General features: G+C 34.3%; 4 protein-coding genes across 4 annotated transcripts; 3 read left to right on the forward strand and 1 right to left on the reverse strand.

The window, feature by feature from the left end:
• The first annotated feature begins 24744 nt into the window (after positions 1-24744).
• On the forward strand, positions 24745-43017 carry LOC148281231 (putative aconitate hydratase, mitochondrial). The gene is given in 16 exon segments (XM_088227046.1): positions 24745-24852; positions 25256-25336; positions 25446-25592; positions 27313-27691; positions 31562-31648; positions 33334-33438; positions 33441-33511; positions 35043-35165; positions 36565-36762; positions 37723-37842; positions 37946-38126; positions 38956-39102; positions 39616-39817; positions 40368-40586; positions 41577-41706; positions 42574-43017. Coding segments are annotated over 16 exon segments (2364 nt in total). The 5' UTR covers positions 24745-24819; the 3' UTR covers positions 42715-43017.
• Positions 43018-44517: 1500 nt separating this feature from the next.
• LOC148281232 (large ribosomal subunit protein eL22-like) lies at positions 44518-48251 on the reverse strand. Its single transcript, XM_088227049.1, has 3 exons — positions 48213-48251; positions 47804-48084; positions 44518-44818 (listed from the first exon to the last, which is right to left on the reverse strand). Exons 2-3 carry the CDS (start codon positions 48072-48074, stop codon positions 44655-44657), a joined length of 435 nt encoding a protein of 144 aa, XP_088083175.1. The 5' UTR covers positions 48075-48084; positions 48213-48251; the 3' UTR covers positions 44518-44654.
• A 614-nt stretch (positions 48252-48865) lies between these two features.
• On the forward strand, positions 48866-49709 carry LOC148281233 (uncharacterized). The gene is made up of 2 exons (XM_088227048.1): positions 48866-49005; positions 49155-49709. The coding sequence occupies exon 2, from the start codon at positions 49182-49184 to the stop codon at positions 49635-49637; it is 456 nt and encodes a 151-aa protein (XP_088083174.1). The 5' UTR covers positions 48866-49005; positions 49155-49181; the 3' UTR covers positions 49638-49709.
• Positions 49710-51172: 1463 nt separating this feature from the next.
• Positions 51173-57123, forward strand: Sce (E3 ubiquitin-protein ligase Sce). The gene is made up of 4 exons (XM_088227047.1): positions 51173-52156; positions 53256-53434; positions 55488-55660; positions 56391-57123. The coding sequence occupies exons 1-4, from the start codon at positions 51414-51416 to the stop codon at positions 56433-56435; spliced, it is 1140 nt and encodes a 379-aa protein (XP_088083173.1). The 5' UTR covers positions 51173-51413; the 3' UTR covers positions 56436-57123.
• The last annotated feature ends 14966 nt before the right edge of the window (positions 57124-72089 follow it).

The following is a 72089-nucleotide window of genomic DNA, read 5'->3' on the forward strand; positions in this document are numbered from 1 at the left end:
ACTTCTAGAACTCGGCAATAGTTATTCCCACGTATCTGATATATTGAGTGTAGGGTATTGTTCCTATAGAACAAACCTTTTGAACTTTTTCAAAGATGGTGAATGGTAATTATATTTATTTATTTATGCATTTCATAATAAATACATTTTTTTGTTCACTTTGCCCAGCTATATGAAAGAGTACTTATGATTTTCGTGTTATATAACTTTAATAATAATAATAATGATAAAAATCAAAGTTTATTAACAAAAATAACTGGATCTCTCTGGATCATGTCTAGTCTGCCTAACTAGGTACAACCTGTTTTAAGGCAGACATTTTTATGCAAAAATAAACAATAACATTACTACCTACCTGTTAATATACTGAACAGTAATACAATATTTATTTATTAGGAATTTATTTTTAGTAAATTAAAACATCTTATTATTTCATTTGTTTTTTACATGTATTCTTGAATTGTTTAAACTTTCTACTGAATAGGTTGTATAATTTAAAGGTTTTTTTTTATAAATCTTAGGTTAAAGGAAATTTATGCTTTTTTTAAAAAATATATTAAGCCAAAGTATCATATTTTTTTGTAAAAAGCAGATCTGCCGTTAATGTTAATAAAATAAATATAAATGTGTAACGGATGGTTTCGGTTTGCTCTTGAAATTCTCGACATGAGTACCTACAGCCCGTTACATTGCTGTAAACTGTAGCCAACTTCGTGATTGATAATTACAGAATGGTTTTCATTCGTATGGGCGACTGAATAAATGGGTGGAGTATTATTACTCTTAGGTTGTAAATTACAACTTACAACTTGTAATAGATGTCCCTTTTATCCTTATTTTGTAATAAAAAGATTTCATAATAATAACATCTAACAAATTCAAATTATTTCAAAATGTCTACATAACATGTTGTTTCTTCCCACTTCCAAATAACAATCATTAATCTGGACACGGGGCGCTGGACATTTGAGGTATTGTAAGCCATTATACAGACTATATTAATGATCAAAGGCAAAAAACACATTCACTAATACAAGGAACTGATGGAACCCACACATATATTATGTAGTGCATCGTATCACATTTACGACAACGCATGCATATATGTTAATTTTGGATCCATAACAGTAGCTAACTAATGAAAGGAAAATGAGTAGGGTCCAAATGTTTCTAGATAAATAGAAGAATAGTGATTAGGTAAAGTTTTTCAGCAAATAAATGATAAACTTAAAATATTAAAAATCAAACGCTGATTTGAATCTAATAAACACTTTATTTTATTTTTACAAATATAAAAACAAAAATTTCGTGTTCAAAATAAAGTGTTCAGTAGACTCAAATCAGTGTTTGATTTCTAATATTTTAAGTTAAAATATGGAGTTCTACAAAATAAACATCAATTCAACCAATCAATAAATAAATGTTATTTAGATAAACGAGAGAAAACAAATCAGAAAAAGTTTATATCTTCATATTATAACACAATGGTTTCATTCGATGAACACGCTAACATATATATTATTATCTTTTTCTGAAATTAATGTATCAAATATTTTGGGTACCAGATATTATGTTATTATCTTAAATATACTTACTGTTAACTAATTTTTATTATTTGTTTTTAACAATAATTTGTTAATACCATTTTTTTATATGTATAAGTATACGTGAATGTTTATTTTTTTTTGTTTAAATTCTTTACAATTTGCTTTTTAATTCAATTACTTTTCTTATATCCATATATATTTTTTTCTTTTTTACTCTGTAAAGTTTTACTTTTTATTTTGCATAGCAGTATGCTTTTTATTGTTTCTACATGTATACGAAAAAGCGTTGTTTATCTTTTTATTTTGTACTTACTATGTTTGTACTTACCTGTATATTTTTTTGTAAATGCCCCTTGGGCGTATTGTAAAATTAAATAAATATTGTTCAAAAAATAAATCATTAAAATGCATGTAAATTGAGAAAAATGTTTTTTATTTTTTTATAAATTTGTTGCAACAGAGAAGGAAAACATTTTCGAGAAGGGAATATGGGAGTCTAGGCATTTACACGGTTTATGAACTGTCATTGGCCGGTTTAAGTGGCTACTTTACACACTGTGTAACATTCACCATTCTGCCTATGTTTGAACGTCCACATTTCCTCGACTCTTCCATCTGTTAACTTTTGTGAAGCAAAAGAGCTAAAACATTTACCACGCGGGTGAGACTCATCCGGCTGAACCAATTCACTTACTAGGCAACGCCTGAAAACAATTTTTAATTTTTTATACTTCTTCTTTTACCGGGTAATTAATTCAACAATGTTTCCCATATTCCCTTCTCAAAAATTTTTTCCCTCTCTGTTACAACAAATTTAAATATGAACAACTCCCTAGGGAGAAATTCCAGCCAGTCTGCAGCATTTGGACTTACTCAAAACATTGTTAAACTTTTTTTTAAAAAAAGGATAGGTAGGTATATCTTTAATCATAGGTAAATTGAACAAAAAAAAATACGAAATGTTATTAATTATAAATAAATAATAATTAAGTTATTAACTTCCAAATTATGCAGTCTTAAACATTACAAACATAAAAATAACTTGACAATATTTTTTTGGAACCAATTAAAATTGCTTTTAAGCAAGCTTAAAATTGCTTTTCCGAGCAAAGCCGGGCAAAATTTTTACTATTTTATACAATATAATAATTCCGACTAAAGAAATGCGGTTAAGGCCAAAACAAGATTTTTTGTTTTAATGATTGATCTCTATATTTAAACGACTATAATTTATGCTTTATACTCGTTATAACCTTGAAATGAACAAGGAAATATAGATTTGATGATCACACATTAATGTACCGAATTTAATACCATAAAAATGATCAATTATTGAAGAAAAATATAAAGAAATAAAATTACAACTAAAAAATAATCATGGCCAATTTTTTTTAATTCAAGGTAAGTCAAATTACGGACGCTTTTGGCAGCAAATAGGATAACCGAATTTTATTATAACACTTTACTATTCAACTAGATCCGAATCTTTGGAATTTAATTTCAAAGTAAGCGGTACAGGTCCGTAGACTAGGGTACGCCGCCCCATGGCCCAGGGACCTCCCTGGAAAATTTAATGCTTGCCCTAGCCGCTAGCCAGAACTTGCCCCTTAGCAAAATATTATTGCTACATAAAATTATTTCAAACATTTTTTGTTACAATTCCGAATGAAAATAATCGAACGATTAGTAATTATTTGTCTATGAACATATTTGGTTTAACTACGATTATTGACGACGTTCACGTGATCTTTAGGCTACTTTTTATGTTTTTAGAAACGACCTAACTCAATACTAATGCATACAATTGCTAAGTTTAACTTATGGTAACTAAGCACCATAAAAAAAGACGATTTACAACTGATTTGCAAAAGTAGCTAATAGAAGCTTCTCAGTAAATAACCACGGAACGCCGTTTAACGTGAATCAGGCAATCAGTGCAACATACTAAAAGTGGCAAGAATGTATTTTTATTTCGTAGATCACAGTTCTGCTTGTAAAAAGTACCAGGGTCTCATTTATGAATGCTATCTTCATCTGTATATATCGAGACGGTATATTTAACTTCTGTACTATCTGTATCCTCCTCGGTATGTTCTACCTAGTTGCCAAATCGATATCATATGATCGAAACGAACCCATGAATGACTGCAAAAATTAGTCCTCGTTCCTTTGACATTTAAAATAGTTCTCTAATAGTTCTCTAATAAAAAGTGCTGTCTTTAAAAAGATCATTAACTCCAATAAATCCCAATTCAAGCAAAAAATGCTCGCTTGAACATGATTTTTAAAAGACTTTTGACACTTGCCAAGACAATATGCTTTACATCGTCTGTATTCATCTACCGAACGACTACAAATCCGGCTTCTTTAACGTCTCGATACGTACACTCTGGAAGATAGTAAAACAGACGGAAAAAATATAATAACTCAATTTATTTTTAACATTGGTAACATTTTACGGCTAGATCCTCTTGTATGTTAATAGAGCAGCATCTAGCTAATCTAGCCACTCGTTTCCGAAACTGACAGTTATGTCAGAATTCAATTCGGCTTCAAAATTTACTTATTTCTCTCTCATACTCTGAATGGGCTGTTAAGAAAAAAAGTTCCAACCTCAAAACGATTAAAAATCATAATTAAAGCGAAAATTGCTCGGTGGAACGAAATTTTCAACACTTGTAATGCTTAGATAAACGTATCGAGGGGTTCTTGACCCGTCGGTATAAACCGATGTACTTACATCAACACTTGATGGTGGGGGGATCGGTAGCATATCTTTGTAGTCGGTCGGGAGAATTTTATCTTCAACTATGACGTCACACTAAAGCTACGTCATTTTAGAGCGCAGATATGTGTTCCGTGACGTACGCTTCCCCTTGTTTCATATCGATGTACCTACCCAAAACTTGAAGGTGGGGGGTCAGTTGTCTATCTTTGTAATCGCTGGAGAGAATTTATCTCCAACTATACCATCAAGGTGAAGGTATGACGTCTCTATCTTCCCATCATAATCAAGGCCCAGAACCCTGCGCGAGCCCTTTCGACTCTATGACTGATCTTATATGGAGATACGTCCGCTTCGTATTGTAGTGTTTGCCGCGTTCGCCTACCGTGCTTAAAGTCCGGAGCTCGATTCCCGGCAAGTTGGACATGAAACATATGTTTGAAAGGTGTTTTTTTCAATAATTTTATTTATTTATTAATGTAAAGATACATATCTGTACCTTAAAGCTGAAATGCTGGAAGTTAATTGTTCAGGAGAGCGGTTTAAAGTTGTAAAACTGTTTCAAATAAATCACGAGAAATAAAAATACAACTTTTTGCTGTTTTTTTTGGATTTATAGGTTTTTGATAAGAATATTAAAGAAAACACAACTATGGGACTTCAATGTTTTTTGTTCTAACCGCCCGGCCCGCGCCCTAATTCCTCCTTGGACTTTAGTATTAAAAGTCATGTAGAAAATATTCTTCAATAGAATGAAAAATAATGTATTTATAATGCTTTCTCAAGGCAAAAACATTAAATAAGATGCTATTAATTAAAACATTAATTATTTATGGAAATAACAGGTAAATATAAATTTAAAGACATGATAATAATAGCAATAAAACAGTTATTGAAAGTTAGCATTATGTGAAAAAAAAGAAAAGTAAAATAATTAAATTAACGGCAAAAGAAATGACATAATGGTTAAGTATGGTTGATTATGACAGTAAGACTGAATCTTGCGCAAAATCCCTCGCTGCGTCAGAGGTAGTTTGTTATAAAAATTGTGGACTTTATTCGGTATCCACTGCTTTAATACCAGCAAACCGTTGAATATTGTTGAAAGCGCGAGTATTATTGCTGCACAAGTAGTATTTTAGAACAAGCTATTTCAGTTGTGGTATGCCGGAGGACTCCGATGTTTTTAGCATTAATAAAATCTGAATATATGACCAAAATAACATTCATAACTCAATTTCGCAAACAATGTGACTTCCAGCCTTTCAGCTTTAAGGCACAGATATTACAAAGCAAATAATTACGTATCCCTAAATCTATGAGGCCATAAGTCCAGTGTTGAGTTGGGGTACAACATAATGGAAAGTGGAAGCATACATATTATTAAAGAATGCTAAAAATATATATTATTATGGCATACATTTTAATGAACATCTGGACAGCACGCTCACTGGTATGTTTCAATCCAACCAATCTTCTAAACCCATTAAAATTTTATCAAGACCATAAAAACATGCAATATAATAAGAAAAACCCAAGTTACAGCAATGAAAAATATAAATGGAGCATCAAAAAGAAAATTGAAACACTGAAACATCTAAATGTGAAGTAAATAATAGTGCAGATCGATTTGTGGAGAAAGTAATTGACAATATCATGCCTGCTAAAAAATAATATTTAAGAAAGTGGCTTGAATAATTCAATCAGTCGAATAATGACAAATATAAAAAAATATAGGAATGCTGTGTGTCTGAATTTAATAACTTATAATATGGTAATTGAAATTATTTTTGTATAATTGTGTTATATTACCTACATTGATTATAATGTAAGTTATACCCAGTTGTTCAATTTTATGAATTTGTACAATTATCTAAAGAATACGTTACATTATAATAAAACACCAATAAATAAATACGCGCTATCAGCCATCAAGTGCAGATAATGGTAAGATTCTTATACTTAGTGATGGGGTCAGTACTATGCAAGCTCCGGAAGTCACTGCGACCTGTGAAGATCTATCGGAACGAGTCCTCGTAAATAGTTCTCGCCCTCCACGCCCATGTCTATAAAGAGCCTGTGTGGAAGGCGAGAGTTTACAGTTTGCTGAATCTCCACGTCCAGATCCGTAAAGAATCAGATTGTTAGGTAGGGGGCGAGCTCTTTAACATCCTCAGGTTAAACCAGTGGTCCCCCGAGGATGAAGCTCCTTTTATGATGTAAAGCATCATAGTCACATAGAATAAGTAAATGTGTTTCCTCATCTGTACTGCAGAATATACATCTAGAATGGAAGAAAATAACGATCCTGACAGATTGCAAATCTAGCGTCCATGCAATAACTGACCGAAATTCAGTCAACCCTATTATAATGGACATCAGAACAGATATCCAGAAGCTACGATGCAGACACCAGGATGTGGGGATACTGCGGAATCCTTGGCAACGAAAAGGCTGATGAAAAGATTGACGAAAAGGCTCGGGAGGCTACGCTCAAGATGACAGCCTCCAATTTTGCCGATTTGGCCCTCAGCTTTGCCAAAAGGAAAATAAGAAGCAAGAACCTTTAACTCTGGAACGATCGTTATTTGAGTGAAACTACCGGAAGTATAAATAAAATGTTTTTCTCTACCATTTTCCATGCCTATGATTTCAGGAGAATGCAGAATACTGGCTACGAGCTCACCCAGATGCTTACGGGTCATGGTGGGTTCATGAGCTACCTGCATCGCTTCAAGCTCTTCGGGGTCGACAGCTGCCTATGCGACGATGAAACTACTCAAGATGTCCCTCACCTGTTGATGTATTGCCCTTTTTTCAGCTTTCAGAGACAACAGCTGGAGGTGTGGTACAGAAGTCAAGGTGAAGATCTACGCGACATCCCATCAGTGATAGGTAATAAAGAACTCACACGAGAGTTAGTATCATACATGGTCAAAATAGTGCAAGTAATTGGTAAAATAAACCAAAGTAGGGAACGAAATGCCGAACACTCTTCTAGTGGAACGGAAGGCCTGTTGACTGCTGTCAACGGACCGGCTTCCCTGAAGAGTTTTGAGTGGTTTCCTCTCCACATGAGAAAATGCTGAGAAGTTCCTGATTGGCCTTTTTTAGCATATTCTTCCTGTTTCCAGCAGTTTTAGAAAAAAAATAGAGTAATGTAATTGCAGAAGAATCCATTTGTTAAAATATAAACGTTGTATGTCATAAAGAAGGTAAATAACGCAACTCCCATATTATTTTTTTTTTTAATCTACATCTAGAAGTTTCGGAAAGGTTCATTCTAGCAAGATGTCAGTTTGTCAATCTGCAGTGCTCTGTAAGGGCTTTAGTTAGACCCTCACTTGATTTCAAGGGTAAAATAGTTAAGAAATTATGCAGTTTGCAACGCAAAGGGTCAATTTCATTTATCAATGCCCGTCCGGGAAATGAAAAAAATAATAATCGCAATGATTTTTCACGTTTTTAATTCATATCTCAACTTTTTAATCGCAGTTTAATCTGATACAAGCTATTAATTTAGGTCAACGAAACTGGATCGGTTTTATTATTAGAATTAACCATATCAGATTTAATGCATTACGCAATTCGCGTATTAATTATTTGCCAAAATCGTGCAGACCTCCGACATACAACCAAGCAATAGAAATTACATGCCTACACCTCGTGTAGGTACATTAATTATTTTTTTATTTATTAGGTGTATTTACGCCAAATGGGCATTTCGACGTCAGGTAAATATTTACAGTTTATTTATAGATATAACAATTATTAATTTAAAACGTTCCTAAATAAATTGTTTAAATTAATGTTAGTAAATATAAGTATTTAACCACTTACGGACTTTTTATGTCTACTGTTTTCTAAGCTCACCCGTCTCTTCGTCAGGACACTCACCACACCAACATGCAAATTTTAAAATTCACTATTACCTTTACCGTCACCATAATACATAGTATTTACGAAAAAATACATAAATTACATGGAGAGTTAAAGAGGATGCAAACACCACCATGTCAGAACATGCACTTAAATCAAATTAATTATATTTAGCGATGTGTCACAGGATTTGTGGGAGAGGGATAAGGAAGATGAGGGGCTAAGTGGTTGAACGTTACACGAATGGTAAATTTTCAAATAAAATAGTAGGCTATATTGAAACTTAGCCCCACTTAGCCCCTTAGCACTTAGCCTCTCCCCTTCCTAAGCCCGCCCCCACTAATCCTGTGACGCATCGCTAAATATTACTAACCTAAATTGGTCGGCCTCGTGGTGAGGTCTCGGGTTCGATTCCCGGCATGGTTGATATGAAATCGGGCTAGTGTTGCGGACTCACGGATCAAACGTCCGAGGTTCGAACCCCACTACCCCAACTTGATTTCTAACAGTGAGTTATTTACAACTCGTTGAAAATGGCCGCCAAAAAAGAAATATTTGGGTGAATTATAAAAACGCTAATATTTTTTTAATAAAAAAAATAATTAAAAGGGTGTTTTCACACCAGAATATTTCATAGTCCCTCGTAACTGAAGCGTCAGACCAAAAATGGCCAAGATTCGCTGCGATTGGTGTACGAATGCAGTGTCCTATGCACCTAATGGAAAGGGAATTATAGTGATGAATTTTATTGTATGTTCTGACATGGTGGTGTTTGCATCCCTTTTAACTCTGCATGTGATTTACATATTTTTTCGTAAATACTACCTATGTACACTTGTATACTACGGCGACAGTAAAGGTGATAGTGCATTTTAGTATTTTTATGTTGGTATAGTAAATGTTTCAGATTCATATATATTTTAATTCAAGCGTCAAGCCATTCCTTCCTTTGATTCCGGTAGTCCTTGTTTTGAATCCCAACGTACCTACCCCTCCCTGACAGCTAGTCAAAACAGCAACACTCAATAAAAACGTAAAACCGCAAGCGTGACATCTTTTCGAACATCGCGTGCCGCGCAAATATAAACGAAACGTAAAAGTGATTTTATGCCGTCGAAAACAGTGGTGTTCTGGGCCAGTGCCGAGAGGAGGAAATCGTAAGTCCTTACCCTTTCATTTATTCCAGGATTGAAACTTAAAGCGTAACGTCAAATAGTTTATGTAAAATCAAACGTTCCCCATTTTCTTCGAATCACGCGTATCGCGAAAAGGCAGACCGTGTTTTACAGTCCCAGGGTCGAAGGAATTGAGCAACCAACAGTGAGTGTCCTGATGAAGAGACGGGTACGTCTCGAAACCGGTACATATAAAAAGTCAGTAAGTAATTCAATACTTATATTTACTAACATCAATTAAAATGTGTGACCACATAACTAACGCTTTGAACATAAAAAATTAAAATCGCTCTAAAACATTAATACTTTTCCTTCTAACATTTTCTCTGCTTTTAATGTGTAAATCTTTTCTTTTACTATTACTATAATTTAAATATGTATAAAATGTTTACTGTTTAATTTTTGTTATTTACAATTTGTTAATATAATGATCATTCGGCTGGGCTAAATAAGGTCGAAAGTAAACCTTCCAGAGTACCCTATGTCCCATGTATCCTGTCTAGCTGTCCATGTGATGACGAGACACCCCAAGATGTCCCTCATTTGTTGATGCATTGTCCCATTTTCAGCTTAGAGCGAATGCAGCTGGAGCGCGATGCAGAAGTCTGGATAAGGCCCTAGAAGATATCGTAACTGTAATAAGTCATGAGGACTTATCGCATGAGGTTATATCATACACGGTAAAAATAGTAAAGGTAATTGTTGAAATAAATAAAAATAGGACACAAAATGCCGAACGCTATCAAAGTGGAACGGAAGGTTTGTTGATGCCTGCCAATAGTCCGGCTTCTCTTGAAAGAGTTTTCTCGGGTTTCCTCGTCTTAAAGCAAATGCGGAGAAGTTCCTTAACAAGGCCACAGCCGATTATCCCACTAAATCCTCACACTACAGTCAGTAATTAGAAGGAACATACATGTTGCGGTTTATAAAAGCCTTGTACATAATAAGCGAGGCAAAAAATAAACAACTCCCAAATAAAAATAATTTTTAAAAAACCCATGTACCCTAGAATACCCATTAGTTGCATTTGACACGCAAAAATCAACGATTCTTTGACCTCGAGAATGCCAAAAAAAATCATTCGCAAGACCACACAGGACGACATATTGTATTTAATCAACTCGTTTAAATTACAATCAAGCAGAATCAAATGAGGTTTGGATGAATTATCATTATTATTACTTAAGTTCTGTGTTCTTACAATCCCGGCCCACGATGAAGACATTTTTCAAACAGACAGAACAAGCACGACCAATCCATCACCCGTTTCGGGAGAAATTGTAAGTAGTAAATAATCGTCAAGGCTAACGAATCAATTTATGGCTTCTGTCATACAAAATGTTTACAGTCAACATTACAATTTACAACTTTATAAATCGATTGTCGGGTCATTAGTAAGACAAGAATAGAGACAATCATCGTGATCACTCGCTATCTAGAACATTTTTCTTACATGGAAGGTAAGGTGATAAGTTTCACGCTTCAGGTGCCTGTCTAGAAAACCTTCAGAATCATTATGTCATGTTCACTCCACCGGGAATCGAACCCAGGACCTCAAGAATGGTAGACAAACGCGCCAAGCTCTATACAACCAGGCGAAATTATCTCCACTCGATTCCCTTATTCATATGTTTATCTGAGACCTGAAAGCAGCCATCGGGTCGAAAGGGTCGTCCTGAGTTCTGGTTGAATTTTACACACAGAACTGTAATTTTTATCCATCTGGACATAGAGAAGTAAATAATAATCGAGGCTAAGTAAAAAAAATATGGATTTTGTGACACGCGTTGTTTACAATCAACATTACAATAATTTTAATTTACAACTGTATAAATAGACCGGCCAGTTTAATAGTAAGACAAGTTTAGAAACGATGAGAAAAGAAGTATTTGATTGATTACCTAAAATCTAATATTCTTGATTTGTTTAGGTATTCAACGAGATATTTTATTTTATTTTACTTATTTATATATACGCCCAATGGGTATTTTCAAGGACATATTTATAAATAGAAAATTATTACAAAGGAAAGTAGAAAGACACGATGGTATATAGTAGACTCGGTGGGAGTGGAAGCGGGAGAGAGGTGTTTATAATTGAATTTGATTCAGTGATCGTATGAAAGAAGATAACTTACTATCAAAGAAATCAAGACTGGTATGTTTGTTGGCAGACCTAAGAATTCTGGGCGTAAGGGAATGAAAACCATAGTTAGTTCTATGGTTATCGGTATGAAAGAGTAAGTTTTGTCTATGGTTCCTATTTGGGATATTTAATTTAATTGAGTTATCAAATAAACATAAAACAAAACACAGTAAGTGTTAGTCAATAAAACCACTTACCGATTTTTATATATCTACGCGCTCGTCTATTCCGACAGGACACTGATTTCAATTTCCTTTCTCAAAATATTTACCTGAGAGTAGCCATCGAGTCAAAAACACTCCTCCAGGGTTTTAATTCTATTCCACACACAGGGTTGTGCTATTTATTCGTCTAGACACAGGAAATCAAAGCAAACATCGGTGATAACGTCGCCGAGGGCTTTATTAAAGAAAAAACTAATTGTTTTTTGATACAATCAAGTCATAAAAAAGAAACAGAGGTATTGGAAAATTGACAAAAGCGGGTACCTACCTACCAATTTTTTCACCAAATCATTTATTTATTTATTTAAACACTTTGTTTATATATTACTGTATATACTCGTTTATCTAGTTTATATTATTACGAGCGTTTTGAAGCGCTGTAAACGCTATTACTACGGATCACGCGGCACTAGCTATCGCGGCGGCAGTGCCCCTAGCGGCGAAGAGGAGAAGAATTAGTCACATCGTAGACGGACTGGCCGGCAGGATTGTTGATATAGTAATACCATAATATGCTGAAGTTTTATATTAAAATTAAATACTCAAATATTACTCTAACAATATACATTTGCATAAGGGCGGGCATATTGCCTTGCAATTTCTTCCTACCTACCCAAACCGTTCAATTTAAGAAAATCAGTGGTAAATAAACATATTGTTTATATATTATACTATTTTCACCATAAAACAAAACATTGGAAGATGCGTATATTTTAGAAATAAAAATTGACTAAATATCTACACTATACTATGAAGAGAGGGGTTGGTAAAGAGGGAAGGAAAGAAGGAGGAGACAGAAAAAACTAAAATTTTAAACAAGTGACATTTCATACGTGATTTGAATGTAAACTAAAAAGAATCGTCTCTGACATTAGTGGGTAGATTATTCCATAATCGAGCACCTACTACTGTGAAAAGGAAGCAAAAAAAAATAAAGCAGAGAATGGATATTGAAAGGGTTCTCTCGTTACTAGAACGAAGAGATAGTCCTAGTGGTCTTAAAGGAATTGTTGCTGGTAAAAAAAAAACAATTATTCTTCGTGCAGTGCGTTCGAATGTTTAACAAGCCCATGTTTATGTGTTAGTGCCTGTCGGAAAATCTAGTAATCATATGTTTTTTGTTTTAAACATATTTTATACGAAAAATTTATGTCGCGCACCCATAAACAAATGTTGTTAGATAATTTAATGCACTGTACCTATATATCGTTTTTCTGCTGAAACAAAAGAAAAATTATACAATTAAGGGACTGATCAACTTTAATTGGCATCCTAAAATTTACAATCAAAAACGTTGTACTCGTATATTTTACTGCCGCAAATTACAGGACATTAATTAAGTGGTAATTCAAATTGTTCTAGGTAATAGTGGCGGAGAATTAGAAAGCAATTTCAATTGAAAGGTCAAAATGGTCATGTTTGAACAATAAACCGTCAAATTTAGCAAGTTCAGTTTGTAAGAAATAAATCGCTTTACAAATAATAACGCAGTCAAATTTGTGTTCGATCGAAAAAACAAAGGTGTGTCATGGCGTTGAAAAAATAAGATGCCGTCAAAATATAGATAGGTACCTAAATCTATGTTTGGATTTATAATTTTTAAGCTGTTCAATTATCTTTCAAAATGATTGGTCTCACCTCTTACCACATTCATTCCGCAAAAAAAAATTGAGCTTAAAAGTTCAATTAGAGGAATGTCCATCATCCGGCCAGATTAATGGTTATAATTAAACTTGTGAAAAATAAATTTATCAAAGGAGATAAACAAAAAAGTGTGGGCCGCGCGACCGAAGTGAAAACTTAAAAGTTTACGACGATAGTAATTGATTCTATCATTAATATAGTAATTATTTTATCTGCGTTATCAAACAAACTCGAAAATGTAGATTTAATTTATTAAAATTCATCCTTATTCAAATTAAAATTTACGCTTTTTGAGCATTTCTTTTCCAAACAGTAATTATTAACTACGTGTAGTACTTACTATTATCTCTGGGCCGCCATTATGATGGGAAGCTTAGGACGTCATACCTTCACCATGACGGTATAGTTGAAGATAAATTCTTTCGAGCGATTACGAAGTTACACTACCGACCCCCCACTTTCAAGTTTTGGGTAAGTACATCGATATGTAACAAGGGAAAGCGTACGTCACCGTACACATATCAACGCACTAAAGTGGTATAGCATCATTACGGCGCGGCGTCATAGTTGAAGATAATTTCTCCCGAGCAAGCGCTCGGGAGCACGAAGATACACTACCGATCCACCGTCAAGTTTTTATGTAAGTACATCGGTTTGTACCGACGAGTCTAGTAGCTCTCGATACTCACATCTACGCATAAAAAGCAACAAAAAATTTGTTCCTTTCATCTGATCGAATTATTTCACAATCTAGGCAACGCCGCAAAACAATTTTCCAATTTTTTAGCATCTTCTTGGATCAGTTTGAATATCTTCACAACAATAAAGGTCTCAGCTCTTTAATTTCACTGAAATCAACAGATGGCAGAATTTGCGAAATATGAATGTTCAAACATATGCAATATGGTGAATGTTACACAGTGTGTCAAGTGGCCACTTAAACCAGCCAATGACAAGTCGTAAGCCCCCGTAAATGGGTAGACTTCCAAATTCCCTTCTCTAAAATTGTCTGCTTCTGTTGTAATTTGGTAATCTAAATGATTCCCTAGGAGGTAAAATCCAGTATTTTGTCTACGAACATTAGGAGAAACTAAAAATTTTGTAAAAATTTTTACTAAAAAAAATATTGCTGCCTATAAGTTATATTCATAATTTCACTATTTATTTATTTACTTTTTTGTGCATAATGCTCATTGTACTTTGACTTGCTTATTGCCAAATGGAAATTTCTTCTAACCAACCAATAAAATAAAAGTTTAATTTTTATAATTCAAGTTACAAAACATATTCGTAGAAAATAAAAATAAAAGAAGTTAAAGATAAATAAAAATAGTGATAAATGTATTTGTGTATAAATTATCTTAAATCAATACCATTACTCAATGGGAAAAGGGAAAAAGAGGAAACAGGAAAGGAGGAGAGATTAAGGAAGAGAAAGGAGATGTTTCTTCAGACGTGATTTAAACAGAGATTAATTATGGATAACTTATATAGCGCCATTTTCGTAATAAAATACCTCAAGGGCGCCGATGAGATACTGTAGTAACATCTTTGATGGTGGATGGCTAGGGTTGCCAGATGGGTTGAAAAAAAAACCGGACAAGATTTAAAAAAATATTATTTAATAACAACACAAAAGAACAAACTACACAAAAGTAATCTAAATATATAAATCTTTTTTTAAATGTATTTTGCATTCAAACCACTGCTATAAATACAATTTTATTGCCCAAGATTGCATCTCTAAATTCAGTGCAACTTGCAGTAATATTGAAAAAAATGCACAATTCACTTCTAACAGTGTTTATGGCCAGACGATTTCTTTCATCTGGCCATAAATTCTTCATCACGCTGAATATTATTTCTACAAAAGCATTTGATATGGGAATGCTACATACGTATTGTACGATTTTCAACAAATTCGGTGCTGCTTCTTTATTGAAAATTTTGCACCACATTTTAATGGAGGTGCCTTCGGCTTCAAGTGAAGGAAAAACACTTTCAAGTTTCAAGTGCAGCCAGTTCTTCGTAAATATTTTCAGGGGGAGTTTGCTGCTGCCATGGAGAAAATGACCATAACACTATCAATTGATCTAGCGTCGACAATCTTCCGCGTTTTAAATCCAAACAATTAAAAGTCTTATCATTGTCATTTTCAAAGTTATACCACTTCTCTATATAAACCAGTGCTTTTTGCGCGCCGCGCCGGTTTTTTTTTCATCGCAAGTGACAAAAATTACACTAGTTTTTTAAAACCGAACTATCTTTTGTCTGGTTTACTAAGATTTTGTTGACCGGACAGACTAAAAAATAACCGGACTGTCCTGCCAGAAACCGGACATCTGGCAACTCTATGGATGGGAGATGATTCCACAGTCGAGCGGCATGGACACTATTTGAGTTAAAGAAGACAGAGGAATTGTGAATGGGTATAAAGAGGGTGATTTTTAGAATTAGAACGAAGAGGTACTAATACGCGTTGAAATTTTTCACGGAGGTATATTGGAGCGTTAGGACTATGAAGTACATTGAACAGAAGTGAGATAGCTACACTTGCTTTAATCGTGGCTTTACTCGCGTGGTATTAGGAAGAAATTAGTAATGTAATTAATTAGTTAGATCATTTAACAATAAGAATTTAACATAGGAACGACCCAAAAAGTGCTAAATATTTACAAATTTACTCATCAAATGTATATCCCTTTTATTTCAATGTGCATTTTATTTCGCTATTATTTTAATGGACTCGTTAGTTTTCACAATAAAAAACGCTTGATTTTGAGCGTTTTGAAGTGACTGTTAACTTATTTAAATAGATTTCGGTTTCGGATTCGGTCGGAACTGGAACAGAAGCTGAAATTCGCTTTCGGTCGAAAATCTTGTTTGGGTCTGTCTTTTTTTTTAATTTCTAAATTTCCCACTGTTTTGATACATGTTTTTGTTTGTTTATATATGTACACTGTATTAAGTGTTTTGTAATTTGTTTTTATTTTAAAAAATATAATTTGTTAGGGCATAAGCCGTTGAATAAATAAATAACATTAAACGTGTAAAGTCATGAATTAACATTAAAATATACCAATACAAAACCATTAATTTTCTCGTTAGATCAACGTCTTTAATTCTAACTGAAAAGACACTGATTTTAAATTACACAGATTATTGTATCTGTGTAATTTAAAATCAGTATCTTTTTCAACATTGTTAACTTTTTAGAAAAAAATTGTTAGGATTTTTTTAAAAGTTTACCATGGGAATATTCTTCTGAAGTTTTGCGGTCTGGCCCTGAAAAACCGTGCATAACTTAATATTAGGTAAAAAATATTTTATTCCATAAGATGTCTGAGGAATAAATTAAAGATTCGATTGTCGCCGTGTATATTATTGAATCTGAATTCATTGACATAATTAAATTTAGTCTGATTGCTAACAATAATAATTCTAGTAATTTATCTGCATACCCGTATCGAATTGAGATAAAATCTTTAATATATGTATGTCACATACGGCACGATTGTTTCATCTAAAATTATAATATTGCTATTCAAAACGGTTGAAATGTAGGCCGCCTAGCTTAACCTTACCTAACCCAACTGACAATACCAACATATTGCTACATTTCCACTTGTCAATATAAATATGCTCGCAGCTTTTAGTGTCTAACGCGCAAGTTGAGCGGACCCTACACGGAGGAACGTTTTGTTAGACATTTCACCTTACCCAGAAAACACGTCATGCCATGCCCTGCGGTCTGAGTCATTGGTGTGTGGGGGACACTGGAAAATGTATTTGGCCGTAACATTTGACCTCGCCACCCGATCCAATTTTAAACTGTGATATGCGCTTTATGCCAGTATTGCCAGATAGGTCCGGGTTATTAGATACATTACGCAAACTGATTTAATGGAGAATTAAACCTTTTTGTATACGGAAAGCGTTCATAATTAACGATTCGTATCATACTTTACACATAAAACAATTGGAAATAATTTATCATACTTGGTAATTTATTAAATTCACTTTTAATGTTTCATATCGCAAGGGTACTAGTACCCAAGGGATTCCATTCTTGACTTGAGGCTCTAAATTTCGAGTCTCAAGTATGGGTGTAAAATTACGTAATTTTATAAAAAAGCGGGGTAAAATACCGTAATTTACGGTATTTTACGGTAATTTTCCCTAAAAAACGAATATGACGCACTCATTTTTATTTTTCGAATTTATAACAAGTACGAGTAGCTTTGTTTTAGGACACGTTACATGAAAGTGAAAACCAGGGTGGTTGACAAGATTAATCAATTAATTGATTATTATTAACCTTGTTTTATCAAAAATAGTGAAAAAAGTACATACCGAATAACCTTAAACGTCCCATACTTAAAATAAATTCCGACAACCACTTGATGGATCTAAACCTGGTTTTCACTGTCATATAACGTGTCCTAAAACAAAGCTACTCGTATCAATTTGTTATATCTTCGAAAAAAAATAATTGGTACGTCATATTCATTTTTTACCGAAAACAACAGTAAAATACCAAAAAATACCGTATTTTACCAAAATTTGGTGAAATTCATTTAAAATACCGAGGTAATTTTACCGCCTTGCATCTCTAGTCTCACGACATTTTTAATATCGAGACTCGAGATGCTAGTATCGAAATTTCGATAACAGCAGAGCGACTCAAATCGCTCTCAAGGGAGTAGAGAACGCGTTGCTAGCACGTAATTTACCTACTAATTACGTGATTTAAAATATATTTAATTAAGTGATTGAATTTTGAAAATACGTACATCTTACCCGTCACTTTCATATTAAATTGAAATGTGTTTCTAGAAAGATCAATCAAGAATTATCGTTAATATTGAATAGTCTCGAAGTCTCAAAAATTCTCAAAATTTAGTAACTTGATCTCCGAGTCTCTACTCAATCTTGAGATCCAAATTTGCGTCGAAAGTTCTAGAAGGTACTTATCTATCTACAAAAAGATTTTTATTTGTAAACATCTAGGGCAGATTTTATGACGAAAAAAAAAATTAACCTTCAATAATTTTGTCCTTAAATATGCGTTTGAATCGATTCAATTTATGGTGTAAGGGTATAGACTCTTGCCTCACCCACAAAGGTATCCGGGATTGATTCCTAATGAGATCACAAAAATTCAATACAATTTTTCTCGAGCCTGGGTATTATGTAGGTAATGTCATTCTCAACTGTAATTGGTTGCCCTAGCACGTTGTGTTAATAAATAATTTAAATTAATTTAACAAATTTTGAACGAATAATTTAAACTAGCATTCACAGGCAATCGCTAAATGTTACGTGCTAGATAATTCGACCCTACGCGCCTCAGTTGATGAGGATCACAATTTTTTTCATCGTTCGAATGTAATGAGAATCTTTTTATTTATTTATTTTACACTTTATATACATATTGCCTCAAGGTAATTTCTTCCTACCTACCCAAACCGTTCAGTTTGAGAAAATTACAAATACATGAACATTTTTATTTATTTATTTTTATATTAACGGTTCAAGGAACCTTTTACAATATTTTTTTTACAGAAATAATCACAACAGTGAACAATTCATTATCATTAGTAATATAGTTTATGAAATATAGCTACATAATTCAACTGAATAATTAAAACTAAACAAATTAGTTAAAGTAAAATATTTTTTTTTTAAACTACAAAAAAGTATAAAAAAAAACATAAAATATCCTAAATACAAATAAAAGATAACAATTAAAGTGAGAAAATCTTATACTCTAAATATAAATATAACAAAGTAAAATTAATAAAAATTTAAGATAAACATTAAGTGGCTAGTATTTAGCTAGGTAATTATGAAAAAGAAAAATAACGGTACAATAATACTTTATAAATAATGCATTTTTTGGATCAATATGAAAGCTCAAATAATCTTAATAACACCTTTATTTTATCGGTTGGAATTTGGCAAGAAATCCACAAATGTATAGTTTATATATAAAGAAATAAACAAAAATACGTATCCAAGAAAACAAAGTTAAATTCAATAATATATTTAAAAATAAATTCATTCCTTTTCTAAAAAATAACGAGTGAGATTACATTTTGATGTATTGACAGAGTTAGTATTGGAAATATCAAATATTTTTTCGAACTTATTTCCATACCTATGTATTCTGGATATAGGTGACTGCATTTCGAAGTTGGTACGAGAATTGTTACAATGAAATAATTCTGTACTTCTAGTGCATTTACCAGGTATTCGATTGGCTATAACTCTTCGGTCTGACAATTCAAGTTATCTCATTTCACTTCTAAGAAAATCATAATTTAAGGCTTCAACAGGTATTTTTAATTTATAGTTTGTAAAGCGCAAGAATTTATTTTGTACCCTTTCAATAGCATGAGAATGAATTTCGTAATAGGGTGACCAAGCTGAAGAATTGTATTCAAGTCTACTCCTTACTAAAGTGCAGTACAATATTCTAAGGAATTATACTTTATCTTTTAATTTTATACAAAATTAAAAACAATAATTAACACTGTATTATGAAGAGAGGAGAGGAGATGGGATGGAAATAAGAAGGAGAAAGGAACAACTCAAATATTCAGATAGTGACATTTCAACCTTGATTTTAATGTAAATAAAGAAAGGGCGGGCGTCTCTAAAATTAGCGAGTAGATTATTCCTCAACCGAGCAGCTACTTCAGTGAAATAGGAGGTAAGAAAATTAGAGAGGAGAAAGGGTATTTAAAGGGTTCTCTCGTTACTAGAACGAAGAGATAGTCCATATTGTGATAGATATTGGCAGAGCTATCTCAGATAAACAGGCGAAGTGGGATTATTAAAAATATTGTGAAGAAGTAATAGAATGTGAATGTTTCTTATATGCCTGATGCTGAGCCAGTGTAGTTGCGCGCTTATGTGGTTGAATTGGGAAGATTAAAGATATAACGTTTACGAACATTCTGCAATCGTTCCAACTTATCAAGCAATTCAGATTTAGCATCTGGATAACATACACCTGCATAATCAAGGAGTGGGAGGAGTAAGCTCTGGGCTAATGTTTGCTTAACATTATCTATCACTCACACAGATTTATTAAATACCCTATTCAGTGGTCACTCAGAACAATACAACAAAAATCACAAAAAATCTACAGACATAACATATTGATAATAGCTATGCAAAAAGTTCGATTAGTAACTGATTAACGTTGAATAGATAAGAATCAGTCCTTTAAAATAATAACAATCAGCTATCGCCGACTGTAACGTGCTAATGAATTCGGCCCTTCGGGTCTCATTTAATCAGCCCTGCTGGCATTAATGGATCTGTCCTAGTGGTCTTATTAAATAAGACCTACGGACCTCCGTTGATCGTCTCTTAACGCCTTGGTTAGATCTCGGAAGCGCCATATTAATTTTTTATAATATAAATTACATTCAATATTCATGAATCTTGACGCTTTATAAGTGAGTTATTCATAATAACAAAAGACATATAATGTTATTTAGGATACAAGTGAATTACTTTATAAATCAAAAACGTTTGTCCGCCTCTTAGTGTAATGATCAGCGTGTTTGCCTACCGTGTAAGAGGTCTCGGGTTCGATTCCCAACACGGTTGATATGAAATAGTTAAAATGGTGTTTTTACGTTGCAATATTTCACAGTCCCTAGACTGGCACCTGAAGCGTAAGACTGATATTCTTACTGCGATTACACTGCGATTGTTGTATCAATGCAGCGCCCTTTACACCATTAGGTTTGGAAAGGGAATGACGATGTTGATGATAAAATATATCTCTCCATGACCAAATATAGCTACGAAATGAGGATGTTAAGGCTTTTTCTTTATTTATTGTTTGTTGATCTTCTTGCGGTGTCTTATCAGGTCCTCCCGACGTTGGCGATCACCACAGCGAAAATATCTCGGTCCTGCGCTACTCCGAGGCCAGGACAACTGCCTGTTGGATGTATTCGCCATGGTGATTCCTGGGAAAAGATGACAAGACTGGTTTCCCGTTGCCTTCGCTTCCCTTAGCTGGTTGGTTCTGGTTTGGAGGCGCCAGAAACTCGCCTTTCATCCTCTCGTTATCTGCCTTTATCACACCGTTATGAGTGTGATCCCATTGCCCGGGGTTCGCGACGTGGACGCTAATGAGTCGGACTAGTCAGTAGTGTTGACGGTGGAATGCAACTGGGCATTCGCAGCATTTAATAGAATCACACCTTCCATCAAGATGTGACTCACTGCGACCCAACTGACGGTTCGAACCAACCCCTTTGGCCTATGTTGATAGACTATCAAAATAGGCCAAATTAAAAAAACATACATTATTTTGTATCCTATTATTAACGTTACGATTATTTTAAGTTTTGTGATTTTGAAATTACCCCGCCGCGCCAGTGATGTTACAAGTTCTAATCGGTGAGTTCTGCTGGTTGGCGAGTTGGCTTTCCGGAAACCGAGAATCTATCAAAACATTCTTTCATTGGTCGATGCGGAAAAACTTGTTATTTGATTCACAGTAGTTTTTTTTTTAACACATATTTTCGAGATACTTCGTTGAACAGTTAAACGCTCTAATTTTAACCGCGTGTAAGAAAACATTTTTTATATCCAATTTTCTTCCTCATTGTAGGTATCACTGAGGAATAATAGAGACAAATCATTATGACAAAATATTTCATGCTATTTATCACTGCATTTGATTCTCTATCTTATTATTTTTGTATTATGTAATTCACACTGCATTTAGCTAGACTATATAATAAAGCTTAAGTCCACAAAATATCGCCTAATCTTTTATAGCTCATGACTTATGACGCAAACATAAAAGGATATAATTCTCAGCTACGCAAATTAGGTAGGTAAATTAATGTATCATACTACGATTACAAATTACAGAATTTACATTTGAAACATATGAATATACATTGCATTTAATACCAATATTACGTTTATGCACTTATTCGAAACTTCTAGAAATGCCCCGAGGATTTAGAATATATGTTTCAGTAAAGCAGGCTTCGCAATTTTCTTATTAAATTTAATTTCTACCTATAATATGAAACCACCATACTTAATACGTAACAAAATAAACATACATATATTATAATCGTACTACATCAAATAAGGTATGATGTAATGAAAATGCTCATACAAATAAGATGCATGTAATTTATTCATGCGATGGAGTAGTTGATAAAAGTTTGCCAACAAAGAAGTATCACTAGTCTACAAAAACAAAAATGGTCAAAACATAAACCTTGAGAGAAAGTGAACGAAAAAAGATAGACGCGCTTGAAATGTGGCGCTGGCGTTGGATGTTGCGGGTTCCATAGACAGCCCATAGAACTAAAAGACCATTGTCTATGTGTAAACAGCAATTAGAAAAAGAGATAGACGGGCTGGCTATCTCCGTGGAACAATGCTTATCCCCACCAGCGTATGCGGCAGGGATATACGAGGTTTAACTTTGAAATATTTACCCGAGAGTAGTCATCGTAAAGAGTTTTACCTGAGAGCGAGCATCGAGTCGAAAACATTCATCAGGGATTCTGGTTCTATTCCACACACAGAACTGTATTGTTCAACAGCCCGGACACAGACAATGTTACATGTTAGATGCCTAAACTATAGTTAAATTAATTTACTTATATTTTCACGGGTGGTTTAAACTGATTATTGATAATAAATCAATTGAACAAGTCGCAAGTTTCAGATATTTGGAAATTGATGTATTCAGTCATAATGATTTGTACAACGAAGTCCGAGATCAAGTCAACAAAGTCTCTCAAGTGACAGAATGTCTAAATGAGATGATATGGAAAAACAAAAACTTGCGAATTGACAGCAAAGTTAAAATATATAAGGCATGTGTGTGACCCATCTTGTCATATTTTGTAGAAGCACGAGCGGACACCACGAGAACAAAGAACCTGCTAAGAACATCGGAAATGAGGGTCTTCAGATCGATTACCGGAAACACTCTGTGCGACAAGGTCAGAAATAACTTTATTCGGGAAACGTGCGAAATCGAAGATATAGAGTGAACTGGAGCAAATCCCGTAGAAGATTCTGGAGAGACCACAAAAACAGAATGAGCTGGTGTCCACGGCAGCCAAAGAATTGCCTTCCGGACGACGCCATTTTTTTAATTGTTTTTTTAAAACAATATCCTACAAGTCAAGTAATATCCTCCACAACGACCGCAAATGCCAATTATTATTATGCAGCGCATTCTGTCCATCCAATTATTTGGCTCTTTTTTCAAACAAATCCTCCGTTATTTCTGAAATGATACATGTTATATTGACTTTGAATGCTTGTTAGTTTATTTTCATAGACCACCCCATAGGAAATTATCCAATGGCGTCAAATCACAGGATCATGGAGGCCAATTAACATCACTATCAATGGAAATAATAATGTTGTCACCAAACTTGTCCTTACCACAGTAAATTAATAATTTCACGAAGAACCCTGTATGTTTGGCGAAGTAAACGCTGATTTTAAATTTCCCCAATGTCGTATTCCAATATATCGGAAAAATAAGTCACGTAGGTATAGCGACATCTATAATTTAATAGTAATAACTTCAGACCTACTTTTTTGCTTGTTGCTGACGAATGAAGCGATTGATTGGTGGAAAATACCAATATATGGCTTACCTATCTACAAAACCAGTAACAAAAGTTTAAAATATTTTATATTTACAAAGTCATCATTGCTGCTCCATACTTTTTTTTAACACGATAGATAAAGAGAAAAGACAATGAAATATAGCATTGTAAAACCTTTAAAAAACAATGTTTTACGTCCGCCCTGCCAGGAATCAAATCTGAGACATTAAAAATGATAGGTAAATGCGCCAACCACTACAATATGAGATAGACTTTTCTCCATTTGATTGAATTTTTTTAAAGATTTTAAATCGAGATAAACAATCAAATTGAAAACACTAAACTTTTTCAGGATTCTGTTTTACTAAAAACTAGGACCTATTTAAAAAGTAATTATCTATTAAAGTTTTTCCAAATCTTTGTAGATGAGGTCTGGGTTTAGGGAATGCTGTTTCAATCAAACCGGAAATCTTTATCAAGATTATTTTTTTACCTATGTTATAAAACATTGGTTTAGACTCTATTATATAACAGCTTATAATTATGATTTAATGCATTTTCACAAAGAAATGTAAAAAAAAACTCAATCAAAACAAATATAAAATAAGGTAGGTACCTGAGCAATATATTTTTACAGTTTATATTTGCATCACGAGGATACAAACAAAAGAATATATTCGTGTAGGCAACATTGACAAATGCGCGCGCACGCTCTATTTTATTGAAATCTGCCGTGAAGTTCGCACATTTATTATTTTCTCACCGAGCCAGGTTTCAGTCAGCTGCGTCGGGATTTTCATGGAATCGGGTTAATAAATTTTCTGTGATTTAAAAACTGTCTCGTCTATCTTAACCATGGCGCACTGTATGCGAGTTTTGCATCGCCAAGTAAGTTCCTCGCTGTCAAAATTCACACAACTATTTTGGAAATTTCGGCGTATTTGCCGATAATATGCTTGTAACAGGAATTCGCCACGCCAAATAGTTACGCGAATTTATTACTATTTTTTCAATATCGTGGTCTATTTATAAAGTGAAGTGATATATATATAATTATTTTACATACGCACTTGAGATCTTAGACGTGTTTTCTTTCGCCGAAAATTGTTTGAAATATTATGTCATTTGTTAAAATTTATTAAAATATTCTACATAAATGTATTAATGATTTTTAAAATATCATATTTACCGTAGTTATCTTCTGTTTTTATGTCAGTAATAGCTGTTTTGTCCCGTTTTTTATTCATTACTTTTAATCTTGCGTAATCAATGTTATTTTTATTTTGTTTAGGGTGGACAGGCGAAGGCTGTATTGTCAGAAATACAGCAAAGATGTTTCAGCGTTTCCCCCTTGGCTGCCGCAGCCTCAAAGGTTTCATTTTTGTACTATTTTTTTTAATTACGTAGTTCAATGTGTTACGTAATACCTTAATCAAGGTTTGCATATCCAGCGAAAATAATAACAATGTCTTCCCTTCCAGGTTGCGATGTCCAAATTCGATACGAAGACCTATTTACCATATGAAAAATTAACTGCAAATTTAGAAATCATCAAAAAGAGGCTAAACAGGCCGATGACACTCTCAGAAAAAGTCCTGTATTCCCACATCGATGAACCCAAAACACAGGTGATTAATTTTATATAATTATCGATCAATTATAAAAATATATTTATTTAAAAAATGTGTTATCCAACAATAATTTGTACTGGATAAGTAACCTTGCATACTTGTATCTATTATGAACATGTAATTATCTGTGTAATTATTTCAAGGTAAAGCGTGTTCTTAAGATATTTTATGTTTAAGTATTGCTAAAACAAACAATCAACAAAACAAACAAACAAACCATCACGCCGTTTTCCGTTGGGGTAGGCAGGGGGGTAAAACGCCATATCACTCTGTCTTTGCATATAGACCTCGCTTCCTCTACATTCGTACATCTTCTCATGCACGCACGCCGATTATTCCTGCTCTTGACATGTCCATCTTTAAGTATTTGATGGATTTGATCGTGCCATGTCTTTCTCGGTCTTCCTCGTTTTCTGTATCCACCAACATTCCCATCGTATATCTTTTTAGCCGTTCTTTCACTGTTCATTCACTCTGCATGTCCAAACCAACGCAACACCCGTAACGCAGCTAAAACATATTATATTATAATAGAAAATTATCAAGTGCATTGTGTCAGCCTCGTGGTGTAGTGATTGCCTAAAGTCCCGTGTTCAATCCTCTTTCATAATTAAATATTTATTTTAAAGGTTTTATTTTCATCACAATATGCTTTTGTTGTACGATTGCAGTGCCATTAGATGATGATGATTGGTTTACATTCTTAGAGATTTCTTTTGAAAACAAAAATAATTCTTCTTTACCGAAAAACCTCCACAATTTGCATTTTTTATTTTCTTATTGATCACGCCACCTACCGGAAGATCGATAAGCTCGCGACTGGCAGGTCGCTGGTTCGCAGGTTTATAACGTTCGGTTGCAAATTTCGTTATTAACATTGCCCTGAACTTTAATTCAAAATGATAACAGACACTCACCTTATACTGGAGTCCAACACCTTTCTGTTTGAATTCTCATCGCGGGCGGGCTCGGTAGGATAATAGTTCGAACTGGGTTCTTGTCACTTTAATAGTCACGCACGACAACCTGATTAATTTGTATAACTTAATAACCAAAAGTAATTGCGCAGCGCAAGCATCCAAATAATATAATTACGATCACTAAAACAATTTATCTGCGATTGTGCGGTAGTTTTGATTTTCATCCGAGAAAACCTATCGATCATAAAAAAATAACCAAATAAACAATATTTCTTTTTTTTATATTTGAAGCACCAACTTTGTGGTTATTCATTATAATAAAATAAATAAAACAACTTTGTTTTTAACCACAATATTTTTTTTCCACCCACCGGTTTCAAAGCAAACAAGCTTCTTCGTCAAGGATTACGTAACTAATGAATTCTTTCCTATTTTATTTTTATGATGTTAACTAAATACTACACGTAGAGCCAATAAATCAAGTTTTTTTTCCCTTACAAAGGGTGGTTAGTGGAAAAAAATATTTAAAAATTAGTGGTTAAAAACAAAGTTGTTTCTTTTATTTAAACAACACTTCCTTTAGTCCGCTCACTCCACACCTTCCATCTTAAGAAGAACATCATGGCAAAAAGACTACGCTCCGTATTTTAGATTTAATATTTAGTAAATTATGTCTTGATGAAGAAGCTTGTGTAGAAACCGGTCAGCAGAAAATATTTACATGCTATGTGAAACGTACCCACCTTGTAAAATGGGAGTTCGATGCATTATTTCAATTCTCGATGTTACGTCCTTAGGAAGTTGAGCGAGGAACCAGCTACCTGCGGCTGAACCCCGACCGCGTGGCGATGCAGGATGCCACAGCGCAGATGGCGATGCTGCAGTTCATCTCCTCTGGGCTGCCGCGCGTGGCCGTGCCCTCCACCATCCACTGCGACCATCTGATCGAGGCCCAGGTGGGCGGCGAGAAAGATCTGAGCCGAGCCAAGGAGATCAACAAGGAGGTGTACGACTTCCTGGAAAGCGCCGGGGCCAAGTACGGCGTCGGCTTCTGGAAGCCCGGCTCTGGTATCATCCATCAGATCATCCTGGAAAACTACGCCTTCCCCGGCCTGCTGATGATCGGTACCGACTCTCACACACCCAATGGAGGAGGACTCGGCTGTCTGTGCATTGGTAAATAGTTTATTTTAACATTTCCCAAATTGTCGGTTTTTATACAATTCCTTGCTTCGGTTAGTTTTTATCCAACACACCAAAACACAAATCTGCTGAAATGGGCTTTAAAGTCTTTTTTTTACAAAATAAGCATAAATAATTACCACAACTTAAGACTCAATTAATTTTAAAACCCCTTAAACATTTTTTTATAAATAAAGACTTTCTCAAAACTTCTAAACACTACACTCAATTTTGTTTAAAATGGTATTTTGTACAAAAACGAACTTAAGTGACGAATTGACGTATTTTTTTGTTGTTTTGAATGTTGTATATTTTTCGTATTTTTAGTTTTTTTTTCCCATGATACCATTATCGGCCTCGTGGTGTAGTGGTCAACGCATTTGCCCACCATGCAAGAGGTCTCAGGTTCGATTCCCGACATGGCTGTTATGAAATATTTATTGAAAGGGGTGTTTTCACACCAGAATATTTTATAGGCCCTGGACTGGTACCTGAAGCGTAAGACTAATCATGTAACAAAAATGATCAAAATACGCTGCGATTGGTATACCAATGCAGTGTCCTATGCACCATTAGGTGCGGAAATGGAATGATGATGATGATACCATTATGTAGTTAAGCTACTAGTATTTTTATTTTTTGTAATCATTGTTTTTTTTAAAAAGACAAGCCATAATTTGGCTTAGGTGAGTCATTGAATATGATTGCCTTTTTAAAATTTATTTACAAGTTTTTAAATCCTTTCTGGTTAATACAATCATATTATAAGGTTGAGTTATGTTATTTCTTGTCAGTCATCGTGTGATTTTAAATTTCTCTTCATTATAATTTTTCAAGTAGCGAGGTAAATGTTGTTATTATTATTTATTTATATATACGCCCAATGGGCATTTTTAAGGACATATTTATACATAGAAAATTATTATAAAAGAAAGTAGAAAGACACAATAGTAAATAGTAGACTCTGGGAGTGGAAGCGGGAGAGAGGTTTTTATTATCGTATGCAAGAAGACAACTTGTTATCAAAGAAATCAAGACTGGTATGTTTGTTGGCAGACCTAAGAATTCTGGGCATAAGGGAATGAAAACCATAGTTAGTTCTATGGTTATCTGTATGAAAGAGTAAGTTTTTTCTGAGGTTTATAGTTGGGATATAATTTTATTGAGCTCAGTAGTTCAGGGGCATCAAAGAATGAGTTGAGAATTTTAAATAGGACTAGAAGGTCGGATTTGTTTTGACAGTCTTGAAGAGAAGATATATTTAAGCTAGTTTCTAACTCGTTAAACGTATATTAGTCTCTGGATAAGCCCAACCTCCAGCCTATCTTTCTTTAAAATCAATGTTGAACAATTAATCGTAATTTTTAAGTCGCTTGTATAGTATTTTTTTACTTTATTATTGATTGAATCTGCATTAGCTTTGTAGATTAACATGATTAAATATATATGTAATTAATATAACACTGTTTTTAGACCACTTGAGTTTATTTCAAAGCACTGCTAGTTTCGGAAGGCACCGATCCTTCCATCGACAGGCTAAAAACAAAGTGTTTTTTCCTTATATATTTTTGACTGTCTTGCTTTTATTTTACTTTTATAATGTGGTAATGTTGTTGCCTGGTATTATATTTGTGTCAGCATTTTTGGTCAAAGTTACGTCATCATCTTGTATATTTCCTAATGCAGTTTTGTATACAATTTTTACTGTTTTAATCCAATATGTAATACAAATACATAGTTTACAAAAGAAAATGTGTATACAATAGGTACATTTAATATAATTTCCTTTTTATTTATGGATGTAGCCACTTCACTGGCCCGCAGGCACGTTCCGGAGTGTCAGTGTATTATCGATTTTAAACAATCATAATAGTACACACTTTCACATCAATTGTTGTGTAAAAATTCAAAAGAAATATGAAAAAAGATCCTAAACATACCTACATTCCTAAAATGAGAAATGATTTTCAAGAAATTAAAATTATATTCTAAAATATGAAACATATTCCTCAGCTTCCTGTCTAGTCTTTTTAGCAAGACAAGAGTTTTAAAAACATTGTTTTTCATTTTGTTTACCGATATGTCCATACTTAAAAAGTTGTAAAGCTTAGGGGCCATAAAATTATAGCGCCTTTGTCCGTAATTTGTTTTTTTCTTTGGGAGCATAAGTATTTGTCTTTGTCTAGTGTCGTAAATTTGTTGTCCGTCATTATGTCTGTCAGGCTTTTGACGAAAGTGTCTTAAAATTGTCTTTATGTATATTTGCCTTATGTCTAGTACTGGAAATTCTGTAAAAAGTCTGTCTGTAGAGTATAATAGAATTAGAGGTGGGTGTTTCGGTTATTTGATAAGAATATCAGTAACAGTTACCATTTCACAAATTAAACTGTTTCAAAAATACCAGATTTTCCTTCTTTGCTTTTTTAAGTTCTCAATTCCGATAAAGTAATTTTTTGGATTCTCACCTATCAAGTGTAATTTTAGGTGTCATTAATCAATATCATTTAATAATACCCCAACGCAACACAGATATTCAAATAAGTCAGGGCTATGGCATGGATCGCTCCTAGTTCTGTTACTATAAGCTGTACTCATTATATTCATCTACTTTAATAAATTAACAAATTAATTCAAAGTTAATGTTTTTTAAGCATTTATAGGGTTAAACTGTTTTGTCTAACATGTCTGACCTCATCAAGAAAATCCAATGTTATCTCTGCATATAGATTGATCTGTTGTATTTTTTTTCCAGTATAATCTAGTTAAATTATCTGACTTCAAACTTATAAAGATAACGAAGAGACTTATATCATAATTATGCTCAAATGATAAAAAACACATGGAAATGCATATTTTACAGTATGTATCATCCTCTGAGAAGTATTGCCATCTTATTGTCAAATGCAAAACGTTTCATTTTAGGGAATTATTATTTAAACTTTTTATGTAAAATATATTTGTCTAATTCTCAATTTTACAAAATCTGTGCCCAAATCTGACCCTTGTAAAAATTAAGGTTTTTTATGCATAATTTTGAGACATTTCTTAATGGTATTGGTATGCAAAAATTTGTTTTTTGTTATCTGTGAAAAATATTTTCATCTGGATGAGGCTTTTTTAAAAATCCATTAAAAGTTTGATAAATAGCCTAAATCTCATTTTATGATAATTATTAGAGATGAAACGAATATCCGGTACCCGACCTATCCGGCCTAATTTTACTATCTGGTCGGATGCCGGATAATCTGGTGGATACCCGATATTCTTTAAACTGAGAAAATTTCATAAAATCAATGCCACTATACCTCAAATAAAGTACCCGAGGGTTAGGTGGGTGGTAGTTTAACCATTATTTTAGTATATTTTTTGGAGAATAACCAATGGCTTAAAAATTGACTCCAGGAAAATAACCCCACCTAATTATTCCAAATGATGCAATTGATTGGAACAGTGTAAAATAGATAATGATTTAATCGCTCTGTAATCTTTAGCACCTCTCAATGAGAAGCGGTTTTTTTATGGTCAAAATAAAGTGGGATTCCCATTAAGATGGGAATTGAAGGATTCTTTCAAGGAGAGAAGATGCACGGCGCTGTAAACCTATCCAGGAATTTGGTATATACTCTATGTGTAAAACAGTAGGTTCAAAGATGCATTCGGTTGGGTGGCTCCTCCATTTGCTTTGCATTTATAGAAAATAAATTTATGTCTAACCACTTTCTCAATTTATTCCGTGAATTTTATATTATTTATAAAAATCAATAAAGCTTTTGGCATCTTTAACCCTTGTAGCAATTGATTTGCTCGAGGTTAGGTTACGATGATGCGTTATGGACAGTATGTAACTATTGGTATCCATTTCAGGTGTGGGCGGAGCAGATGCGGTAGATGTAATGGCCAATATTCCCTGGGAACTCAAGTGCCCTAAGGTTATCGGCGTCAAACTGACTGGTGAGAAATATCGTATTTTCTAACTAACTAATAATTACTTATGATTCTCTTCAATTGAATTGCCATGCTCTAAAACTTTATTCCGTACTAACAAACTTGTTATGAATATTATTAAAAGTTAGAAAGTAATAGTCATTATTAAATACATACCATAAATTAATGCTGAAATCTGTACCAGAATATCTAGCGTTCTTAAAATTTGAATTACCTGTTAAAATTTAACAATAAATTTATATATAAATCTTCTACATTCTGTCATTTTGTGCAAATATCAATTCACTTAATCCATTATACTGTGGATATGCGTACAACACATTGTTAAATATACACATTCATCGCAAATAATAATTACATTCAATTAGTGCTGTGTACAGTAGAGTTATTCACCAGTCAAGTAATTGTCTTATCTCAATTAATATACACAATATTTTGTACCACTTATCTGGAGCCATCTGTAATATTCTATGTTTCCTCTGCAGATAACTGTTACAAATACATACTTCAATTGTTGACTTTGGTGCGTGGATAAGTCCCTTTCCTTCTATTCACATAGCTAGGCACATACAGATAGGTACAATAAATCTGTGGCTTGGATCCAATGGGGCCAATGTCGTAATTTTTTTATTCTTCCCAACAAATATATATAACTATTTTATATACACATACATGGTAATGTTTTTAATTAACATTCGTTATCAAACACATCAAACAGTTTATTATACCTCCACAAAATGGCTGAAAAATTACTCTTCTGTGTTATTAGGTTTTACGACATTGGTCCTTATAGATCCAAGCCACAGAAATATTTATTTAAACTTATAATATTAGAAATCAAACACTGATTTGTTTTATCATTCGTTTGAAAATTCCCTAACAAGGCGAAACAATTGTCACAAAATTTTTGTTTTTATATTTTTTATATTTGTAAAAATAAAATAAAGTGTTCAGTAGATTTAAATCAGTGTTTGATTTCTAATATTATAAGTTTAAATATGGAGTTCTACAAAATAAACACCAAAACAATCAAGAAATATATATTGTAAATATTCATGTGTTAATTTGTTTTAGTTTACATTCAAAAATGTCAATTTATTAAACATTAATATCTATAATACACAAATATGTACGCAAATTCCCCGGCTGTCTGTTAAGAGATTCCAAAAAATAAAATGGAATGATATTTCACTTGTTCAAACATTAGTATGTACATACATATTACATAATAAAACATCACACGCATAGCGCATTATGTACTCTACAGGTAGTCGTAAAAAAAGGTAGCCAAAACAATAAAGTTGACTTTTAAAAAAAAATCCTTTCTTGAACCAATAAAGACAAGCTCTTTGTTGCAATTGTTACATTTTGTCTTTTTTGCCAGCCTGGACCCCATATTTATAAGGAGTTTATAATACAGAGGACCATGTTTTGTTAGTTTCAAATATTCCATTTTGAAAAAAAATGGCATTAAAATCTCGAAAATTTAAACTGTCACAAAGTTAAAAATTTAACCGAATCGTGACATATTAGGGGCGTAGCCGTTTTTGCTGGAATTAAAAAATATTTTTTGTTCTACTAATAAGTGCAAAAAAAAAATATAAAAAATATTCCACATTAAATATAAAAGTGATAGTCGACATTATATTACCTTTTTAAAAAAAAATGCCTATGTCTTTATTTAAATACAGGTAAATTGTCCGGCTGGACAAGTCCCAAGGACATCATCCTGAAGGTAGCCGGAATCTTGACGGTGAAGGGAGGCACGGGGGCCATCGTGGAGTACCACGGGCCGGGGTGGACTCCATCTCCTGCACCGGAATGGCCACCATCTGCAACATGGGAGCCGAAATCGGAGCCACCACCAGCGTGAGTCTTTCTAAATACTTTTCAGTTTACACAAATACATATTATGAAGTCTTATTTGGCACCATTATTGTAATATAAATAAAATAAAATAAAAAATAAAATAAATAAATAATTAATATATTATATTAAAATATCATCGACGGCAATCCATCACATGTATGCAACATCACCACCGTAGTTGTCCAGATATACAATTTGACAGTTGATATTTTGAAACATTGCTAGTAAAAGCAAAAACAATCATTTGTAATCATAAAGTAAGATTTAAATGTAAAAAAATAGATTGCCATAAGTTTACGGAACCCACATTAAATCAAATGTTTTTCTATTCTCTAATTTGACTTACGCAGTGGTTGAATTCTGTCCATTATCTGCAATGAGAAAGTTCATTTTATTAATAAAAAAAAAAATACTTTGCCCGTGACGACACTAGTTCTCTTCGGTGAGTTGTTCTGATTAGTGGGTTGGCTTCCCGGATACCGGAAACCAATCGCAACACTTATTTGTTGATTCAAAAGAACTTGTGAAGTGATTTAAAGTTCATTAAAGTTCATTTTTCATACATTTTAGTGGAACTTTGCGATATAATTTAATGATCTAATGTTTACTCTATTTAAGAAAACATTTTTTGTGTCCAATTTCCTGTAGCACTGAACTTCCTCGGTGCTTTTAATGGTATTTGTGTTTTTATTTTGTTTTGAAGAAAGGTTTTTTTTAGTTATTTCAAAACATAACATAACTTCACTCTTGGTCTCATACTTTTGATGGCATGAAATATTTTCACAAATATATATACTAAATATTTGTTGAACGCTGTTATATGCCTGTGTATAGTAAAAAAAAACTAGAAAGTTCTGTATAATCATGTACTTTTGAAAAATGGCAGCCTCCATGGTGTAGTGGTTAAGGTGATTCTAAACAAAAATATGAATAAGATAAATATTAATTTTTTTTGTACACCATTTTGTGAAAAGGACCTAAATAATATTGTCATGGCATTTGTTACAATGAATATAGTGTAAAGTTTCTGCAAACCAAGTTTTGTAAAATTTCCATGGAAAATAAACGCAAAAATTGCATTATTCAATTAAAAATTATAAAAGCACCATCTATGAATAATTAGTTTCATATTTTCGTTAAGAATCACCTTAATCTTAAGGCATCTGCTTAAGATGAACGACAAGTGACAACACGAAAATTAAATGTGATTTTTATCAAGCCTGGGTGTTCTATATTGTAATTCACTACTGTAATTGGGCCCCCTGGCCTGTTGCGGTGCAAAAAAATTCGTGTAAAATTTAAGGTTGTTTTGCGGAATTAAATAACATTACCCGGTTGTGTGGTATTGCTTCCTGCCATCAATGTGTATTTTTTCAATAATAGTGTACGTATTATTACATAAGAATTAATTACATTTCTTTTTTATTCTATTTGCCTTTTTTGCTTGGCAAACCTGCATCGATAGTGGCAAATCTACTTGCTAAATCAATTATAAAATATTTAATTTGTGATAACGTCGGTTGATTTATAGTTGTTCCCCTACAACTCGAGAATGGAGAAGTATCTCCAGGCAACCAACAGAGACGACATCGCCAAGGAAGCCAACAAATACAAGAACCTCCTCACTCCTGATGCCAATGCACCCTATGATGAAGTAAGACATAATTTCTTATTTATTTAAAAAAGAAAAAAAATATTTCACCAAAAATAATCCAACAATGTAAGCATATTTAAAGTTAAGATAGCAGGTACACTAATTTTATGAGTTCGCTGCTTGGATGGTTTAGTTGAAACATTTTGATTAGTATAACACAGGAAAACTGGAAAAATTGCAGAATCGTTTTTTGTCAGGAACTCAAATTTTCATTTACTTATAAAAAATTCGAATCGACAATATCAGCATTCAACTATCCGTGGCCCTGTTATGGGTCGTATCAGATATACAGATCTGGTGGCTTCCAAAAAGAATTTCAAGGCTTTTAAAAAGTTTCGTAATCATTCTGGCTATTTCAGTTCAAAAAAAAAGAAGAAAATCGGCGTTTATTATTTTTAATAATACAATATGTTATGTTTGCAAAACGAAGAGGTACAATAAACTTATCAGGTGTACTAGGTATTACTACTTAGTTATGTTAAATTAAATTATAAGCAATCATATTGAATAATGTTACAGGATGGATGTGCGGGAGCTGATTTGTGGTTATAATGAGAAAGATATTCCCGGATTACATTGCACTTATTTATAAGTAAAGTTACACGCCGGTTACATCCTATGTTTCGTACAGAAGGAATTTACAATAGCAAACACTGATGAGGAGCTCGCAGTCAGGCGACACAAACTGTCAAGACAAAATGTAACGAATTCTGTCGATTCGCGGTGTTATGTAGAATCGTGCAGCGAACTAGGCGTCGCGGGCCTAAGTAGGATTCGGGCCTGGCAACTTTACTGCTGTTGGTGTTGCCCGCCACAATGTCTATCTTCACTGGGTATAGTAAATATAGGGTGGTCCAACCATAACGCACGATGTTAATTGTAAATAAAAACAAAAAGTTTTCAGAGAATTGTCTTAATTTTTTTTATTATGATAGAAAGATCTATGACAATTATGTGTGAAACAAAATATCGGCCAAATGCTCGCCACGGTTTTGGTGGCATACCTCCATCCGATGGTCCATATTTTAAACGACGCTGAGGCATAATTGAGGTTCAATGTCGTTAATGTGCCGAATTATCTCATCCTTTAGCTCTTGAATTGTTCGTGGCTCATTAAAACCTTTTTAAAATGTATATTGTACAATGATGTTATGATGTTCAGTATTTTTTGTGGTATTTGCTCAGTTGACTGTTAAAATATGAGAACACTGTACCGTCATAATTACTGCAGTGGTATATCTCCTAAGGGAAAAACAATGTGTTTAAACTGCATTCATAACTCAAAACAACCGAATTTAGACTTACGACATTGTACTTCTAGGGGTGTGATTATTCTACTTTATTATAACGGCTTTATCGATGTGGTTCGTACGAACTTATTAATCATTTTATTATGTAGCTTATCGAGTTGGACCTGTCCACCCTGGAGCCCCATGTGAATGGACCCTTCACCCCAGACTTGGCTCACCCCATCTCCAAGTTGGGAGAAGCAGCCAAGAAGGCCGACTGGCCCATGGACATCAAGGTTGGGCTTATCGGATCCTGCACCAACTCCAGTTATGAGGACATGGGGCGCTGCGCCAGCATCGTCAAAGAGGTAACTGTGTATATATTTACTTTCTACAGTGATGACATAATTCAAATGCAATTTGTTCCTAAAAAGCATTAAAAATGTAACTTATTAATTATATTTACTAAAAAATTATTGAAAAGGTATTCAAAATCATTATTTTTTCTTTCCAGTATCTTTTAAAGTTTTAATTCTACACAAAATAAAGAAAATGAGACTTTTTTTAAGGAAATATTAGCTACATCAATTTGTTTATAGATTGTTTTTCCGTTAGGACCGATTGATTGTTTTAAAGATATTTGCCAAAAAATGTGAAAAAGAATATTTTTGTATGGTAGGCAATAACATAATGTTATAATTTTTTAAATTTTTAATGAAGCATACAAAATCAATGAAGTATGGATATTGCTATAATTCCGTGTCCGGACGGATGAAGAATACAATTTTTTGAATATTCATAAAAAAAAGCCAGATATCTGGAAAGACAACTCTTATTCTTTTAATCATGATAAGGCTCCGTTTTACACATCTCTCCGTGTACCCGATTATTTGGCCAAAAACAACGTAAAAGTCATTCCCCGTGCACCGTATTCACCTGATTTGGCTCCGTGTGACTTTCCTGTTCCCTAAACTCAAATTACCACTTTGCGGAAAACATTTTGACTCATTGAGGTGATAAAAGAAAATTCGTAGAGGAAGCTGAAGGCCATTCCGAAATCGGCCTACGAGAAGTGCTACGCAGATCGCGAAAAAACGTTGGCGTACATACGTACGTATACATATATTGCCTCTAATGGTGATTACTTTGAAAGTGATAAAATAAATATTGATGAATAATTAAGCTAAAGTCAATTTTTTTGTTTTTACAAATTCCGGGTCATATTTGAACAAAAGGTATACATAATAGATTTTAACACATTAGTTAAAGTTAGGATATTAAGACTTTTTTTGTTATTATGTATAAGGAATTCTATTGTGTTTTTTTAGGCAATGAAACATGGGCTGAAGTCCAAGATTCCTTTTAATGTTACCCCCGGATCAGAGCAAATTCGCGCCACTATTGAGAGAGACGGAATCGCAAAGACACTTCGCGATTTTGGTGGCACTGTGAGTATAAACCATATATTTTTCTTTATTTTGTTAAATAATTTCTCAGAACAATGAAAAATCTGTTTTTAAAGCGAAGCTGATGATTGCTATTGGTATTTAGGTACTAGCCAATGCCTGCGGGCCCTGCATCGGCCAGTGGGACAGGAGAGACATCAAGAAAGGAGAGAAGAACACCATCGTCACCTCGTATAACAGGAACTTCACGGGAAGGAATGACGCTAACCCCGCCACCCACTGCTTCGTCACCAGCCCCGAGCTCGTCACTGCCTTGTCCATCGCTGGTGAGACAGAAGCTTCTAAATAAGAGTGAATTTTTTTCATTCAGAAAAGTGTCACAACACAAAAAATAAAGTTTTGAGAGAAAAAAACATTTAGTAAAATTACAAGCTTCTGCCATTGATTTTGAAGCTAACACAAAATGTAAGATAGGTAATGTAAAATGTGGCCTAGATTCTCACGGTCTCTGTTATCAATATGTATCTTTTTTGGGTGATCCCGTGTACGTTGGATTCTCTTTTCCCCTTCGAACCTAGAAATTACAGTGGACGCATAATATAAGAGGCAATTGAAATATAACCCAACATGGTTCGCGGCATTACTCACTACAAAAATGACATGAAATGTGCCTACTGCCCACTGTGACACGGTACAAAACACTTTTTTTTTTCTTCTGCAAAACATAGTTTACCCTGAAGATGGCTCCTGCAATGGTAGCCGAAACGTCGAAACGAATCCAACTTAAACGGGATCAATGAAAAAATATACATATTGTCAAAATGTAACAGTTTTTTACTCAACTTCGATAAGACTTCTAATTAAAGCATACAATGCATCACATGCATCACAATGCTTAATGAAACGGCCTTTTTTTTTTACTTACCCCCGGTAATAGTTTCACTTACGAAGATCCGGAAAAACTATCACAATACAAAGTATAACACTTCTCTTGAGCTTGTTGATGCACAAAACACACGCACTTGCAATATATGTCTGTTGTTAAACTACTTTCGATTTGGAATACCCAATTCAATAAAATTTAAAATTTTTGGATTTCAGTATAACTCTTTTTTTCTATTTATCTTGTTAATGTTCTGATTCGATACCTTCCAGGCCGTTTGGACTTCAACCCGATGACCGACGAACTGCGCGGAAGTGAAGGAAAGTTCAAGTTGTCCAGTCCGTTCGCTGATGAGCTCCCCTCAAGAGGTTTCGATCCCGGTCAGGACACGTATGAGGCTCCCCCGGCTGATGGCTCCGGTAAGGAAATACTGTTCCTACTTCCTTATCTTCGACCTTAGAAAGTCCACAGGCATGAGTTGTTCCAGATTGGTACTGCCAAATATTTTCCATAAACAAAGTATTGCTGTTGTACAATATATTAATAATGTATTTCATTCCCCGTTGGTAAATAAATTATAAATAATTTTAATGAAAATAAAAATGACCTTTCCAGAACCCGGGAAAGTATGATAAACAAAAGCGCCAACCACTACACTTACGGGGGCTTACTAATCTCCACTCGAAACTTTGTTTTAAACCACTTATTATTTATTTAATTACTGACCGATCAATTTAGAAAGTAATATTTTCATATTTTATAATTGGTTAAAAATAAAGTTTTTTATTTTAATTATATAATGAATAACCAAATTGTTAGTGCTTCAAGTATAAATTTTAAATTAATAGGTTTTTATATTATGTTTTTACCGATTATCGAATTTGTTAGATTTATTTAGTCACTTATGTATTATTTATTAATTATGATTTTAGGATTAAAGGTGAATGTAGATCCTGCTTCTCAGCGCCTGCAGTTGCTCAGTCCCTTCGCCAAGTGGGACGGCAAGGATCTGAAGGACCTCACAGTGCTCATCAAGGTTAAGGGCAAGTGTACCACCGACCACATCTCCGCTGCCGGACCCTGGCTGAAGTATCGCGGACACTTGGACAACATCTCCAACAACATGTTTATTGGGTGAGAAGTTGTGATCTGCATTCACAGATCTACGATGGAGAACTTAAATGAAATGAGAGACGTTAATGGAGAAATTCAGTATTTTTTCTTAATGTATGTTCTATCAAGCTAAACTAAAGAAAAATATTTTTATATTGTTTTATCATTTTTTAATTTTTAAAATCCCCATCGAAACTTCTAAATCACACCGCTCGCGACTTACGGGTTCTGAGTGGTGTGGAAACATGGGTTTTAACTGACGTTTATTGTACGAACTGCTGACTTGAAGGCATTCTACATCGATTAAGATGATTAATTTGTAGGAACAACAAACAGTTAGCTTTTGTTTCTGACATTTAAAGGTTGAACCCTGTACAATTATAAACTGAACACCAACGCCAAATGTAAACAAAATTGTTGTCAGTTGCAACCTCATAACGCTATAATTTATTGACCATTACAAACACATGGTCACATGAACTATGATTTTGCAAAGAAGTTATTTTAATTCGAACCATTTTTAATTTAAATTTTAATTAATTGTTTGTTGATATTAATGAATACTTTGCAGTGCCATAAACTCTGAGAACAGCGAGATGAACAAGATCAAGAACCTGCTGACGGGCGAGTGGGGCGGCGTACCGGATGTGGCCCGCGCGTACAAAGCCAAGGGCGTGCAGTGGGTGGCCGTGGGAGACGAGAACTACGGAGAGGGCAGCAGTCGCGAGCACGCCGCGCTAGAGCCGCGCCACCTCGGGGGGCGAGCCATCATTGTCAAGTCCTTCGCCAGGTAAGTCATTATCGTACTCGGCTGCCGAGTCACAGCTCCACACAGTTGGCAAAACGCTATTTAACAATATTTGTGTCCGAGTAAATGAAGAATAAAGTTAACCCTTAATGAGTGTTCTCCGCTCGATACTGTCAGGTGAAAATCCTGAAGGGGAAATCAAGTGGAGAAAACAGCCAATTTTAAATTAGCAAGTTACGTACAGCAACGACTGAAACGGTACAAATCCGGTACATAACTACACTGGCTCAGGCATAGAAGTAACATTCACATTCTGACACTTCTTCACAATATTTTTAATAATCCCACTTCGCCTGTTTATCTGAGAGAGCTCTTCCAACCTCTATCACAGCATGGGCTAATTATTCATTCTAGTAACGAGAGAATCCTTTCAATACCCATTCACCACTCAAATTTGTTTGCCTCGTCTTTCACAGTAGTACCTGCTCTATTATGAAATAATCTACTCACAATGTCAGAGACCCCTTCTTTATTTACATTCAAATCACGTATGAAACGTCACTTACTGAATATTTAAGTTTTTCCTTTCTCCTCCCTCTTTACCCCCTCCTATCTTCATAGTATAGCGTAGATATTTAGTCAATTTTTATTTCTGTATCATATGTTTATCAATATTTTGTTTTATAATTAAAATATTATAATATGCCAACAATATGTTCATATACCACTGATTTTCTCAAATTGAGCAGTTTGGGTAGGTAGGAAGAAATTGCCTTAAGGCAATATGCCCGCCCTCATGCATATGTATGTAAACTGTGTATGTATGGAAAGTGTTTAAATAAATAAATAACGTTAAATATTTATCTAATCAAATAACACCAACCCTGATGATGGACGCCTGCGATCCAAAACGTTGGAAAATAGTACGAATGACACACTCATTGTGCGAAGTTTTAAACATTCACTAATGTATTCTTTGTTTTAATCTTAATGGTTTAGAAATAAGTACCACTATGTTATTTGTGTTCCTAGAATCCATGAGACCAACTTGAAGAAGCAAGGAATGCTCCCCCTGACATTCGCAAACCCCTCTGACTATGACAAGGTCCAGCCCGACTCCAAAATCTCTCTCCTAGGACTTGCCAATCTCGCTCCAGGAAAGGTAATTAATAAGTATTTTATTTTTAGTTGAGAACTTGCTGCGTAGATGATTTTCTAGTTTCTACAGCAAGTATTAAAGAATGAAGCAGTCCTTTCTCTCTTTTAACACATCTTGACTTAATCTTTTACTAACCAAGCTACCTGGATCATGCCATATGAATGTTTTTCTTATGTTGATTTTGTTATTCTAGTTGTCTGTGTCGGGCAGATTAATAATACAGTTCTGTGTGTCAAATAGAATCAGAATCTTCATAAGTCCACCTCGTAGTGTAGTGGTTGGCACATTCGTCTACAATGCCTCGTTCAATTTGTGGCAAGGCCAGCAAAAATATTTATTTTAAAGGTGGTTTAATACTGCAATATATCATCCCTGGACTACTACCTAAAGCATAACACCGATCATCTTACCTTCATGTGACCGATGATCCGTAGATAATGCTGTATTTTGTGTAAAAAGGTTGACATGAAGTTGGTTATACACGGCAATATTTCATTGAACCTGGACTGGCACTTTGAGCGTAAAGCGATGACCTTACTATGGCATAACAGATCAATCATCAATGCCCCGATTATAATGGAAAATTGTTTAAAAAGTAAAATCTAATTTTCTGTATGAAAATGTGTATACATATTTATAAAAACTGATGCGTCTCCATAGGTAAATCAAACCTTTTAACAAATAATGTGCATTTTGATGAATATTCCATTTTTATACAGAAAATTCGGTTTCACTTTATAGACGATTGGAGAAACGTCTGTTAACTTCGCTTTGTTATATGGGCCCACAGGCGGATAAGGGCACGATAATGATGGTGAAAACAAACTCCGTTTCCATAATAAATTTAACTGTTTGAATATCTTCTTCCAGTCGGTCCAAGCTGAGATCAAGCAGACCAATGGCTCCGTAGACAAGATTTCCCTGAACCACACCCTCAACGATCAGCAGATCACCTGGTTCAAGGCCGGCTCCGCCCTCAACAGGATGAAGGAGATCTCTGCCGGCAAGTAGCCGACGCAATACAGCAGCTCTTGTACATTCTACGTGTATGGAGCCCCCGTCCTAACTGGAGCTGTTACCAAATGTCAGCAGTAAGCCTCTTTACTACGGAAGATGTCAAATTATAAGTTGTGGCGTTCTGGTTGATGTTTATATGATTTATTCAATCTTGTATTTCGTTATGTGATTTTACGCCACGGTATTACTATGAATTTTATTATTCTGTAGTACATCTCTTATTAGATCTAATATGTAAATAAATTATTTTACAAAATTTTTAATGATATAGGACAATAAAATATACCAACTTAATTATTCTTGCGTTATCATTTACTGTTTCCCTGTATTTTTTAAACGCCAGATCAATTTTATTACATTTTACCGTACAGAACTTTTGCAATGCACTCTTAACAAAATTGTTAAAGTATGGAAGTAAAGCATAAAAAAAATTATTAAGAAAAAATTAAAACAACAATTTTGTATTTTTCTGAGTTCTCTGCTGTTAAGTCGTGAGTTCTACCAAACAAAATATTTTTATAAATTGGGAACGAACATTCGACGTCCACCGAGGTAGGTTATCGGGCAGTGGCATGCTATATTAGCTCATATTGCCTTAGGCAAAATTTTGCCAGTGACATTATTCTTATTCTTAGAGGTGTGGCTCAGTGCGACGCAAGCTCCTGACGTCACTGCGACCTGTGCAAATCTATTACGACGGGTCCCCGTGAAGAGTTCTCGCCCTCCAAGCCCAAGTCTATAAAGAGCCTGGCTACTGTATGGAAGGCGAAAGTTTACATTTTGCTAAATCTCACCCTCCAAGCCCAAATCCGTGAAGTATCGGGCTATTAGATAGGGGGCGAGCTCTTCAACATTCTCAGGTTTAACCCAGTGGTCCCCCGAGGATGAGGCTCCTTTTACCACTCGACCTATACACATTCACATAGAATGTGTATAGGTGTTTTTTTCCTCACTACAGAACCTACATCTAGTAGTTTCCGAAAGGTTCATTCTAGTACAAGGTGTTTGTCTAATCTGCAGTGCCCTGGGCGGGCTCTAGTGATAACCCTCACTTGATAAGGCTGAGCTTTATTAGGTCAGAAGCAAAACTCTGCGAGTACCCTTTTATCACTCGTGCCCAGTAAATTGAACCCAGAACCTTCTGTGCGCAAGTCAAGCATCTTAAACACTACCTCATGGAGGCCGCCAAATTTGAAAGACCATGCTCTTCCACAGGAGTATTCACAGCCATTTTATTAGATTTTTGTTTTGATTATAACAATTTAAAACATTGATATATATCAATTTATCTGCCAGTCTATAAAAATAAACCCCCAAAAAGTACGAAATATTAATATCTGTAGAGGATGGCATTTCGCTCTATTGCATAGAACAAAAGCATTGCAAATTTTTAATTCAACAGATGTCGAATGACAGTTTTGTCGCTGTGCTTGCGATCCGAGGACCCACTTTTGTTTTCCTAGCTATAACTTCATGATTGATAATCCTAGAAAGGTATTTGTCCGTATGGGCGGCTCTCTTATTGCTCCGAGGTAATTATCCTGTTATTTCATGTAATTCAAATACTGTTGTTTGTTTTTCTGTTCCATCAATATCCAGTACTAAGCATATGCAATAAAACAAGAAAATTGGAGAGCTATGTTAGATTTAAACATTAAATTCACTCAAGTCTTTGCATTCTTCAATTATTTTTTTTAATTGCGTAGTCGGAATATGAATTAATGTAAGAAATACGATGTCGAGTCAAGTGGTAAAAGGCTAAGGGTATTTAACACGAAAAAAGTAAAACAAAAAATACCCTTTTTTAAAGCTTTATTCGTCCAAACATTCAAAAAATGCAATTACAATAGAAAAAAATTGTAGAAATTAGTCAATACTTTGGATGTCTGGGCGAATAAGCCCATTATACAAATTATATAATGATATCCGTAAAGTTAATCTTCATTATCTTCGTTGTCGCTGCCAGCGTTGATGTTGAAGTAACGGAGTTCGTACGCGTCTTTCAAGGAAGCCACTACTCGCAGCCAATCGCGGAGGTTGTTCTTCTTCAGGTACCTCTTGGACAGGTATTTCAGATACCTTTTGGAAAAGGGAATATCTGAAGACAAAGGAAACAACATCGTGAGAATTGCGGTCAGTTGAAATGTAATAAAGAGTAGAACTATCCAGCATCATTATAGGTGCATGGAGTAAATTGAGAAGACAGCTCACACACAGCTTGATCAAATTTAAGAATTAGTAAAATGCCAAAAAGTAAAATTACTTCAAGATGTATGGAATGTGGTCTGCGCACTATTTACATGTCCAAACTGAGTGCAAAGGACAGGGGAAAAAAAAGCTAGCAGGAAACAAAATCTCCCAAATGCTGTATAAAAGGATGTAAATTCTTCTAATAGGTATAATTGTGTTGAAAAATTAGATAAATATATTTATTACAAAATATTATTAATTTTTTTCAATAAAAACCTTTATTAGCGTAAAAAAACGAAACAAGCAGTAAAAAAATGGAACAATTTTTTTTTTTTTTTTATTATTTTACATATTTATTACAGCAATATACAAGTAATTATTTATACAACAAATTAATTCTGTAGTAAAAGTAAGCATACATATTTTTTATTTTTGCTGTTGGTTCATCTAAACTGCCTAACTAAGGATAGCTTCCCCGTTCTAAGGCAGTAAATTATGTATTTTATAATGATATTTAAAAGTATTTACAGTTTTATCATAATGTGTGCTTTTTCAGTCTTAAAGGTAAACAATGAATATCCAGAGAAAACATAAATAATACCAAAATCTCTATATCCTTAAGTCCCAAGTCATTACTAGTAAAACAAGCAACCAGATTACGCCCTTCTACATCGGACAACAAATTCTCTGACTCCCTCCGACCAATATGGATTAAGAATGCAGTCAACACCTTCCTCAGCCTGGCGATCCCACCACATTTCCACGAAACTGGGATAAGGTTATATACCCTCGGGCCTATATAATATTGCTGCCTTTAAGCCAAAAAAGTATTGACTCCTCTCTGTAGAATCAGATCCTTATTGGAGTGTCTAGTATTATGAACATGACAAACCCTTGCGTATTTTTTCCTGTTGAGATGTGTGACCGCTACTGACCTCAATATATACTGTAGCACTTGAAATTCTTTGAAGAGCGAATCACTCGGGTATCGGTATGGTTTTTTTAATATAACTCTTAACACTGATTTTTGAGCTATAGCTGCTGAAGCCATAGTCGTTTTAGTGCAGCTTCCCCAGCCAATCAGACCATACGTCAGTATTGAATTTACCAATCCATAATACAATTGTTTTAGTTCTTTAATCCTTAGTATATTAAGGTTGAACTTGCCAAAAAAGAGTCTGGCTCTTGTGTTTAATAACAAATCTTAACATTGCATAATATTAATTAAAACAATATTCACAGTTGAGATAGAATTTGCCAGACAGCTAATATATATACTGTCAAACTTAGTTATTACGGGGAAGACGGGACAGACTAAATTTGCTCTTTATATAGCATTACACGTTATACCAAAGAAGGGTTTTTTAAATCCAATCGCCATTGCACATTGTCACTATTGAAAATTATAATTAACTAGAGAATTCAGCCCTTCACAAAGCTTGGATTTTTTACACGCAATTTCCACCATATGTGTGATACTTTGTCAATGCTGTCGGCGAAAACACCAATTAGGTACTTAGACACTTGCATAGTATCATAAACATAAACCGATACCATACTCAGAGGCATCGGTAATAAGCTAAGTTCTGATTTCGAAAATAATGTTTTTAAAAACAATAGAAAAGTTTTTGCTCAACTGTTATTTTGATTTGTAATGTCTGAGAAGAAGCTCACTATAAAAGTGAATAAATGTAGGGAGAAAACCACAAACTAAAATGTCAACTAATGTTTTCTCATTATATTCTGATCTCTGGATCTCGCTATTTTCGTGATCGTTATAACTAAGTTTGACTGTATATTTAATAAATTGATAAGACGCACGGAAATTATCTAAATAAAACGGCAAAAAGCACACGGAAAGCACAGTTTGTATGGTTGCATACATACAAACTGCTTTTAAAATTATGCTGATTTTATTGATGAACAAAAACCATTATAAACCTATTACGCCACTAACATATATATATAAAGATTTACATAAGATCTCAACCCACTTGTTCTCTAAATCATTTGAATAAATCCATAGCATGTGTGAGCGTGTGACAAAATTAATTGTTTTACTTGAATTACAAATTCAAAAGATTCACTTTAATTTATTTATCTATAGAATCACTTTGTAAAGCGCCCTAGAGGTATTATATTACGAAAATGGTGCTATATAAGTCATCCATAATAATAATACACTATTTAACTTTTGTTTTTTCTTTTAAGAATAGAACAAAACTAAAACAAATATTATACGACAATTATTTATTTTGAAATTAAAACACCAATTTGAAATATTATTTTCGTAGATATGGCAAATGACAAAAGGCGATATCCCTCGCCGCCTACTGGAGTGGCAGGGTTTGATCTAGCCGGACACGGTAAATAAGTATAGATATGTATGGTGAATTTTCAATAAATTTAGAAATATAACTGAAAGATAATTGGCGAATTTGCCGGCTTCCAAATGGCATTCTACAAACCAAAATGACATTGACATTAGTAGAGAAATTCCTTTATAATTTTCACACATCACATTTCTAAAAGTAATCACAAAAACTTGGAATATCAACATCGATGTGTCTCACTTATTTTATCATCATTATTACCCAATGGTCATACGGTACTGCATTAGCACTCCAAAAAGAAAGTTCAGCGCTACAGGAAATTGGATATAAAAATCTATTGTTTTTAATTTATGAAACAACCTCGTTGCTATATACCGATTGACGTTTGAATAACATGGTATATGCCCTATATTCTACATGGGCACAATTCAATTATAAACATACCATTAGGTTATTACCATTCGCATAATACCAATCGTCAGCACAAGCGTGCTTTGTAGGTTAGCTATCAATTCAAAATAATCATCTCAAAATATATTATTATAATGATGCACAATTACCTGCATTAACGACAATCTTCGTCTTATCCCTGGAGATGACAATGTGGTTGCCGAAATTGTTAGTCTTTCCATTAACCTTTATGCGCTCCTTCAAGTATTTCTCGAAGTTGGCGACATCGAAGATGTTATCTTCGGCGGGGTGTGTGCAGTCGATGGAGAACTTGAGGGCGATCTTCTTTTTCTGACCCTTTCCACGGATTTTGCCACCTTTGACTGGCTTTTTACCACCAGAGAAAAGCTGCGGCTTCTTGACTGCTACTTTATTCACCATTGTGGCTAACCTAAAACATAATTTTGACTGAATCAGCCACGAGCACAATCGGATATTGACACAAAGTTACGACACGTATTTTACTTGAATATTAACTTTAAAAAACTAACGTTAACACTAAAAATTTAATTAACTTACCAACACGTGTTACTCTAACACGACATAAAATTCAAAATGGCCGAGTAGCAGTTTGAGAGTTGCGGTTATCGTGTCATTCCGCTACACGCACGCTCTCTGACGGTAGAATAATGTTCTACAAACCCCTACATTAAATTATCAAAGATGGCGCTGCTTGCGTTTCGTCTGCTCCTAAAAAAATGTTAAGCGGCAAAAATCAGAACACGCAATTTTTTAAACATTTTTTATGCTTCCTTGAACACGAACCACGAACTCATTTATTCAAAACTCGTTTTCTCATTCATTGTTCTGAGCTCGACAATTCCCATGATATTTCTAAGGTCATTTGCTGAGACGCGATATTTTGAGATGACGTAACAGACTCTATAACACCTATTAAATCAAATTGCGTATACGAATCGTTACATTAGGTGTACCTTGTCGAAATATTGAAGTGCCATATTACCATACATCATAATATATTCTCGCATTTTACTTTACATTACAAATTTTGAGTCTTGAATTCCGGAAGTTGGGCGGCATACTTCATACTTCACTGTTCATGTGTTCATTACCATTAGTATCTTGAAAATCGTATAGATGGAACTCGTGTATTTCTGTTCATTTTCTATTTATAAAAGTTTGACAGCGGATCATCTGTCGACGTCGTGAACTAAAGTGAGAAAACATATTTCCTGAATTAGTAAGCGTTAAGTTTGTCGGATGTCGTGATGAGAACAATCTAAACGATTACGGACTTGATAAAAAATGTGACATTTCACGAAATGTTTTGCTAGATACTCGACGAAAGCAGGTAATGAGTTCACAATATGTTTCTGTTTACGACATTTGTTAATTTTATTGATTAATATAACGATACGCGTATAATATGCACATATGCAGCGTCTTTGACCCTTTTAAAAGTGTTGTTTTTTTTACTAGTTTATGTGTATTTTTTGACAGGTGAGGTCCTCTACGAAGTAATTAAAAATGGCACAATGTTTTTCTGCCTGTAGCTGTAGCGATCTCGAAGGAATTAGCCGGTCCGATTTAGATCGTTATACAGACAAAATAGAGAATGTGTTGAATGAAGAAAATGGCAGACGAATATTCAGAGGTTTCATGATAACTACAAAGATGAAAGATGGAAAGCGATGCCTCAGACTCTGGGAAGAATGCGATAAAGTGATTAGTTCACCAGCTGCAGATTCAACGGATAAAAAAATATACGCAGAATTCCTTTGTGAAGTCGACGATCTCATTGAACACGCTGATAAGGTTGACGAATTGGATTTCGCTATAATGGAAAAGCTGACCTTAACGAGAGATACGGAAGATAAGCAAGAAATTATCACTATCATAAAATTGCTAAAAATCGAAATAGCGAACGCTATGAGAACGGAGTACACAGCATTTAGGAAGCATTTCATTGCAAAAAGATTTTAAGCTGTTGTGCTCTGAATCACACGTTTATTTAATATTTATTCTCACCTAAATAAAACAATTGTATTTGCAAAACTATTTTACTCTTCTATTCCCGCAACCTACAACACTAGTAATTATTTCAGTTTAGTGGTGAAATTAATTTTTTGTACCTAACAATTTTGTTTTGCCGCCTTGAATATGACAAATCGTTTCAGTCGCACCAACATGATTCGTCTATTTGATTTGGTATATGCTAGAGATGAAATAATCGACTAAATTTACTAATCGAATGATTAGTAATTGAATGAATGAAATAATCGAATGAATCATTAATTTCCGGTATACCATAGACAATACACCGAAATTTATTCAAAGACAAACTCCGTTTTTCGGAAGAAATATCCATGCTTTGGGAATACTAGGTACTTTTTTTCCTTTATAAGAAAGAGCCTTCTACCAAAATGTCAAAACATCGACCAAAAACAAGTTACATAGATTTACAAATTAAAATTAAAAACAACACAAACAGAAAGGAATAACAATATGAACACTAGCAAAAAACTAAACCTACATTGTATGAAAACTTCAAATTAGTTGCATTCTAAAATATTTTCAATTGTTTTGAATTTTTATTTTATTAAAACTAATTATATTAAATGAAAAACAGAAGTCACGTTCTAAAACGGATTTTATTTCTAGAAAGCCGGGACGCGAATACAAAAAAAGTCGTGTGTTTATTGTAAGTAACCGTAATAAAAATGTAATACAAAAAAAATATATGACGAATTTATACTGATTTTCAAAACAAAAAATGGGAAAGTGGAAACATGGTTCGATAATTAAAAAATACCACCCGTATTACGGATTTAAAAAGCAACGTATTTGCGTTAGTTTTTTTTTTAAATATGGCAATAATAATGTAAACCATGATCCTTACTTTTTGGTATTTAGAAATATTTAAATGGGTTTAATTATGGTCTGTGGTTATCATTACTTGACATAACCTAATATTTATCTGTCAAACAAAGGATGAAAATGAAAATATTTTTGTTTCATATTTATTGTTTAGGTCACGCATGTAAAACAACAATCAGCTGTTATTGTGATGATATTTCAGACCAGGTGGATTTGATATCAATTACTCAATTACCTGTGTTATTAAGTACACAAATAGGCTAGTAGCAGACCCATAAACAAACGTCACTTTATTTTGTTGTTGAATGGTGAATTTTATTCAAGGTATAATAAACATTTTTATTTTACCTGTGCGGACATAACTAAAAAAAACAAAAGCATTTAATTTCAACTATCATACACGTCTTCTAGATCCCAGCGCCCATTACGTCATTACGAATTAGTTGGCGATGGAAGTAGTCGAATGAAAGTAGTTGGCTTAAAGCTCGCCCATTGGTCTATTTGTAGTCGAATGAATTTTACGCACGCCTATTGGTCTATTTGCATTCGAGTGAATTCATTCGACTACATTACTGCATTCGGGCTTTCATTCGACTGAATTTAGTAATTGAATGTAGTCAACTACTTTCATTCGACTACTTGCATCGCTAGTATTTGCAGTGTGCCAACATAAGAGTGTGTTTGTTGTCCGCCGAAAATTGCAATATGGCATCGCCGGCGTTATGTCAAATTGTCAAAACAATGGAATTTTTTATGAAAAAGTAAATACCGCCTCGTTTACAGTGATAAAATTGTTTTCAAAATAAGTATTCGTGACTTCTCACTTACTATACATCCCCGCAGTTACTCGATTTTGTTTATATTTCAACTGGAAGCTCCAAAATGACATCGACTGAGCAGGTACAAAATAAAACATGGGAATTATCCCTTTACGAGCTCCACCGGACACCCCACGAAGCTATAACTGACACTACGGAGATAGCCGTATCCCCGAGGAGTCTTCACAGCGAGTTAATGTGTCCAATATGTCTAGACATGCTTAAGAAAACCATGACAACGAAAGAATGTCTCCATAGGTTTTGTTCAGATTGTATCATCACGGCCCTGCGCTCTGGTAATAAAGAGTGCCCGACTTGTAGGAAAAAGTTAGTCTCTAAGCGTTCTTTAAGACCCGATCCGAATTTCGATTTGTTAATTTCTAAAATTTACCCAAGCAGAGACGAGTACGAGGCGCACCAAGAAAGAGTCTTGGCAAATTTGAATAAATCGCATTCGCAGGCCGCGCTGGTCAACTCTATTACGGAGGGGATTAAACTGCAGTCGCAAAACCGGCCCCAGAGGTCGCGGAAGGCGCAGGACGATAACTCGAATCCGGGTCAAGCGGCTTCGAATGGAAATGTGGAAGCCAACAGTCAGACTCCTTCCGCGAGTCCCGCGGTAGCTAAGGAAGGGACCGCGCCCCCCGCGGCGCAGTCCAGCTCCAACCCTCCGTCCGTGCGGAGCACCCCCTCCCCTGTCCCCTCCAGTGTGAGCTCCACCTCCAAGAACACGAGCACCACCAAGAGAGCCAAGTCCGTATTGACTTCGGAGAGAAGTGAAGAAAGTGAGTCCAGCGAAGCAGACAGGTACTGAAATCCACATGAACCTTTTTAATTAACACACATAGATTGGCAATAATATCTACAGTGTATTAAAGTTAGCGTAATTTTTTTTTTAAAGATAAAAATATGACATTTTATGAAGTTCTTTAAAGTATAAATGGAGTTAACAGTTGTTTGTAGATTTCCATGATCATATAAATGTAATAATGTTTTCGTAAAATGAAACACACCGGTATTATTCTCATTCTTTAAGGTTAGTGCTATATGTCACTGCGACCCGTGAAGATCTATTGTGAAGGGTCCCTGTGAATAGTTCTCATCCTCCGAGCCCAAGTCTTTAAAGAGCCTAGCTAGTTAAATGAAAACTCTCTTCTTCCTCTTGCTAATGTGTTTTCTATTCTATTGCTTAATCTCCTCCTCCGAGCCCAGATCCTGAAGACTATTAGGTAGGGAGCGACCGCTCTCACATCATTAGTTTTTACCAGTGGTCGCCTGAAGATGCAGCTTCTTTCGTGATATTAAGCTTCACATAAACTCCATATAAGTGTTTCATTATCTGCATTGCAGAACCTACATCTAAAAGTTTTATAAGGGCTAATTCTAGCAAGGTCTTATTCAATCTGCAATGTCCCACGAGGGCTCTAGTGAGGGATGCAAGGTGAGACAGAGAGATGGAGAGGTGCGAGGCTGTGAGAGTGAAGTGATGTTTCGGAAAAAACTTTAAACCCATTTGTTCTCTAAATCATTTGAATAAATCCGTAGCATGTGATAACAAAATAAATTGTTTTAATTCAATTACAAATTTAAAAGCTTCAATGAAATTTATTTATCTATAGAATCGCTTTGTAAAGCACCCTTGAGGTATTATATTATGGAAATGGCGCTCTATAAGTTATCCATAATAATAATAACCCTCACTTGGTTTCGGTCAAGTTTCATTAGGTCGCAAGCAAACCTTTGGGAGTGCCTATTCGGTAGTTTCTTGCATGATGCTAACCAAGTGCGGTGGTCTTCATTGTGTTGGATACTCGACAATATTGTGGATAATTTATTTAAATGTAGTTCAAATGTATGACTTTTATTTATGAACGCATTTTCATTTCAACAATATGAATGATTTCAGGACGGAAGGAGGTGATTCCTTAGACACCGAGGGGGAGGGGGGCTCTGACACACTGATGTCCAATGAAATAGAACTGGTGTTCAAGCCGCACCCTACGGAGATGACCGGAGACAATCAGCTCATCAAAGCATTGAAGGAAAACTCTATCAGATACATTAAGACAACAGCAAATGCCACAGGTTAGTCAGATTATTTGATCATTTTCATATTTTTTGTTATTTTTGGAGTGATTTCAATATTACAAAATTAAAAAAAAATCGTATCGATGATAATACGATACATAAAAGTATCAATATATTTTTTTTGGCTTAGTTTGATAGTTTTGAGTATGCCCAAATGTTTGCAGACAGGCTGGATTTCCTCCCTAGGGAGTTATCTAGATCTAAATTTGTTGCAACAGAGAGGAAAAACATTTTTGAGAAGGGAATATAGAAGTCTAAGCATACAGGGCTTATGATCTGTCATTGGCTGATTTAAGTGGCCACTTTACACACTGTGTTACACTCACCGCCTATGTTAAAACATCCACATTTCCTCAACTCTTCCATCTTTTATTTTTTTTTTTTTTTAATTTTTTTTTTTTTTAAATTCTAAACAATTTTTTTAATTCCCGCCAAACTGCAAAAGCAGTTTTTTTGCAGGGATTTCTCTCTTTAAACATTTTTGTAACACAATATAATAATGTTTACATAAAATATTTTAAAAAAAATCTTAAAAATATCAATAAAATAAAAGTTTAAAAAAATTAAATACAAGTAAATCAAGTCTTTTTTGATAACGAAATATATAAAAAAATAATAAACAAACACTTTTTTTGACACTGTTTTAAATTGTTTGGTTTCCCCATTTTTTTTGTTTTTTTGTTGACTTTTGTGAAGTAAAAGAGCCGAAACCTTTATCATACGGGTGAGATTCATCCGGCTGAACCAATTTACTTACTAGGCAAGGCCTGAAAACAATTTTCCAATTTTTATTTAATTTTTAATTTTAAAAATTTAATTTTCCAATTTTTACTTTTATCAGTTAGTTAATTCAACAATGTTTTGAGTATGTCCAAATGTTTGCAGACAGGCTGTATTTCCTCCCTAGGGAGTTATCTAGATTTAAATTTGTTACAACGGAGATAGAAAACATTTTTTTTTCATTTGAGAAGCGAATATGGAAATCCAGCCTGTCTGCAAACATTTAGACACAGTTGAGGAAATGTGGATGTTTAAACATAGGCAGAATGGTGAATGATACACAGTGTGTAAAGCAGCCACTTAAACTAGTCAATGTATGCCAATATTAAAAAAAAAAGTATATTGTCAAGTGTCCTCGGCTCGGGTAACTCCAAAGAGGTTTGCATAACGTGGTGGGTTTGACTTGTGAAGTAATATCACGCCATTTGATGTAGTGTTTGGTAGGTAGACAGGATGGACTGCCACACACCTCTATCCTGACGTACATTCTTAGCTTCTTTCACATTCATAGATCTTATCATACATGCCCTTCGGTTGTATCAGCTTTTGACGTGACCAGACTTGAGATTTTGATTTATCTGATCATGACACGTCTTCCTTGGTCGTCCACGCCCTATGTCACCATTCATTCTTGTATTACAATTTTATCACCATCCATTCGCTCTACATGACCAAACCATCTTAGTGACCCTTTCTTAATCTTATCAATTACAACTATATCTCAGATTTACTTGCATGCACGCCTGATTTCATCATTCGTAATCCTGTCCTACCTTGATTTCTCAAAGAGGAATTTAGTGGTTTTTAAAAATATTTTATTATTTCTTAATAGACTAATACACTAAGCCAAAAAATATATATATCGTATTATCAGCGCTATGATTTTTTAAAGTTTTCTATTTCAGAAATCACTCCGTGTGTGATGTCTCAAGTTCTCTTCCGCTTCTTCTCGGCCAGTTCTGCCGATTGTAGTAAACCGGAAACTTTTTACAGCTAATCATTGCTTGATTCATATGAACTTGTGACGTCGTTCAAAGTAGTTAGTTTTTATGAAAATACTTTTTATTTTCAAGAAACTTTGCCGTAAAATTTAATGCTCTAATTTTTACCGCGCGTAAGAAAACATTTTTTGCAGCCAATTTTCCGTAGGGCTGAAATTCCTTATTGTTAAATAAACACATAATGCGCTACAAAAGCTACTAACTAGCTAACTAGCATCCACTCGGCATTACGGTTGGTTTTTCCCTGATCTGTAATTATTGTCTTGCAGTTGACCACCTGAGTAAGTACCTGGCCATGCGGCTGACCCTGGATCTGGACACGGAGCTCCCTGACACGTACCGCCTGCTGAACTTCTGCATCTACATTGCGCCGCAGCCCGCCCAGTTTGTGGTCTTGTCGGGCTCGCACACCCTGCGACAGGTCAACGATAAGTACTGGAAGGTATGACTCCCACTAACTGATCCTCATCCCCTTATCCTCACCTTGCAGCTCAAAGCAGTGACCATCGATACTCTATATAGGCACTATCCACCGGGGCCTGATTGACTGTTTATGAAATAGGCCGAAGCCTGGGGGTTTCAGGGCTCTGGAGGGCGTGACTAGAATGATCGGGCGATGCATATTAACTAGATGAATAATACTTGTAATATTTTTTTGCCATCACAACAAAGAATTGTAGTAAGATATTTTTCACCATTAAAAAGACAAAAAGTTGTTTTGTTTGATATTCTGGTTATATAGTTTGGCAGCTGATGAATTGGCAAGGCCTAAAAATTAAGAAAATAGTCCATTTTTATTAATTTTTTCATACATTTTGGAGAAACTTTGTCGTAATTAAATGGTCTAATTTTTACCACACGTAAGAAAACATTTTTTATATCCCATTTCCCATAGCACTGAATTCCTCATTTAAACAAGAACAGAATGTGTTGGCCATCTATCAGCTTCAACCACTCAGATTCTCCGTGACTAATTATAATAATAATATAACCTAGTGTTTTTTGGGTGATCCCGTGTCAGTTGGACTCATTCCGACGCTTTGGCTACCATTGCAAGAGCCATCTTCAGTATAAACTAGTTTAGTAACTCTCATCATCAGGATTTAAGCCATCTTAAAATTACACTAGTTTTGAATAATATTTTATCTGTTTAAACTGAGGTTTTTTTTCAGGTAAACAAGCCGCTGGAGATTTACTACTCTTGGAAGAAGACATGAGCAAATCGCCACTAAATTTTAGAATCATTTACTTTATTTTGTAACAAACAAGTGAAAACTCAATTGAATAACAATATTCTGCCATTTAAGTGAAAATGAAATTAAAGGACAACGTTGATTATGTATTCAATGAAGAACAAATTATTACACCTTCAAATTGCATTTATTGCGAGGAATTGAAGGATGTTTGACCATTCTAAAAATCGGGACAGTTATTAATCGTTTAATAGTCCTTTGTGTAATATAAATAGGGGTATTAGAAGCAAACTTAGGAATCTCCATTGAAGGAGTTACTGGGATATTTGCAAAAAACTTTGAAAAAAAGAATTGTGTGATTTCTAATTGTGCTTCACTAACTCAATGGAGAATGCCAAGTTTGCGGTGCCAAGTTGAATAGTTGAAATCTGTTTTTGCAAAATTTAGAGACAGTTTTGAATTACGCTATATTACGTAGGTTTTTATGTACACTTTATTTTGGCATCAATAACTGATTTTCTGTTTTTGGTGGAGATTTCTAAGTTTGCCCCTTAAATAACTAATATATATGAATTATTTGGTTATTCTAATGAAATGAATTGGTTGCTAAATGTATTATTGCAATTTAAAAATAATTAAAGTGGATAAATAAAAAATCGATCTTTGTTTTTGAATATCGTTTCAATGAGGAAGATCAGTGCTGTTTCTTAAAGTTTTGTATTTCTGAAATTACTCCGCGTGTGTAGTCTCAAATTCCCGTCCGCTTCTTTTCGGTCAGTTCTGCCGATTGGTCCGTTGACGTACCCTAAACTGGAAATCTTTCGCAACTCTCTTATCATCGGTTGATTCACATGAACTAGTAACATACATTTTCAAGAAACTTTGCAGTACAATTGAATGCTCTAATTTTTACACTCCTAAGAAAACATTTTCGAACTTCGTCATTAGAAAATATTGTTGAATTTTACAGAGGATTGCAGAAGTAAAGAGAAAAATATCTCATTTTAATTATTATTGTTTGATTCGGTTAGTAAAAATATATGTTGCAAGTGTAGTTTAAAACAAACAAATTAAATGTCACATGTCATAGTTAACCCATTTATTGAAATATGTATTTCGTGGTTATCCAATAACATATGTTTTTTTGGTTTCAAGCCAGGTTTTTTCAGAATTTTGACACGCCGAGCTAAAAAGGTTACCTATCACTGGCCTAGATGATAGCCCCTGTAATGCTGTTTAAAACGTCAGAAAGAAAGATGAAAGACACACGGTGTAATAACCCAGTAAAACATCAGTATCCATGAGGCCATGAAAATCTGAGACTTTATTGACAGATATATTTGTCGACTTTCGTAAGTTGTCGACGGTGGTTCCTCAGTTCCGATAAATACCTAATAAATAGATCTGGTGGCGATTACAAACGGTATGTATCGAGACGATAGACTGTACGGCATCTAAGATTTGCTACACTCGCAAGGTAAACTCATTTCTATTTATGTATCAGCTGTAGGAAAGGTTTACTGGCTTAACTGTTTTACTATCTCTATCCACTGAGATTTTACGTATCTGACTCTACCGACTTGTTGAAACGTGTTTTCAGAAAGTTATGGCTATCAATGAAAATAAATTAATTTACAAATATTTACGGTGGCAACATTTCTTAGTGAAATACAGTGCGTACGCACATTGTCATCTCAACTATCAAATGATTTGGTGTTTAGTGTAAAAACTATTCCAGAGTACCCATGAAAGGTTTTCAAGTATAAACATGATTAATAACTGTTGAGTTCCAGATTGAAAACAGAATTATAAATCGTGTTCAAAAGTTCACGCTTACTCAATGACTCAATTGTACGTTTAAATGGCTCTAAGCCAAACATTTTCCGCAAACTAAATACTCCGATGTATGTGAAAATATACATTTATATCATATACGCGGTGTTGAGGATTGGACGAGGTGTGAATAATACCTCGTCCTAGGAGGAGGAAACTTTAAGAGTGGACTGTATTGTGAGGAAGGAAGGTTGCGCAACTCCACCAACCTGCTTATGATTTCATTTTCAATTTCAATTTTATTTATTCATATATATGTACATTACAAAATGGAATATCTTAATTCATACATATAGAAATAATTAGGTAAAATTAGGTTTATATAAAAAAAACACATAAGTATACATAATATCCAGACAATAATATGTTAAAAAAGTAAGAGAATTTTGTAACGAAAAACTCCCTCAGAGACGTGAAAAATGTCTATGTCCAAAGTAATATTGGTCAACAAAGAGATAGCTCTTCCAACAGGCATAACCATTGGCAGGTTGGTCCTGTATATTGGAATGTGAAACAATACATGCTGACGCTGTCTAAGGTAATTAATTATCCGGAACATAAAAGTTAATGCTCCGCATAATTTCAGGGTTGTCAATAATACCGCGCAACAATCGAAAGAAGTGCGTAGTTAAATACACATTCCTTCTAGTCTTCAAACTGCTGTAACTGAGCATACCCTGGAGGAACTCAGTGGGATAAAGCCATGGATAATATCCGCACTTTCTCATGTAGAGAAACTGAAGAAATTTCTTCTGAACCTTCTCTACCATAAGAGAGTACTTCAACTCACACAGTCCCCAAATCATTGAGCCACTCTCGAGTCTACTTCGCACCAACGAGTTATAAAGAATTCTCAGTTTTCGGAACTTTAAAAATCTGTGGCTACTTCCGCCCCAGGATGCTGGACAGTTATTTTTCAATTAATCCCTAAAAATCTATTTGCTGTCGATCGAAGTTCAATCAAAATAAAATCTCAAATAAAATTTACATTTGAAGCACTTACTTTTTGTTTATTCATTATAATTAAAATCACAAAGATCTTTATCTACATAGGGACTTTTCCCTAAATGTAATAAATCTGGCATATACCAATTGAATTGTAATTGTAAAAACTAAAAGAAACTTTAATATTAGATGATGTAATAACTTATATTTACATATAAGTTATTAATTTAAAAAATACTTGGTTCACTTCCACTTATTTATTTTGACCAATTAGCGCTTTCACCCTCTAATGGGCATCTTCAGACTGGTGAATATTATACAGTGTAAGGGTAATTTATATTTATTACAATGGAATTCCATCAAGCATTGTCAATAAATAATTTAAATGGAAAAAAAATAATATTAGAGTAAAAGAACACTTTAGATGCCTAAATAATAATTTTTCTGAATTTGTAAACCATCTAATGATCATAATTTTAATAAAGACACTGGATTAGAAGTTTTTCTTGTTGTAACTATAATATTAAAATTAGACAAATCTTAGAAATTAAAAAAGCGATTCATTCAAGTATATATTGATACACAATATGTTCTTAGGCCTTACTCATAAACTTGGCATAAAGTTAGACTTAAGCATAATGGTACAGTTCGAATGGGCACACCAACCATATTATAGTGGTAGAATAAGGATGGTATTCCCATACGAATTATACCACTATTCTTAGGCGTAACTTTGCTCGAGTTTATGAATAAAGTTAAATAGGATAGAATTCATTAATTAACTATACCTTGATAAAGAAGCTTGTGTAGCTTTGAAACCTGTTGAAACCTTTGAAACAAAGCTGTTTTATATTTTTTTCACAAAATAGAATCGATCATATTATAATTTATTCATCGGGTGGAAAGTTTTAATATTATTATTATTATTATTATTTCTGCTTTAAAAAAAATCGTACTATTGTTTTTTTAATTCTTAGTGTAGCTTATTTTTTCGAATGCATTAAACTATTTTCATTTGATTATTTTTATTCGATTATTTTCATTCATATGCATTCGATTATTTTTATTCGAATGCAGTCGATTATTATTATTAAAATGTATTCGATTATTTTCATTTGAATCCATTCGATTATTTTAATTTGAATGCATTCGATTGTTTTCATTCGAATGCATTCGATTTTTTTCATTCGAATGCATCCGATTATTTTCATTCGAATGCATCCGATTATTTTCATTCGAAGGCATTCGATTATTTTCATTTGAATGCAGTCGATTATTTTAATTTGAATGCATTCGATTGTTTTCATTCGAATGCATTCGATTTTTTTCATTCGAATGCATCCGATTATTTTCATTCGAATGCATCCGATTATTTTTATTCGAAGGCATTCGATTATTTTCATTTGAATGCATTATCTTTAGTAACATAGGCAGAATGGTGAATGTTACACCGTGTGTAAAGTGTCCACATAAACCAGGCAATGACAGTTATGATCCAGGTAAATGCCTAGACATCCATGTTCCATTTAATATGTTAATCTTAATTACTGCCTAGGAGCCTAGGGGGTTAAATCCAGTCCTGGTCTACAAACATTTTGACAAATTCAAAATATTATTGATTAACCCGACTGCTAAAGGAAGTATAAAAATGAAAAAGTGTTTTCGGGCGTTGCCTAGTAGGTATGTAGGGGAAATAATTCATTCAGATGAATCTCACCTGCATCAATAAAGGTTTCAGCTTTTTAACTTCATAAAAATCAACATTGAATCTTTCATCTTTTTGGATCCGCACATTGCAAAAAAAAAAAAAGCTTTTATAACTAATTCAACATCATTATCATCATCGCTGCGCTGGTACACCAATCGCAGCGTATCTTGATACTTTTATTGTTACGTGGAGGTAAGATGATCAGTCTTACGCGTCAGGTGCCAGTCCAGGGACTATGAAATATTCTAGTGTAATAACAGATTTTAAAATAAATATTTCATATTTATTGTGTATGCAGACAATTGGTAGAATTTCATATTAAATTTGGTAATGTAAGTATCCAAAATGAAACACGTTTATTGGATTTTAATTCTACTTTATTTTTAAAAATATACAAGAGGGTATATTGTTGTCTTGTTAGGACATTTTCAAACTTGAAACTTGTTTGAAAAAGGCTCGAAAACTTGCTTGAAAAATGTTTCCAAACTTGTTTGAAAATGTCCTAACAAGACGAAATGCGTCACAATATACCCTCTTGTATATTTTTAAAAATAAAGTAGAATTAAAATCCAAGAAACGTGTTTTATTCTGGATACATTACCAAATTTAAATATTTCATGTCAACCATGTCAGGAATCGAGTCCGAGACCTCTTGCATGGTAAGCTAATGCGCTGACCACTACACCACAGGCCGACGTCCTTTTTCAATATTATTATTTTGCCATTTTGACACCTGTTTATCGTCTCTAAAAGGTTCTCCATCTCTGTTGTTAATACATAACATATATATTGCAGCCCCGGAAGTACAATTTGGTAATTTGCTCATTTGACTGTTAAAATATGAGCATCGTAATGACTGCAGTGTTTGCCCTCCATATTTTACGTAATTGATTTCAAAGAAAACTGAAGTGTGTGGTAGGTGGCAGGTGGGTAGTGGGTATATCTCGCTCAAAAAAGTGTCATCGTAAGGACGAGATAAAAAATGTGGTCAAGAGAATAGGCGGTGTCTGGGAATTTTAAACATCGTTTTTCTGTCATTCTCTCGCAAACGCCTTCTTGATACTGTGCGATTAAGACAACTTTGCAGATTTTGCCTAAAAGGCTGTTTATACGCGGACAATACAATATTGTTCTATCGCAGGACTCGACCATTGTCCACGTGTAAACAGCAATTTGTAGGACAGAAAATTGTTCTCATGCTCTCTCCGCGGAACAATGATTTCCCTCACCTCCGTGCGCGGCCGTCAGCGGCCTCATTGTCCTCGTGTGAACTCGCACGGACAAGACATTGTGACAATAGCTATTTTCTCGATGCGAACGTATCACCCCCGCACATTTTTTCTACCGAAAATGGAGTGGTTCCTCCTTTGACAGTTCCAATAAATTTTCGTATAAAAAAAAAACATTTATCGTGAACTCGCTTGTAATAAACGGCATCGTGTATTCATTTTCACAGCGCTCACGTGTGAACTGTGGCCCCATTTTCGTATTGTCCCATCGTTCTGTCCCCCGCGATGTAGGCTGTTCGCGGAGCTGGAACAAGCCAATATTGTCATATCTATTGTATTGTCAAAACGTAAACGGCCCTTAGCTAAAATCGACGCTTCGCTGTCTCGTTTTCCGCACCCCAAAACTGAACCCATTTACTAATTTTTTTAAAGAAAGAGTATCAGACTGAAATTTTAAATGTCGGTACCTTTTTCGTTTTCCAAAATTATTTATATACCATATTTGTACGTACACTGTACGTCCGAAGACGGAAGACAACTGGGCGCTTTTTTTGACATTTGGATATGGTCCTAGCTCTCAAAAGAAACATTTTTTCAAAAATGTAAACCAAAGATGAATATCTATAGTGTGAAAAGAAATCACTGCTTAGTTGCCATAATTTAGGGAGAAAATACTGAATACGTTTGTATGAAGTAAAGTAAAACCGCGTTTCCTCTTAAACTGCATTCATAACTAAAAACAGACAATAGTTTAGTCTTTCAATTCAATTCATTTATTTAAAATAATACATACATTACAAACTAAAATTTTAGACGTAAACATTATAAAAAGACAAAAAATACATAAAGATACTTTACTTGTCAAAATAGTAGGAGAATCCTGCTCCGGAAAACCCCTTCCGATACATGGAACAGATCAACATCCAGAGCGACGTTGTTCAGCATAGCGGTAGCCTTTCCAATGGCAGGTTGGTCCTGTATATCGGAATATGAAACAATCTATGCTGACGCTGTCTTAGGTAATTATCAGGAACATACAAACCAATGCTCATCATAATCTCAAAATTATCAATCATACCGTGCAACGATCGATAAAAATGTATATTCAAATACACATTCCTTCTAGTATCTAAACTGTTGTAGCCAAGCATACCTTGGAGAAACTCGGTCGGGTAGAGCCAAGGATAATACCCGCACTCTCTCATGTAGAGAAAACTCAGAAACTCTTTTGGATTTTCTCTATCATAAGAGAGTACTTCAGTTCATGTAGCCCCCAAATCATCGAGCCACTATCGAGTCTACTTCGCACCAAGGAGTTATAAAGAGTTCTCAGTTCGCAGGTATTTTCAAAAACCCTGGCAGTACGCAGAACAAATCCTAACATCTTCAATGCATTACCACAGATTGTCTGTATGTGTTCATGAAATGTCAGGGTGCTCACAAATCTAACGCCCAGATCTTAACATTCGATGTTCGTATCAGATTCTGGTCATTCATTTTGTAGCGAAAAAATAGAGTTACGACACTTATACTTCTGGAGGTACGATAAATATAATATAAATGTATTTGTATTTTTATTTATTAAAAAAAAAAAAACATTTGGGTTCTTACGATTTACCAAAATATTTCAATTTTGGTGGCCATTTGGTAAATAACTCACTATTAGAAAATGGGAACCAAGACCTTTGATCCGTGAGTCCACGATACTGGCCACAAGACCACAAGCCGATTCAAATTAAATTTATAAGTAATAGTAATAATACAAATAAAAAAATTGTACTTCCTATTAGTTGGATTCTTCTTATTTATCGTCTCCTTGCATTAATCGTTCCTGAGTTGACTAAGTTTTGCATAACACCGCGTTATTACTAATTACAATATTATTATTCACTTCCGCTTCTTCTCTGAAAATAAGCACGACAAATTTATCTCATAATCTCAGAATTTTAATTAACAATAATGATTTTTTCCACGACATTCGAGGGTGTGAAAAGTCATACACCATAGACACATCAAGTGACCCATGCAACCATAATTAAATTCACTTTTGGTTCTCACCTAGCTTCTTACAGCAGAGCTGGATTGCAGATAATATTGCAAAAATTAACAAAAATTGAGACTGAGTTCCAGCTGTTCTTTTCTCTCCTTGATGGTCTTCCGGGCAGACGGCTATCAGCCGGGACTTTGTGGGCCATGTTTAAGGGGATTCTGGAGCTGTCCATTCTATTAACGTAATCTCTACATAATATATTTACTATGCCTTGAGTATCAAAAGTCCGTCTAACTTCTTGACTCTGGATTCAAAGCCCTTGGGGTTGTCCTTGCAATTCCCTTAGTACTTTCATCTCTGACGTTCTGGGCAGTTATTTAGTTTTTCTACTTATTTTTTAGTTTTTTTTTCTCTCTATCTGTCCTCGCCTCTTATACACGACAACTCGCCGTGCATTTCGTTGAACTGTAGATAGGAGTGGCTCTGCAGCTGCTGTTGACCGGCTATCTCGGATGACATAGACTTCTCTTGGCTGGGTCGGCGGTGATATTCTCCAGAAAGGGCAGGCGGCGAAGTCGACGGCGGAGAGGGCGTATTTCCAATAAAACACGCTTAGTCTTGATTTATACACACCTTTATTTACAAAAAACATACAGGTTTTATCTATTCATTTGCACCGTGTCTGCAGGAGAGAGCGAGAAGGGGTCGGGCTGCATCGGATTAAATTGTAGCGCGCCTTCTCATTGGCGGGACATTTTTATATTTTATTTCTACATTACAACATTAAAACTAAATAACTCCCCCGGTATATATTTTACACGGAAAAGGTTCCTAAATACTGATTAAAAAGGTGACACAAGCTTTAGTGGGAGATTATTTGAGATGAAAAAGTCACTCAGATACCAACATAATATTAAAATTCCTGAATTCCATACAAGTCATGGTAAAAATAGCATTGTCTTCAAAGGTGTAAAAAAAAATAATAATCTTCTCAGTGAACTAAAAACTATTAAAAATAATATATCAATAAATAAATTTAAAGTTAATCTAAAGAAATTTTTTGAACACGTGTAAAACCAACATTAAATTTTAATTAGTATGAATGTATTATTGTTTTATGTTTTTTCTTTATATTTCCTACGTTTTTTTTTCTTTCTCATGTACTCGTATTTAAAATTACATAAACTCCTATAAATAAACAACTAAAACAGTGTAAATCACTCTCCAAGCACAAGAGTTAGTTTCTTTTTTTGGAGAGTTACAGTGGTAACATTTACTAGATGTATAAAAGTAGATATGGTTAGAATTTGACAAAAACATGTACTTCTTATGAAATTTATTAATAAAAATATAATAAGTTGGTAAAATAAAAATACCCAGCAAATATAGAAAAAGGATGCTATCCTCTCTGAACTTTTTTTCACCAATATGAAACATTTCGATTTCCGAAGAGATACGGTAGAGTGAAGACATTGCTCTTCCTACTGGCAGGTTGGTTCTGCAAGCAGAAAGATAATGTCTGATGATGTCTAAGGTAGTCATTGGGAACACAGAGAAAAATACTCTCCATTACACCTTTGTTGATCGTAATACCGCGGATTATTCGGAAAAAACACGTAAGCAAATATGCATTTCTTCAATCCTACTACTATTGTAGCCAAGCATTCCCAGTATGAAATCAGACGGGTACAACCATGGATAATATCCGCACGCCCTCGATAACACTCGTCCAGGGTACTGGTTCTATTTTACTCATTTATTGAACTGAACTGTATTCCTTATCCGCCTGGACATAGAGTAAATGGGACAATATTTCGATTAGTTCTATATGAAATATTTAGACAGAAAAATTGTTTTATTTTCCAACAAAAATGGTAATTTCTAGGTATTGACAAGGTATGTACTAGTGATGAAACGTACCTATAGTTGTTTGGCCGGATATCGGATTCCGGATATTCAGCAAGCCCCCAAGCCGGATAGCCAGATATCCGTCCCATTGTCTAGTAAAAAGTAAAGTTTTAGGTGGCAACGTGGGACGAGGACGACCAAGGAAGACGTGACATGATCAGATAAAGAAACATCTTAAGTCTGGTCATGTCAAAAGCAGGCCGTACCGAAGAGCATTTTTGACAAGATGTATGAATGTGAAAGAATCAAGGTATGTTTGCCAGGATAAACGTTTGTGATAGTACATTCACTCTGCCTACCCCTACGGGAAATGGCGTGATGGTAGTAGTAGTAGTTTTGGGTAGTTTCGCACTTGCGCTTTATTTTTTTAAAGCAAATAATTTTTAATTGAAAAACAAATTTTGAAATACATTTTTTATTTGCAGGTTAAATTAATATTCTAGGGTGTGTACTGAACACTGACGAACGTTTTTATGAAAAAAAGTCAGTTTTTAAATTTATAAGGGTTACTTCCTTTTTCTCAAACACGGCCGCTATCAATAAATCAATTTAGTGGCGTTAGTTCATTAAATTTTCCCAGTAAATGAAAGGTAAAAGGTATTTACCTGGGGTGGTATTCTGAACGCAAACGCGCGCGTGGAAAACGCATTTTTAACGAGTATTCACACGTAGTAGTACACGCTAACAGAGCGATCTCTTTGCGAGCTATTCCGTTAAGAATACCAGTAGCTCAATCACAAATAACTATCGACGTGTTAATAAACGACGTGATAATAATTTCTCACCATGGTTGTTTATCGTTTTCGCGGTCACAATGCAACATTCGTGAACACCTAATATTAAATGACAAAATATTTACGTTTCGCGACGTATAATCCTGCTGCGCAATCACATATTTGAATTACACCAGTGTAAATATGGAAAATATTCTGAAACGGCTATGACTGCGATAACTTAAGCATGTTCATTATTGTTCATTGTGATCGCTCAAATGCTTAGCATGTTTTTAAGCACGTCGATAGTTATTTGTGATTGAGGTTCAGTCCTGCTATCCGGATCCGATCGGACACTTAGCTACTATCCGGTATCCGGACGGACAGTAACATAAGGCCGTATACCGAATAGTTACCGGCTATCCGTTTCACGTATACTTATTTATTGTAAGTATATCTTAAGTGATTTCTGATGGTTAAAATAACAAATATACTCGTATAACAAAACTGCAAACAAATATGCTGTTGACAAACGAGTTTTTTTTATTTATTTTACTAGCTACTAATACAACTCCACTTTAAAGCGTTATTTAATATCGATTCCCACAGCACTTACGTATAATTATTCGTATGTGGAAATTTTAAATGCTCTGTATTCACGCTGCAACGAATATATTAAAATATTTAATCTAGAACTGTTATAGTTTAATTACGACTACCTATGTTTCAACTGTAATTATCAAATATTGATTAAATGATAGAAATTGTAGTGTAGCGGACTCCGGGTTCGAGGTACGAAGTTCATTCCTTGTTTCTACCACAAGTGGAAACCCATATTTTAATAGTTATTTACGACTAGCTGGTAAAATCACCTCATAAATAAAATATAGCTCTTTTACTTTACAAAAAAAAATGTTTAAACCTAGGCAGAATGGCGAATGTTGCACAGTGTGTAAAGTGGCCACTTAAATCAGCCAATAACAGGTCATAATCCCTGTAAATACCTAAACTTTCATAAACCTTCTCAAAAATGTTTTTCCTCTGTGTTGCAACAAATTTAGATAGTTTATATATTTTTTTTAGACAGTTTTTTTGTCTCTCCTGAAAAATTCCTAAATTAGACAAGTGGGATTCTATGAAAAAAGCCTTCCTTATTGTTTGTGCACAATTTATCATGTTATTATATATAAATTTATAACCTCAATTTGAGACGGTTTTTGCCTTTCCTGAAAAATCAGTACACTTGACAACTTGACAAATGGGATTCTATCAAAAAGTCCTTCAATTTTTCAACAAGATCGTGAACGTTTCATCTTCAATATTGAATACAGTTTTTTAGGCATAAAGTAATTTAAATAACAGGTTAATGTACGGATTAAATAAAAATTGCAACTATCAATTGATTATACATACTGAGTCCCTATTTTTAAAACGTTATTTTGAGATACTCGTTCGTGTGCTGAGTTTGAAATCTAGAAAACTGTTAAGGTCTTGTAGAACCTAGCGCAGTGTATATTTTCATGGAGGATGGTATCCACGTAACATTATTCACTAACTGGTAACATTATTCATTATATTTCAACTGTAAAAAACAGAAGTCACTAACCATTTTAATAATTGCAAAAGTAACATTATTTAATAAAAATCCCACACCTCTATAATTAACAAAAAACGTTTTCAGATGTACGAAAAAAAGGAAGCATATTTTTGTATTTAAATTTGATCTCTTTTGAAAATATAAGCAATAATTGATTTTGACATCTTAATGTTACCTACTTTTTGATTATTTTCCCATTATTAAGGACTTTATCCTCTGGCGTCTCTGGGTACCTACACATAATACGAGGGTAGACTGAAAACTAATGCTTGTAGAACGCCAAAGAAATGACCTTCAGAAGCGCTAAGTGGCATGTGGAAGTAACATTCCTCCTCATATACGCATGCGCAGGTTTGAAGGCGTTGCGTTCATTCAGTGTATTTTGAGAAGCGGAAGCATCAAGACGTGTTCTAGTATTATGTCAACGTGAGTTAAGTTTTCTTTCTTCTTGTTTTTCTTCTCTTCAACATAATATATATGTATGTAAATCTTAAACAAATAAAAATTAACAGTATTATTAATTAAATCGGCAATTTACTTCGTTACACTTTGTCATCAATTATTATGAAAATAAAACTAAATTTTGTAACACTAATAACAAAGTTTTATTTTCAAAATATTTAAAAATTCATTCATTCCATATCCGCTCCCTAGTTGGAGCATATGGTGTCCATAAAGATCCTCCAGGCATCTCAGTCGGCTGCCAGCTCCTGTGCATCCTCTCAAGTCAGGGTCGAGTCCCGTAGTTCTGACGTGAGCTGCCGACGAACAGTCAGCAGCGAACGTCCAGGACGTCGAGAACCTGATGCCATGTAAGCGGCAAGCGTGGTTAAGCCTCTCAGGAGGCATCCGCAGTACATGGCCAAGCCAACTGTATCGCCTCGATGACAGTTGTCACCGGAGTTTGCTGCGTCCGTTTTCTTATTACTTTATTCGTTACAAAGTCAAACCACCGCACACCTAAGATTCTCCTGAGACACCTATTCTCAAAATTCAGTATTTTGCTGTTTTGGGCCCTAATGAGGAAGTGAGGTGCCACGATTCGCATCCATAGGTGAGAATAGGTGTTAGGCTGGCGTTATATAGGCGGCATTTGGTTTTCACTGAGTAAATATTCGATCTATTAACAGCCTTCATACTGTTAAATGTGGTGCCTGCTTCTCCTAGCCGCACTCTCAGTTCTATTAGAAAGCTGCTATTTTCTCTAATATATACTCCGAGGTATTTGAAACTCTTAACCCTTTCAATGTCTTGGTTTGACAGTTAGAGGATTTTGGGCATCAACGTACGAAGTGTTACACAGTGAATGTGTTTTTGCAATATTGATTTTTAAACCCATGCATACGGAGTACCTATTTAGGCTATCTACAGTGGCCTGAAGACCCCTGTCTGAATCGTCAATTATAACCGCATTATCGGCATACTTCTTAGGTCGCAGAGTTTTTAAAAGGATATTCCTCGATCTTGTGGAATTGACTTCCTTAGTATGAAGTCTATGAGGTTTGTAAAAAGAAGCGGTGCAAGGACGCAACCTTGACGAACTCCGGTGGTGACCTCAAATCAATCTGTTGTGACAACATCGTTGATTCTGATTCGTCATTCGCTACTTGAGCTTAAATTCAGCTAGGTTCACAGGTACCCTATATGATTCTAGTATTTTCCAGAGTGTAGGTCAGTGTGGACCATCAGCTTTTTCGTAATCTACGAGGCACATAGCCAAATAACTATTTAATTAGCAAATTACAACAGGGATGGAGAATACCTTAAATAAGGGAATATAGAAGTCTAGGCATTTACAGGGATTATGACCTATCTTTGGCTGGTTTAAGTGGCCACTTTACACACTGTGTAACACTCACCATTTTGCCTATGTTTAAACATCCATATTTCTTCAATTCTTCCATTTGTTGATTTTAGTGAAGTTAAAGAGCTGAAACCGTTATTGTTGTGAAGAGATTCACCTAATTGAACTCTTTGCTATATTTTATATGCAAGTACTTTTCCCGGTATACTAAGTCGCGTAGTCAAATAAAAATTCAACTGCATAAAATCAATGGGACAATTAAAATAAAATTCCAGGCGGAACTACACTTTTTTATACTAGTTTAGTATCTCTGAAAAATGATTTTGTTAGTTGGCACGTCTATACAATTTGAATACTGGCTTATTACCCGTACTTATTACTAAGGTAATACTTATTAGGTTAGATGCGTTAGTAATTATTAACGAATTTACGCATGTTAAACTCTTACTCATACTGTTTTTCTTATCTAATTAATCAGTACAGCTGTTAATTCATCCGACGTAATAATTATTTTATTATCGTCTGGTGAATGGACGTTCGCTTTACATGCATTACTGTATACCTATTTAGTACGCAAATAATACATTTATATTTACTGTGACTGATGCGGTTACTTCTCTCTTACAAATACATTGAGACGATACCTTTAAGTGTTTGAGTGCAAAATAAGAAAATATTTAAATACGTCGTAAAACAAACCATTTAAATAAAAAGCAATCAAAAGGTAAATACTAATTAAATTATTCGATTAAAAAGGGTATTCTTTTTCATCATCATTCCCTTTCCGCACCTAGTGCATTGTATCTAAAATACGTATTTTGACAGAAAATTTGTACATTGATAAAATTTCTGCTAAATTTCATTAAATCAAAATATTTAAGTTTGTAAGTGAACATTCTTGATGGAAGTTCATTGTAATTTATTATATAAATATTCGATATTCTAAAATTGTTCGATATTCTAAAATCTAAATATTTCAAAATAGAAAATAAAGTATCACTCGTCTTTTATTTATATAATTAATTTCATTAAATTGAGTTTAGTTTTGTTAAATTAAACTGATAACAAACATTATTTCAGAATAGAAATCAAAACCTGGCTGAAGAAAATTAGGATAGAAGACATAAAAATAAATATTTGAATGACACGTGAAATACACTAAACAAAAATAACACTTAATCTTCCTTAGAGCAGGTTTCCATTGTGAGGAGGACTCTTAACTAATTTTGTATGAAAAAAAAATCAATAAAATATAAAAATATTACCTGAGGGATTGATCTTATCTTTTCTTATTCGTACCGTTTTCTTGGTTTTTTTCGTTTTCTGCATATCGTTATCACAAATCAGATATTTTTAGCCAATCTTTTCCTGCCCGTTCACTCAACATGTTCGAACTAAATACCCTTTACCCATAAAGCATTATGGGTAAAGGGTATTTATTATTATTTTATATGCAAAATGGGTGCAAATCGCAACATGTCGGTATTATTTCTTCGTAAAACTATTTAGATACGTTTCGTTCTGCCTTTGTCCACAATTGACCGGGAAAATTGCTCAATGGAAAATGCGAGACTTCAATGGTTTCACGGGAGCGCATAAGTTGTGCAGGATATGTCCGTGGAGTGAATAGTCAAAACAACACGTACGGAGGGCTCCGCTGCATATATGGGCACGCAATCTCCTCCACTCCCATTCCGTTATGTTCTCCTGGTAATCTATTGTCATTATTATTGCCAGGAGTGCCGAGAAACTGATTTATTTATGTGTTGCAGCGTAATTGTGCAAAATTTATTCAAATGGTGAAATGGACAATATATTTTACGTACCTGGAAATAACTGTGTTGGGAGAGAATAATGCAACTACCACATTTCTCAAAATTAATCCATCGTTAACTTGTTTTGACCCCAAGAGTTTCCTAATAAGATGCGATCCGACAAAATAGTAATAAAG

Source organism: Micrasema longulum, unplaced genomic scaffold, assembly GCF_059751315.1.
Source record: "Micrasema longulum isolate JH-2025_06_02 unplaced genomic scaffold, ASM5975131v1 h1tg000486l, whole genome shotgun sequence".
Lineage (NCBI taxonomy): Eukaryota > Metazoa > Arthropoda > Insecta > Trichoptera > Brachycentridae > Micrasema > Micrasema longulum.

Coding starts and splice junctions, on each gene's coding strand:
- Sce (XM_088227047.1), top strand. CDS start 51,414: ATGACATCGACTGAGCAGGTACAAAATAAAACATGGGAATTATCCCTT. Junction 52,157..53,255: donor GAGTCCAGCGAAGCAGACAG/GTACTGAAATCC, acceptor GAATGATTTCAG/GACGGAAGGAGGTGATTCCT. Junction 55,661..56,390: donor TCAACGATAAGTACTGGAAG/GTATGACTCCCA, acceptor GTTTTTTTTCAG/GTAAACAAGCCGCTGGAGAT.
- LOC148281232 (XM_088227049.1), bottom strand. CDS start 48,074: ATGGTGAATAAAGTAGCAGTCAAGAAGCCGCAGCTTTTCTCTGGTGGT. Junction 44,819..47,803: donor GAAGATTGTCGTTAATGCAG/GTAATTGTGCAT, acceptor CTTTGTCTTCAG/ATATTCCCTTTTCCAAAAGG.
- LOC148281233 (XM_088227048.1), top strand. CDS start 49,182: ATGGCACAATGTTTTTCTGCCTGTAGCTGTAGCGATCTCGAAGGAATT.